This window comes from Rattus norvegicus, chromosome 17 (genome assembly GCF_021556685.1).
Source record: "Rattus norvegicus strain SHRSP/BbbUtx chromosome 17, alternate assembly SHRSP_T2T, whole genome shotgun sequence".
Classification (NCBI taxonomy): domain Eukaryota; kingdom Metazoa; phylum Chordata; class Mammalia; order Rodentia; family Muridae; genus Rattus; species Rattus norvegicus.
Genome location: NC_141550.1, coordinates 45,177,351 through 45,249,439, shown reverse-complemented (window position 1 = coordinate 45,249,439; position 72,089 = coordinate 45,177,351).

The window sequence follows — 72,089 nt, the reverse complement described above, 5'->3', positions numbered from 1 at the left end:
TCAGTTCGTTAAAACGTTGCTCTATCTTGAATAACAAGCTTATTACATGCGAATCCTATTGGGAACCTACTCAATTCACCAAGATACTTAGGGTCCGTTCCTTAACATGTTGCTCGATAATGAAAAGCAAACTCACACAAGCATGTCCCATTGGGAACTCACTGACTTCGCCTAGAAATTTGGATTCCATTCGTGAAAATTTTCCTATATCCCGAACAGTCCACTTATCACTACTGCCGCCTATTGGTAACTAACCGAATTCACCATGTTACTCAGATTCGGCTCACCAAATTTTTATAAATCTTTAAAAGTACACATATTACAAGAGCAGCCTACTATGAACTAACTGAATTCACAAAGAAACAGTGTTTCAGTTCGTTAAAACGTTGCTCTATCTTGAATAACAAGCTTATTACATGCGAATCCTATTGGGAACCTACTCAATTCACCATGATACTTAGATTCCGTTCTTAAAATGTTGCTCGATATTGAAAAGCAAACTCATACAAGCATGTCCCATTGGGAACTCACTGAATTCGCCTAGAAATTTGGATTCCGTTCGTGAAAATTTTTCTATATCCCGAACAGTCCACTTATTACTACTGCCGCCTATTGGGAACTAACCGAATTCACCATGTTACTCAGATTCGGCCCACCAAATTTTTATAAATCTTTAAAAGTACACATATTACAAGAGCAGGCTACTAGGAACTAACTGAATTCACAAAGAAACAGTGTTTCAGTTCGTTTAAACGTTGCTCTATCTTGAATAACAAGCTTATTACATGCGAATCCTATTGGGAACCTACTCAATTCACCATGATAATGAGAGTCCGTTCCTTAAAATGTTGCTCGATATTGAAAAGCAAACTCATACAAGCATGTCCCATTGGGAACTCACTGAATTCGCCTAGAAATTTTGATTCCATTCGTGAAAATTTTTCTATATCCCGAACAGTCCACTTATTACTACTGCGGCCTATTCGGAACTAACCGAATTCACCATGTTACTCAGATTCGGCTCACCAAATTTTTATAAATCTTTAAAAGTACACATATTACAAGAGCAGCCTACTAGCAACTAACTAAATTCACAAAGAAACAGTGTTTCAGTTCGTTAACTCTTGCTCTATCTTGAATAACAAGCTTATAACATGCGAATCCTATTGGGAACCTACTCAAATCACCATGATACTTAGATTCCGTTCCTTAAAATGTTGCTCGATATTGAAAAGCAAACTCATACAAGCATGTCCCATTGGGAACTCACTGAATTCGCCTAGAAATTTTGATTCCATTCGTGAAAATTTTTCTATATCCCGAACAGTCAACTTATTACTTCTGCGGCCTATAGGGAACTAACCGAATTCACCATGTTACTCAGATTCGGCTCACCAAATTTTTATAAATCTTTAAAAGTACACATATTAGAAGAGCAGGCTACTAGGAACTAACAGAATTCACAAAGAAACCGTGTTTCAGTTCGTTAAAACGTTGCTCTATCTTGAATAACAAGCTTATTACATGCGAATCCTATTGGGAACCTACTCAATTCACCATGATAATTAGAGTCCGTTCCTTAAAATGTTGCTCGATATTGAAAAGCAAACTCATACAAGCATGTCCCATTGGGAACTCACTGAATTCGCCTAGAAATTTGGATTCCGTTCGTGAAAATTTTTCTATACCCGAACAGTCCACTTATTACTACTGCGGCCTATTGGTAACTAACCGAATTCACCATGTTACTCAGATTCGGCTCACCAAATTTTATAAATCTTTAAAAGTACATATATTACATGAGCAGGCTACTAGGAACTAACTGAATTCACAAAGGAACAGTGTTTCAGTTCGTTAAAACGTTGCTCTATCTTGAATAACAAGCTTATTACATGCGAATCCTATTGGGAACCCACTCAATTCACCATGATACTTAGATTCCGTTCCTTAAAATGTTGCTCGATATTGAAAAGCAAACTCATACAAGCATGTCCCATTGGGAACTCACTGAATTCGCCTAGAAATTTTGATTCCGTTCGTGAAAATTTTTCTATATCACGAACAGTCCACTTATTACTACTGCCGCCTATTGGGAACTAACCGAATTCACCATGTTACTCAGATTCGGCTCACCAAATTTTTATAAATCTTTAAAAGTACACATATTACAAGAGCAGGCTACTAGGAACTAACTGAATTCACAAAGAAACAGTGTTTCAGTTCGTTAAAACGTTGCTCTATCTTGAATAACTAGCTTATTACATGCGAATCCTATTGGGAACCTACTCAATTCACCAGGATACTTAGATTCCGTTCTTTAAAATGTTGCTCGATTTTGAAAAGCAAACTCATACAAGCATGTCCCATTGGGAACACACTGATTTCGATCAGAAATTTTGATTCCGTTCGTGAAAATTTTCCTATATCCCGAACAGTCCACTTATTACTACTGCGGCCTATTGGGAACTAACCGAATTTACCATGTTACTCAGATTCGGCTCACCAATTTTTTATAAATCTTTAAAAGTACACATATTACAAGAGCAGGCTACTAGGAACTAACTGAATCACAAAGAAACAGTGTTTCAGTTAGTTTAAACGTTGCTCTATCTTGAATAACAAGCTTATTACATGCGAATCCTATTGGGAACCTACTCAATTCACCATGATAATTAGAGTCCGTTCCTTAAAATGTTGCTCGATATTGAAAAGCAAACTCATACAAGCATGTCCCATTGGGAACTCACTGAATTCGCCTAGAAATTTTGATTCCATTCGTGAAAATTTTTCTATATCCCGAACAGTCCACTTATTACTACTGCCGCCTATTGGGAACTAACCGAATTCACCATGTTACTCAGATTCGGCTCACCAAATTTTTATAAATCTTTAAAAGTACACATATTACAAGAGCAGGCTACTAGGAACTAACTGAATTCACAAAGAAACAGTGTTTCAGTTCGTTTAAACGTTGCTCTATCTTGAATAACAAGCTTATTACATGCGAATCCTACTGGGAACCTACTCAATTCACCATGATAATGAGAGTCCGTTCCTTAAAATGTTGCTCGATATTGAAAAGCAAACTCATACAAGCATGTCCCATTGGGAACTCACTGAATTCGCCTAGAAATTTTGATTCCAGTCGTGAAAATTTTTCTATATACCGAACAGTCCACTTATTACTACTGCGGCCTATTGGGAACTAACCGAATTCACCATGTTACTCAGATTCGGCTCACCAAATTTTTATAAATCTTTAAAAGTACACATATTACAAGAGCAGCCTACTAGCAACTAACTGAATTCACAAAGAAACAGTGTTTCAGTTCGTTAAAACCTTGCTCTATCTTGAATAACAAGCTTATAACATGCGAATCCTATTGGGAACCTACTCAAATCACCATGATACTTAGATTCGGTTCCTCAAAATGTTGCTCGATATTGAAAAGCAAACTCATACAAGCATGTCCCATTGGGAACTCACTGAATTCGCCTAGGAATTTTGATTCCATTCGTGAAAATTTTTCTATATCCCGAACAGTCAACTTATTACTTCTGCGGCCTATAGGGAACTAACCGAATTCACCATGTTACTCAGATTCGGCTCACCAAATTTTTATAAATCTTTAAAAGTACACATATTACAAGAGCAGGCTACTAGGAACTAACAGAATTCACAAAGAAACCGTGTTTCAGTTCGTTAAAACGTTGCTCTATCTTGAATAACAAGCTTATTACATGCGAATCCTATTGGGAACCTACTCAATTCACCAAGATACTTAGGGTCCGTTCCTTAACATGTTGCTCGATAATGAAAAGCAAACTCACACAAGCATGTCCCATTGGGAACTCACTGACTTCGCCTAGAAATTTGGATTCCATTCGTGAAAATTTTCCTATATCCCGAACAGTCCACTTATCACTACTGCCGCCTATTGGTAACTAACCGAATTCACCATGTTACTCAGATTCGGCTCACCAAATTTTTATAAATCTTTAAAAGTACACATATTACAAGAGCAGCCTACTAGGAACTAACTGAATTCACAAAGAAACAGTGTTTCAGTTCGTTAAAACGTTGCTCTATCTTGAATAACAAGCTTATTACATGCGAATCCTATTGGGAACCTACTCAATTCACCATGATACTTAGATTCCGTTCTTAAAATGTTGCTCGATATTGAAAAGCAAACTCATACAAGCATGTCCCATTGGGAACTCACTGAATTCGCCTAGAAATTTGGATTCCGTTCGTGAAAATTTTTCTATATCCCGAACAGTCCACTTATTACTACTGCCGCCTATTGGGAACTAACCGAATTCACAATGTTACTCATATTCGGCTCACCAAATTTTTATAAATCTTTAAAAGTACACATATTACGAGATCAGGCTACTAGGAACTAACTGAATTCACAAAGAAACAGTGTTTCAGTTCGTTTAAACGTTGCTCTATCTTGAATAACAAGCTTATTACATGCGAATCCTATTGGGAACCTACTCAATTCACCATGATAATGAGAGTCCGTTCCTTAAAATGTTGCTCGATATTGAAAAGCAAACTCATACAAGCATGTCCCATTGGGAACTCACTGAATTCGCCTCGAAATTTTGATTCCATTCGTGAAAATTTTTCTATATCCCGAACAGTCCACTTATTACTACTGCGGCCTATTGGGAACTAACCGAATTCACCATGTTACTCAGATTCGGCTCACCAAATTTTTATAAATCTTTAAAAGTACACATATTACAAGAGCAGCCTACTAGCAACTAACTGAATTCACAAAGAAACAGTGTTTCAGTTCGTTAAAACCTTGCTCTATCTTGAATAACAAGCTTATAACATGCGAATCCTATTGGGAACCTACTCAAATCACCATGATACTTAGATTCCGTTCCTCAAAATGTTGCTCGATATTGAAAAGCAAACTCATACAAGCATGTCCCATTGGGAACTCACTGAATTCGCCTAGAAATTTTGATTCCATTCGTGAAAATTTTTCTATATCCCGAACAGTCAACTTATTACTTCTGCGGCCTATAGGGAACTAACCGAATTCACCATGTTACTCAGATTCGGCTCACCAAATTTTTATAAATCTTTAAAAGTACACATATTAGAAGAGCAGGCTACTAGGAACTAACAGAATTCACAAAGAAACCGTGTTTCAGTTCGTTAAAACGTTGCTCTATCTTGAATAACAAGCTTATTCCATGCGAATCCTATTGGGAACCTACTCGATTCACCAAGATACTTAGGGTCCGTTCCTTAACATGTTGCTCGATAATGAAAAGCAAACTCACACAAGCATGTCCCATTGGGAACTCACTGAATTCGCCTAGAAATTTGGATTCCATTCGTGAAAATTTTCCTATATCCCGAACAGTCCACTTATCACTACTGCCGCCTATTGGTAACTAACCGAATTCACCATGTTACTCAGATTCGGCTCACCAAATTTTTATAAATCTTTAAAAGTACACATATTACAAGAGCAGCCTACTAGGAACTAACTGAATTCACAAAGAAACAGTGTTTCAGTTCGTTAAAACGTTGCTCTATCTTGAATAATAAGCTTATTACATGCGAATCCTATTGGGAACCTACTCAATTCACCATGATACTTAGATTCCGTTCTTAAAATGTTGCTCGATATTGAAAAGCAAACTCATACAAGCATGTCCCATTGGGAACTCACTGAATTCGCCTAGAAATTTGGATTCCGTTCGTGAAAATTTTTCTATATCCCGAACAGTCCACTTATTACTACTGCCGCCTATTGGGAACTAACCGAATTCACCATGTTACTCAGATTCGGCTCACCAAATTTTTATAAATCTTTAAAAGTACACATATTACAAGAGCAGCCTACTAGGAACTAACTGAATTCACAAAGGAACAGTGTTTCAGTTCGTTAAAACGTTGCTCTATCTTGAATAACATGCTTATTACATGAGAATCCTATTGGGAACCTACTCAATTCACCAGGATACTTAGATTCCGTTCCTTAAAATTTTGCTCGATATTGAAAAGCAATCTCATACAAGCATGTCCCATTGGGAACTCACTGAATTCGCCTAGAAATTTTGATTCCATTCGTGAAAATTTTTCTATATCCCGAACAGTCCACTTATTACTACTGCGGCCTATTCGGAACTAACCGAATTCACCATGTTACTCAGATTCGGCTCACCAAATTTTTATAAATCTTTAAAAGTACACATATTACAAGAGCAGCCTACTAGCAACTAACTAAATTCACAAAGAAACAGTGTTTCAGTTCGTTAAAACCTTACTCTATCTTGAATAACAAGCTTATAACATGCGAATCCTATTGGGAACCTACTCAAATCACCATGATACTTAGATTCCGTTCCTTAACATGTTGCTCGATAATGAAAAGCAAACTCACATAAGCATGTCCCATTGGGAACTCACTGACTTCGCCTAGAAATTTGGATTCCATTCGTGAAAATTTTTCTATATCCCGAACAGTCCACTTATTACTACTGCGGCCTATTGGTAACTAACCGAATTCACCATGTTACTAAGATTCGGCTCACCAAATTTTTATAAATCTTTAAAAGTACACATATTACAAGAGCAGGCTACTAGGAACTAACTGAATTCACAAAGAAACAGTGTTTCAGTTCGTTAAAACGTTGCTCTATCTTGAATAACAAGCTTATTACATGCGAATCCTATTGGGAACCTACTCAATTCACCAGGATACTTAGATTCCGTTCCTTAAAATGTTGCTCGATTTTGAAAAGCAAACTCATACAAGCATGTCCCATTGGGAACTCACTGAATTCGCCTAGAAATTTTGATTCCGTTCGTGAAAATTTTCCTATATCCCGAACAGTCCACTTATTACTACTGCGGCCTATTGGGAACTAACCGAATTCACCATGTTTCTCAGATTCGGCTCACCAAATTTTTATAAATCTTTAAAAGTACACATATTACAAGAGCAGGCTACTAGGAACTAACTGAATTCACAAAGAAACAGTGTTTCAGTTCGTTTAAACGTTGCTCTATTTTGAATAACAAGCTTATTACATGCGAATCCTATTGGGAACCTACTCAATTCACCATGATAATTAGAGTCCGTTCCTTAAAATGTTGCTCGATATTGAAAAGCAAACTCATACAAGCATGTCCCATTGGGACTCACTGAATTCGCCTAGAAATTTTGATTCCATTCGTGAAAATTTTTCTATATCCTGAACAGTCCACTTACTACTACTGCGGCCTATTGGGAACTAACCGAATTCACCATGTTACTCAGATTCGATTCACCAAATTTTTACAAATCTTTAAAAGTACACATATTACTAGAGCAGGCTACTGGAACTAACTGAATTCACAAAGAAACAGTGTTTCAGTTCGTTAAAACGTTGCTCTATCTTGAATAACAAGCTTATTACATGCGAATCCTATTGGGAACCTACTCAATTCAACATGATACTTAGATTCCGTTCCTCAAAATGTTGCTCGATATTGAAAAGCAAACTCATACAAGTTTGTCCCATTGGGAACTCACTGAATTCGCCTAGAAGTTTTGATTCCGTTCGTGAAAATTTTTATATATCCCGAAGAGTCCACCTATTACTACTGCGGCCTATTGGGAACTAACCGAATTCACCACGTTACTCAGGTTCGGCTCACCAAATTTTTATAAATCTTTAAAAGTACACATATTACAAGAGCAGGCTACTAGGAACTAACTGAATTCACAAAGAAACAGTGTTTCAGTTCGTTAAAACGTTGCTCTATCTTGAATAACAAGCTTATTACATGGGAATCCTATTGGGAACCCACTCAATTCACCATGATACTTAGATTCCGTTCCTTAAAATGTTGCTCGATATTGAAAAGCAAACTCATACAAGCATGTCCCACTGGGAACTCACTGAATTCGCCTAGAAATTTTGATTCCGTTCGTGAAAATTTTTCTATATCACGAACAGTCCACTTATTACTACTGCCGCCTATTGGGAACTAACCGAATTCACCATGTTACTCAGATTCGGCTCACCAAATTTTTATAAATCTTTAAAAGTACACATATTACAAGAGCAGCCTACTAGGAACTAACTGAATTCACAAAGAAACAGTGTTTCAGTTCGTTAAAACGTTGCTCTATCTTGAATAACTAGCTTATTACATGCGAATCCTATTGGGAACCTACTCAATTCACCAGGATACTTAGATTCCGTTCCTTAAAATGTTGCTCGATTTTGAAAAGCAAACTCATACAAGCATGTCCCATTGGGAACTCACTGAATTCGCCTAGAAATTTTGATTCCATCGTGAAAATTTTCCTATATCCCGAACAGTCCACTTATTACTACTGCGGCCTATTGGGAACTAACCGAATTCACCATGTTACTCAGATTCGGCTCACCAAATTTTTATAAATCTTTAAAAGTACACATATTACAAGAGCAGGCTACTAGGAACTAACTGAATTCACAAAGAAACAGTGTTTCAGTTAGTTTAAACGTTGCTCTATCTTGAATAACAAGCTTATTACATGCGAATCCTATTGGGAACCTACTCAATTCACCATGATAATTAGAGTCCGTTCCTTAAAATGTTGCTCGATATTGAAAAGCAAACTCATACAAGCATGTCCCATTGGGAACTCACTGAATTCGCCTAGAAATTTTGATTCCATTCGTGAAAATTTTTCTATATCCCGAACAGTCCACTTACTACTACTGCGGCCTATTGGGAACTAACCGAATTCACCATGTTACTCAGATTCGATTCACCAAATTTTTACAAATCTTTAAAAGTACACATATTACTAGAGCAGGATACTGGAACTAACTGAATTCACAAAGAAACAGTGTTTCAGTTCGTTAAAACGTTGCTCTATCTTGAATAACAAGCTTATTACATGCGAATCCTATTGGGAACCTACTCAATTCAACATGATACTTAGATTCCGTTCCTTAAAATGTTGCTCGATATTGAAAAGCAAACTCATACAAGTTTGTCCCATTGGGAACTCACTGAATTCGCCTAGAAGTTTTGATTCCGTTCGTGAAAATTTTCCTATATCCCGAACAGTCTACTTAATACTACTGCGGCCAATTGGTAACTCACCGAATTCACCATGTTACTCAGATTCGGCTCACCAAATTTTTATAAATCTTTAAAAGTACACATATTACAAGAGCAGGCTACTAGGAACTAACGGAATTCACAAAGAAACAGTGTTTCAGTTCGTTTAAACGTTGCTCTAACTTGAATAACAAGCTTATTACATGCGAATCCTATTGGGAACCTACTCAATTCACCATGATAATTAGAGTCCGTTCCTTAAAATGTTGCTCGATATTGAAAAGCAAACTCATACAAGCATGTCCCATTGGGAACTCACTGAATTCGCCTAGAAATTTTGATTCCATTCGTGAAAATTTTTCTATATCCCGAACAGTCCACTTATTACTACTGCGGCCTATTGGGAACTAACCGAATTCAATATGTTACTCAGATTCAGCTCACCAAATTTTTATAAATCTTTAAAAGTACACATATTACAAGAGCAGCCTACTAGCAACTAACTGAATTCATAAAGAAACAGTGTTTCAGTTCGTTTAAACGTTGCTCTATCTTGAAAAACAAGCTTATAACATGCGAATACTATTGAAAACCTACTCAAATCACCATGATACTTAGATTCCGTTCCTTAAAATGTTGCTCGATATTGAAAAGCAAACTCATACAAGCATTTCCCATTGGGAACTCACTGAATTCGCCTAGAAATTTTGATTCCGTTCGAGAAAATTTTTCTATATCCCGAACAATCCACTTACTACTACTGTGGCCTATTGGGAACTAACCGAATTCACCATGTTACTTAGATTCGATTCACCAAATTTTTACAAATCTTTAAAAGTACACATATTACAAGAGCAGGCTACTGGAACTAACTGAATTCACAAAGAAACAGTGTTTCAGTTCGTTTAAACGTTGCTCTATCTTGAATAACAAGCTTATTACATGCGAATCCTATTGTGAACCTACTCAATTCAACATGATACTTAGATTCCGTTCCTTAAAATGTTGCTCGATATTGAAAAGCAAACTCATACAAGTTTGTACCATTGGGAACTCACTGAATTCGCCTAGAAGTTTTGATTCCGTTCGTGAAAATTTTTATATATCCCGAAGAGTCCACCTATTACTACTGCGGCCTATTGGGAACTAACCGAATTCACCATGTTACTCAGGTTCGGCTCACCAAATTTTTATAAATCTTTAGAAGTACAAATATTACAAGAGCAGGCTACTAGGAACAAACTGAATTCACAAAGAAACAGTGTTGCAGTTCGTTAAAACGTTGCTCTATCTTGAATAACATGCTTATTACATGCGAATCCTACGGGGAACCTACTCAATTCACCATGATACTTAGATTCCGTCCCTTAAAATGTTGCTCGATATTGAAAAGCAAACTCATACAAGCATGTCCCATTGGGAACTAACTGAATTCGCCTAGAAATTTTGATTCCATTCGTTATAAATTTTCTATATCCCGAACAGTCCATTTATTACTACTGCGGCCTATTGGGAACTAACCGAATTTACCATGTTACTCAGATTCGGCTCACCAAATTTTTATAAATCTTTAAAAGTACACATATTACAAGAGCAGGCTACTATGAACTAACTGAATTCACAAAGAAACAGTGTCAGTTCGTTAAAACCTTGCTCTATCTTGAATAACAAGCTTATTACATGCGAATCCTATTGGGAACCTACTCAATTCACCATGATACTTAGATTCCGTTCCTTAAAATGTTGCTCGATATTGAAAAGCAAACTCATACAAGCATGTCCCATTGGGATCTCACTGAATTCGGCTAGAAATTTTGATTCCATTCGTGAAAATTTTTCTATATCCCGAACAGTCCACTTATTACTACTGCGGCCTATTGGGAACTAACCGAATTCACCATGTTACTCAGATTCGGCTCACCAAATTTTAATATCTTTAAAAGTACATATATTGCAAGAGCAGGCTACTAGGAACTAACTGAATTCACAAAGAAACAGTGTTTCAGTTCGTTAAAACGTTGCTCTATCTTGAATATCAAACTTATTCCATGCGAATCCCATTGGGAACCTATACAATTCACCATGATACTTAGACTCTGTTCCTTAAAATGTTGCTCGATATTGAAAAACAAACTCATACAAGCATGTCCCATTGGGAACTCACTGAATTCGCCTAGAAATTTTGATCCCGTTCGTGAAATTTTTTCTATATCCCGAACAGTCCACTTATTACTACTGAGGCCTAGTGGGAACTAACCGATTTCAACATGTTACTCAGATTCGGCTCACCAAATTTTTATAAATCTTTAAAAGTACACATATTACAAGAGCAGGCTACTAGGAACTAAGTGAATTCACAAAGAAACAGTGTTTCAGTTCGTTAAAACGTTGCTCTATCTTGAATAACAAGCTTATTACATGCGAATCCTATTGGGAACCTACTCAATTCAACATGATACTTATAGTCCGTTCCTTAAAATGTTGCTCGATAATGAAAAGCAAACTCATGCAAGCATGTCCCATTGGGAACTCACTGAATTTGCCTAGAAATTTTGATTCCGTTCGTGAAAATGTTCCTATATCCCGAACAGTCCACTTATTACTACTGCGGCCTATTGGGAACTAACCGAATTCACCATTTTACTCAGATTCGGCTCACCAAATTTTTATAAATCTTTAAAAGTACACATATTACAAGAGCAGTCTACTAGGAACTAACTGAATTCACAAAGTAACTGTGTTTCAGTTCGTTAAAACGTTGCTCTATCTTGAATAACAAGCTTATTACATGCGAATCCTATTGGGAACCTACACAATTCACCATGATACTTAGATTCCGTTCCTTAAACTGTTGCTCGATATTGAAAAGCAAACTCATACAAGCATGTCCCATTGGGAACTCACCTAATTCGCCTAGAAATTTTGATTCCGTTCGTGAAAATTTTCCTATATCCCGAACAGTCCACTTATTACTACTGCGGCCTATTGGTAACTCACCGAATTCACCATGTTACTCAGATTCGGCTCACCAAATTTTTATAAATCTTTAAAAGTACACATATTACAAGAGCAGGGTACTAGGAACTAACTGAATTCACAAGAAACAGTGTTTCAGTTCGTTTAAACGTTGCTCTATCTTGAATAACAAGCTTATTACATGCGAATCCTTTTGGGAACCTACTCAATTCACCATGATACTTAGATTCCGTTCCTTAAAATGTTGCTCGATATTGAAAAGCAACCACATACAAGCATGTCCCATTGGGAACTCACTGAATTCGCCTAGAAATTTTGATTCCATTCGTGAAAATTTTTCTATATCCCGAACAGTCCACTTATTACTACTGCGGCCTATTGGGAACTAACCGAATTCACCATGTTACTCACATTCGGCTCACCAAATTTTTATAAATCTTTAAAAGTACACATATTACAAGAGCAGGCTACTAGGAACTAACTGAATTCACAATGAAACAGTGTTTCAGTTCGTTAAAACGTTGCTCTATCTTGAATAACAAGCTTATTACATGCGAATCCTATTGGGAACCTACTCAATTCACCATGATACTTAGATTCCGTTCCTTAAAATGTTGCTCGATATTGAAAAGCAAACTCATACAAGCATGTCCCATTGGGAACTCACTGAATTCGCCTAGAAATTTTGATTCCGTTCGTGAAAATTTTTCTATATCCCGAACAGTCCCCTTACTACTACTACGGCCTATTGGAAACTAACCGAAATCACCATGTTACTCAGATTCGATTGAACAAATTTTTACAAATCTTTAAAAGTACACATATTACAAGAGCAGGCTACTAGGAACTAACTGAATTCACAAAGAAACAGTGTTTCAGTTCGTTAAAACGTTGCTCTATCTTGAATAACAAGCTTATTACATGCGAATCCTATTGGGAACCTACTCAATTCAACATGATACTTAGATTCCGTTCCTTAAAATGTTGCTCGATATTGAAAAGCAAACTCATACAAGCATGTCCCATTGGGAACTCACTGAATTCGCCTAGAAATATTGATTCCGTTCGTGAAAATTTTTATATATGCCGAAGAGTCCACTTATTACTACTGCGGCCTATTGGGAACTAACCGAATTCACCATGTTACTCAGATTCGGCTCACCAAATTTTTATAAATCTTTAAGAGTACACATATTACAAGAGCAGGCTACTAGGAACTAACTGAATTCACAAAGAAACAGTGTTTCAGTTCGTTAAAACGTTGCTCTATCTTGAATAACAAGCTTATTACATGCGAATCCTATTGGGAACCTACTGAATTCACCAGGATACTTAGATTCCGTCCCTTAAAATGTTGCTCGATATTGAAAAGCAAACTCATACAAGCATGTCCCATTGGGAACTCACTGAATTCGCCTAGAAATTTTGATTCCGTTCGTGAAAATTTTCCTATATCCCGAACAGTCCACTTACTACTACTGCGGCCTATTGGTAACTCACCGAATTCACCATGTTACTCAGATTCGGCTCAACAAATTTTTATAAATCTTTAAAAGTACACATATTACAAGAGCATGGTACTAGGAACTAACTGAATTCACAAAGAAACAGTGTTTCAGTTCGTTTAACGTTGCTCTATCTTGAATAACAAGCTTATTACATGCGAATCCTATTGGGAACCTACTCTATTCACCATGATACTTAGATTCCGTTCCTTAAAATGTTGCTCGATATTGAAAAGCAAACTCATACAAGCATGTCCCATTGGGAACTCACTGAATTCGCCTAGAAATTTTGATTCCATTCGTGAAAATTTTTCTATATCCCGAACAGTCCACTTATTACTACTGCGGCCTATTGGGAACTAACCGAATTCACCATGTTACTCAGATTCAGCTCACCAAATTTTTATAAATCTTTAAAAGTACACATATTACAAGAGCAGCCTACTAGCAACTAACTGAATTCACAAAGAAACAGTGTTTCAGTTCGTTAAAACGTTGCTCTATATTGAATAACAAGCTTATAACATGCGAATCCTATTGGGAACCTACTCAAATCACCATGATACTTCGATTCCGTTCCTTAAAATGTTGCTCGATATTGAAAAGCAAACTCATACAAGCATGTCCCATTGGGAGCTCACTGAATTCGCCTAGAAATTTTGATTCCATTCGTGAAAATTTTTCTATATCCCGAACAGTCAACTTATTACTTCTGCGGCCTATTGGGAACTAACCGAATTCACCATGTTACTCAGATTCGGCTCACCAAATTTTTATAAATCTTTAAAAGTACACATATTACAAGAGCAGCCTACTAGGAACTATCTGAATTCAGAAAGAAACAGTGTTTCAGTTCGTTAAAACGTTGCTCTATCTTGAATAACAAGCTTATTACATGCGAATCCTATTGGGAACCTACTCAATTCACCATGATACTTAGATTCCGTTCCTTAAAATGTTGCTCGATATTGAAAAGCAAACTCATACAAGCATGTCCCATTGGGAACTCACTGAATTCGCCTAGAAATTTTGATTCCGTTCGTGAAAATTTGTCTATATCCCGAACAGTCCACTTATTACTACTGCCGCCTATTGGGAACTAACCAAATTCACCATGTTACTCAGATGCGGCTCACCAAATTTTTATAAATCTTTAAAAGTACACATATTACAAGAGCAGGCTACTAGGAACTAACTGAATTCACAAAGAAACAGTGTTTCACTTCGTTAAAACGAAGCTCTATCATGAATAACAAGCTTATTACATGCGAATCCTATTGGGAACCTACTCAATTCCCCATGGTACTTAGATTCCGTTCCTTAAAATGTTGCATGATATTGAAAAGCAAACTCACACAAGCATGTCCCATTGGGAACTCACTGAATTCGCCTAGAAATTTTAATTCCGTTCGTGAAAATTTTTCTATATCCCGAACAGTGCACTTATTACTACTGCGGCCTATTGGGAACTAACCGAATTCACCATGTTACTCAGATTCGGCTCACCAAATTTTTATAAATCTTTAAAAGTACACATATTACAAGAGCAGGCTATTAGGAACTAACTGAATTCACAAAAAAACAGTGTTTCACTTATTTAAAACGTTGCTCTATCATGAATAACAAGCTTATTACATGCGAATCCTATTGGGAACCTACTCAATTCAACATGATACTTAGATTCCGTTCCTTAAAATGTTGCTCGATATTGAAAAGCAAACTCACACAAGCATGTCCCATTGGGAACTCACTGAATTCGCCTAGAAATTTTGATTCCATCGTGAAAATTTTTCTATATCCCGAACAGTCCACTTATTACTACTGCGGCCTATTGGGAACTAACCGAATTCACCATGTTACTCACATTCGGCTCACCAAATTTTTATAAATCTTTAAACGTACACATATTACAAGAGCAGGCTACTAGGAATTAACTGAATTCACAAAGAAACAGTGTTTCAGTGCGTTAAAACGTTGCTCTATCTTGAATAACAAGCTTATTACATGCGAATCCTATTGGGAACCTACTCAATTCACCATGATACTTAGATTCCGTTCCTTAAAATGTTGCTCGATATTGAAAAGCAAACTCATACAAGCATGTCCCATTGGGAACTCAGAGAATTCGTCTTGAAATTTTGATTCCGTTCCTGAAAATTTTTGTATATCCCGAACAGTCCACTTATTACTTCTGCGACCTATTGGTAACTAACCGAATTCACCATGTTACTCAGATTCAGCTCACCAAATTTTAATAAATCTTTAAAAGTTCACATATTACAAGAGCAGGCTACTAGGAACTAACTGAATTCACAAAGAAACAGTGTTTCAGTTCGTTAAAACGTTGCTCTATCTTGAATAACAAGCTTATTATATGCGAATCCTATTGGGAACCTACTCAATTCACCATGATAATTTGAGTCCGTTCCTTAAAATGTTGCTCGATATTGAAAAGCAAACTCATACAAGCATGTCCCATTGGGAACTCACTGAATTCGCCTAGAAATTTTGATTCCGTTCGTGAAAATTTTTCTATATCCCGAACAGTCCCCTTACTACTACTGCGGCCTATTGGGAACTAACCGAATTCACCATGTTACTCAGATTCGGCTAACCAAATTTTTATAAATCTTTAAAAGTACACATATTACAAGAGCAGGCTACTAGGAACTAACTGAATTCACAAAGAAACAGTGTTTCAGTTCGTTAAAACGTTGCTCTATCTTGAATAACAAGCTTATTACATGCGAATCCAATTGGGAACCTACTCAATTCACCAGGATACTTAGATTCCGTTCCTTAAAATGTTGCTCGATATTGAAAAGACAACTCATACAAGCATGTCCCATTGGGAACTCACTGAATTCGCCTAGAAATTTTGATTCCGTTCGTGAAAATTTTCCTATATCGCGAACAGTCCACTTATTACTACTGCGGCCAATTGGTAACTCACCGAATTCACCATGTTACTCAGATTCGGCTCACCAAATTTTTATAAATCTTTAAAAGTACACATATTACAAGAGCAGGCTACTAGGAACTAACGGAATTCACAAAGAAACAGTGTTTCAGTTCGTTTAAACGTTGCTCTATCTTGAATAACAAGCTTATTACATGCGAATCCTATTGGGAACCTACTCAATTCACCATGATAATTAGAGTCCGTTCCTTAAAATGTTGCTCGATATTGAAAAGCAAACTCATACAAGCATGTCCCATTGGGAACTCACTGAATTCGCCTAGAAATTTTGATTCCATTCGTGAAAATTTTTCTATATCCCGAACAGTCCACTTATTACTACTGCGGCCTATTGGGAACTAACCGAATTCAATATGTTATTCAGATTCAGCTCACCAAATTTTTATAAATCTTTAAAAGTACACATATTACAAGAGCAGCCTACTAGCAACTAACTGAATTCACAAAGAAACAGTGTTTCAGTTCGTTTAAACGTTGCTCTATCTTGAAAAAGAAGCTTATAACATGCGAATACTATTGAAAACCTACTCAAATCACCATGATACTTAGATTCCGTTCCTTAAAATGTTGCTCGATATTGAAAAGCAAACTCATACAAGCATGTCCCATTGGGAGCTCACTGAATTCGCCTAGAAATTTTGATTCCATTCGTGAAAATTTTTCTATATCCCGAACAGTCAACTTATTACTTCTGCGGCCTATTGGGAACTAACCGAATTCACCATGTTACTCAGATTCGGCTCACCAAATTTTTATAAATCTTTAAAAGTACACATATTACAAGAGCAGCCTACTAGGAACTAACTGAATTCACAAAGAAATTGTGTTTCAGTGCGTTAAAACGTTGCTCTATCTTGAATAACAAGCTTATTACATGCGAATCCTATTGGGAACCTACTCAATTCACCATGATACTTAGATTCCGTTCCATAAAATGTTGCTCGATATTGAAAAGCAAACTCATACAAGCATGTCCCATTGGGAACTCACTGAATTCGTCTAGAAATTTTGATTCCGTTCGTGAAAATTTTTCTATATCCCGAACAGTCCACTTATTACTACTGCGGCCTATTGGGAACTAACCAAATTTACCATGTTACTCAGATTCGGCTCACCAAATTTTTATAAATCTTTAAAAGTACACATATTACAAGAGCAGGCTACTAGGAACTAACTGAATTCACAAAGAAACAGCGTTTCACTTCGTTAAAACGAAGCTCAATCATGAATAACAAGCTTATTACATGCGAATCCTATTGGGAACCTACTCAATTCAACATGATACTTAGATTCCGTTCCTTAAAATGTTGCATGATATTGAAAAGCAAACTCACACAAGCATGTCCCATTGGGAACTCACTGAATTCGCGTAGAAATTTTGATTCCGTTCGTGAAAATTTTTCTATATCCGGAACAGTGCACTTATTACTACTGCGGCCTATTGGGAACTAACCGAATTCACCATGTTACTCAGATTCGGCTCACCAAATTTTTATAAATCTTAAAAGTACACATATTACAAGAGCAGGCTACTAGGAACTAACTGAATTCACAAAGAAACAGTGTTTCACTTCTTTAAAACGTTGCTCTATCATGAATAACAAGCTTATTACATGCGAATACTATTGGGAACCTACTCAATTCAACATGATACTTAGATTCCGTTCCTTAAAATGTTGCTCGATATTGAAAAGCAAACTCACACAAGCATGTCCTATTGGGAACTCACTGAATTCGCCTAGAAATTTTGATTCCATCGTGAAAATTTTTCTACATCCCGAACAGTCCACTTATTACTACTGCGGCCTATTGGGAACTAACCGAATTCACCATGTTACTCACATTCGGCTCACCAAATTTTTATAAATCTTTAAAAGTACACATATTACAAGAGCAGGCTACTAGGAATTAACTGAATTCACAAAGAAACAGTGTTTCAGTGCGTTAAAACGTTGCTCTATCTTGAATAACAAGCTTATTACATGCGAATCCTATTGGGAACCTACTCAATTCACCATGATACTTAGATTCCGTTCCTTAAAATGTTGCTCGATATTGAAAAGGAAACTCATACAAGCATGTCCCATTGGGAACTCACTGAATTCGCCTAGAAATTTTGATTCCGTTCGTGAAAATTTTTGTATATCCCGAACAGTCCACTTATTACTTCTGCGACCTATTGGTAACTAACCGAATTCACCATGTTACTCAGATTCAGCTCACCAAATTTTAATAAATCTTTAAAAGTACACATATTACAAGAGCAGGCTACTAGGAACTAACTGAATTCACAAAGAAACAGTGTTTCAGTTCGTTAAAACGTTGCTCTATCTTGAATAACAAGCTTATTACATGCGAATACTATTGGGAACCTACTCAATTCACCATGATACTTAGATTCCGTTCCTTAAAATGTTGCTCGATATTGAAAAGCAAACTCATACAAGCATGTCCCATTGGGAACTCAATGAATTCGCCTAGAAATTTTGATTCCATTCGTGAAAATTTTTCTATATCCCGAACAGTCCACTTATTACTACTGCGGCCTATTGGGAACTAACCGAATTCAATATGTTACTCAGATTCAGCTCACCAAATTTTTATAAATCTTTAAAAGTACACATATTACAAGAGCAGCCTACTAGCAACTAACTGAATTCACAAAGAAACAGTGTTTCAGTTCGTTTAAACGTTGCTCTATCTTGAATAACAAGCTTATAACATGCAAATACTATTGGGAACCTACTCAAATCACCATGATACTTAGATTCCGTTCCTTAAAATGTTGCTCGATATTGAAAAGCAAACTCATACAAGCATGTCCCATTGGGAGCTCACTGAATTCTCCTAGAAATTTTGATTCCATTCGTGAAAATTTTTCTATATCCCGAACAGTCAACTTATTACTTCTGCGGCCTATTGGGAACTAACCGAATTCACCATATTACTCAGATTCGGCTCACCAAATTTTTATAAATCTTTAAAAGTACACATATTACAAGAGCAGCCTACTAGGAACTAACTGAATTCACAAAGAAATTGTGTTTCAGTGCGTTAAAACGTTGCTCTATCTTGAATAACAAGATTATTACATGCGAATCCTATTGGTAACCTACTCAATTCGCATGATACTTAGATTCCGTTCCTTAAAATGTTGCTCGATATTGAAAAGCAAACTCATACAAGCATGTCCCATTGGGAACTCACTGAATTCGTCTAGAAATTTTGATTCCGTTCGTGAAAATTTTTCTATATCCCGAACAGTCCACTTATTACTACTGCGGCCTATTGGGAACTAACCAAATTCACCATGTTACTCAGATTCGGCTCACCAAATTTATAAATCTTTAAAAGTACACATATTACAAGAGCAGGCTACTAGGAACTAACTGAATTCACAAAGAAACAGTGTTTCACTTCGTTAAAACGAAGCTCTATCATGAATAACAAGCTTATTACATGCGAATCCTATTGGGAACCTACTCAATTCAACATGATACTTAGATTCCGTTCCTTAAAATGTTGCATGATATTGAAAAGCAAACTCACACAAGCATGTCCCATTGGGAACTCACTGAATTCGCCTAGAAATTTTGATTCCGTTCGTGAAAATTTTTCTATATCCGGAACAGTGCACTTATTACTACTGCGGCCTATTGGGAACTAACCGAATTCACCATGTTACTCAGATTCGGCTCACCAAATTTTTATAAATCTTTAAAAGTACACATATTACAAGAGCAGGCTACTAGGAACTAACTGAATTCACAAAGAAACAGTGTTTCACTTCTTTAAAACGTTGCTCTATCATGAATAACAAGCTTATTACATGCGAATCCTATTGGGAACCTACTCAATTCAACATGATACTTAGATTCCGTTCCTTAAAATGTTGCTCGATATTGAAAAGCAAACTCATACAAGCATGTCCCATTGGGAACTCACTGAATTCGCCTAGAAATTTTGATTCCGTTCGTGAAAATTTTTATATATCCCGAACAGTCCCCTTACTACTACTGCGGCCTATTGGGAACTAACCGAAATCACCATGTTACTCAGATTCGATTGACCAAATTTTTACAAATCTTTAAAAGTACACATATTACAAGAGCAGGCTACTAGGAACTAACTGAATTCACAAAGAAACAGTGTTTCAGTTCGTTAAAACGTTGCTCGATCTTGAATAACAAGCTTATTACATGCGAATCCTATTGGGAACCTACTCAATTCAACATGATACTTAGATTCCGTTCATTAAAATGTTGCTCAATATTGAAAAGCAAACTCATACAAGCATGTCCCATTGGGAACTCACTGAATTCGCCTAGAAATTTTGATTCCGTTCGTGAAAATTTTTATATATCCCGAAGAGTCCACTTATTACTACTGCGGCCTATTGGGAACTAACCGAATTCACAATGTTACTCAGATTCGGCTCACCAAATTATTATAAATCTTTAAAAGTACACATATTACAAGAGCAGGCTACTAGGAACTAACTGAATTCACAAAGAAACAGTGTTTCAGTTCGTTAAAACGTTGCTCTATCTTGAATAACAAGCTTATTACATGCGAATCCAATTGGGAACCTACTCAATTCACCAGGATACTTAGATTCCGTTCCTTAAAATGTTGGTCGATATTGAAAAGACAACTCAGACAAGCATGTCCCATTGGGAACTCACTGAATTCGCCTAGAAATTTTGATTCCGTTCGTGAAAATTTTCCTATATCCCGAACAGTCCACTTATTACTACTGCGGCCTATTGGTAACTCACCGAATTCACCATGTTAATCAGATTCGGCTCACCAAATTTTTATATATCTTTAAAAGTACACATATTACAAGAGCAGGCTACTAGGAACTAACGGAATTCACAAAGAAACAGTGTTTCAGTTCGTTTAAACGTTGCTCTATCTTGAATAACAAGCTTATTACATGCGAATCCTATTGGGAACCTACTCAATTCACCATGATAATTAGAGTCCGTTCCTTAAAATGTTGCTCGATATTGAAAAGCAAACTCATACAAGCATGTCCCATTGGGAGCTCACTGAATTCGCCTAGAAATTTTGATTCCATTCGTGAAAATTTTTCTATATCCCGAACAGTCAACTTATTACTTCTGCGGCCTATTGGGAACTAACCGAATTCACCATGTTACTCAGATTCGGCTCACCAAATTTTTATAAATATTTAAAAGTACACATATTACAAGAGCAGCCTACTAGGAACTAACTGAATTCACAAAGAAACAGTGTTTCAGTGCGTTAAAACGTTGCTCTATCTTGAATAACAAGCTTATTACATGCGAATCCTATTGGGAACCTACTCAATTCACCATGATACTTAGATTCCGTTCCTTAAAATGTTGCTCGATATTGAAAAGCAAACTCATACAAGCATGTCCCATTGGGAACTCACTGAATTCGCCTAGAAATTTTGATTCCGTTCGTGAAAATTTTTGTATATCCCGAACAGTCCACTTATTACTTCTGCGACCTATTGGTAACTAACCGAATTCACCATGTTACTCAGATTCAGCTCACCGAATTTTAATAAATCTTTAAAAGTACACATATTACAAGAGCATGCTACTAGGAAGTAACTGAATTCACAAACAAATAGTGTTTCAGTTCGTTTAAACGTTGCTCTATCTTGAATAACAAGCTTATTACATGCGAATCCTATTGGGAACCTACTCAATTCACCATGATACTTTGAGTCCGTTCCTTAAAATGTTGCTCGATATTGAAAAGCAAACTCATACAAGCATGTCCCATTGGGAACTCACTGAATTCGCCTAGAAATTTTGATTCCGTTCGTGAAAATTTTTCTATATCCCGAACAGTCCCCTTACTACTACTGCGGCCTATTGGGAACTAACCGAAATCACCATGTTACTCAGATTCGATTGACCAAATTTTTACAAATCTTTAAAAGTACACATATTACAAGAGCAGGCTACTAGGAACTAACTGAATTCACAAGGAAACAGTGTTTCAGTTCGTTAAAACGTTGCTCTATCTTGAATAACAAGCTTATTACATGCGAATCCTATTGGGAACCTACTCAATTCAACATGATACTTAGATTCCGTTCATTAAAATGTTGCTCGATATTGAAAAGCAAACTCATACAAGCATGTCCCATTGGGAACTCACTGAATTCGCCTAGAAATTTTGATTCCGTTCGTGAAAATTTTTATATATCCCGAAGAGTCCACTTATTACTACTGCGGCCTACTGGGAACTAACCGAATTCACCATGTTACTCAGATTCGGCTCACCAAATTTTTATAAATCTTTAAAAGTACACATATTACAAGAGCAGGCTACTAGGAACTAACTGAATTCACAAAGAAACAGTGTTTCAGTTCGTTAAAACGTTGCTCTATCTTGAATAACAAGCTTATTACATGCGAATCCTATTGGGAACCTACTCAATTCACCAGGATACTTAGATTCCGTTCCTTAAAATGTTGCTCGATATTGAAAAGACAACTCATACAAGCATGTCCCATTGGGAACTCACTGAATTCGCCTAGAAATTTTGATTCCGTTCGTGAAAATTTTCCTATATCCCGAACAGTCCACTTATTACTACTGCGGCCTATTGGTAACTCACCGAATTCACCATGTTACTCAGATTTGGCTCACCAAATTTTTATAAATCTTTAAAAGTACACATATTACAAGAGCAGGCTACTAGGAACTAACTGAATTCACAAAGAAACAGTGTTTCAGTTCGATTAAACGTTGCTCTATCTTGAATAACAAGCTTATTACATGCGAATCCTATTGGGAACCTACTCAATTCACCATGATAATTAGAGTCCGTTCCTTAAAATGTTGCTCGATATTGAAAAGCAAACTCATACAAGCATGTCCCATTGGGAACTCACTGAATTCGCCTAGAAATTTTGATTCCATTCGTGAAAATTTTTCTATATCCCGAACAGTCCACTTATTACTACTGCGGCCTATTGGGAACTAACCGAATTCACCATGTTACTCAGATTCAGCTCACCAAATTTTTATAAATCTTTAAAAGTACACATATTACAAGAGCAGCCTACTAGCAACTAACTGAATTCACAAAGAAACAGTGTTTCAGTTCGTTTAAAAGTTGCTCTATCTTGAATAACAAGCTTATAACATGCGAATCCTATTGGGAACCTACTCAATTCACCATGATACTTAGATTCCGTTCCTTAAAATGTTGCTCTATATTGAAAAGCAAACTCATACAAGCATGTCACATTGGGAACTCACTGAATTCGCCTAGAAATTTTGATTCCGTTCGTGAAAATTTTTCTATATCCCGAACAGTCCACTTATTACTACTGCGGCCTATTGGGAACTAACCAAATTCACCATGTTACTCAGATTCGGCTCACCAAATTTTTATAAATCTTTAAAAGTACACATATTACAAGAGCAGGCTACTAGGAACTAACTGAATTCACAAAGAAACAGTGTTTCACTTCGTTAAAACGAAGCTCTATCATGAATAACAAGCTTATTACATGCGAATCCTATTGGGAACCTACTCAATTCAACATGATACTTCGATTCCGTTCCTTAAAATGTTGCATGATATTGAAAAGCAAACTCACACAAGCATGTCCCATTGGGAACTCACTGAATTCGCCTAGAAATTTTGATTCCGTTCGTGAAAATTTTTCTATATCCGGAACAGTGCACTTATTACTACTGCGGCCTATTGGGAACTAACCGAATTCACCATGTTACTCAGATTCGGCTCACCAAATTTTTATAAATCTTTAAAAGTACACATATTACAAGAGCAGGCTACTAGGAACTAACTGAATTCACAAAGAAACAGTGTTTCACTTCTTTAAAACGTTGCTCTATCATGAATAACAAGCTTATTACATGCGAATCCTATTGGGAACCTACTCAATTCAACATGATACTTAGATTCCGTTCCTTAAAATGTTGCTCGATATTGAAAAGCAAACTCATACAAGCATGTCCCATTGGGAACTCACTGAATTCGCCTAGAAATTTTGATTCCGTTCGTGAAAATTTTTATATATCCCGAACAGTCCCCTTACTACTACTGCGGCCTATTGGGAACTAACCGAAATCACCATGTTACTCAGATTCGATTGACCAAATTTTTACAAATCTTTAAAAGTACACATATTACAAGAGCAGGCTACTAGGAACTAACTGAATTCACAAAGAAACAGTGTTTCAGTTCGTTAAAACGTTGCTCGATCTTGAATAACAAGCTTATTACATGCGAATCCTATTGGGAACCTACTCAATTCAACATGATACTTAGATTCCGTTCATTAAAATGTTGCTCAATATTGAAAAGCAAACTCATACAAGCATGTCCCATTGGGAACTCACTGAATTCGCCTAGAAATTTTGATTCCGTTCGTGAAAATTTTTATATATCCCGAAGAGTCCACTTATTACTACTGCGGCCTATTGGGAACTAACCGAATTCACAATGTTACTCAGATTCGGCTCACCAAATTATTATAAATCTTTAAAAGTACACATATTACAAGAGCAGGCTACTAGGAACTAACTGAATTCACAAAGAAACAGTGTTTCAGTTCGTTAAAACGTTGCTCTATCTTGAATAACAAGCTTATTACATGCGAATCCAATTGGGAACCTACTCAATTCACCAGGATACTTAGATTCCGTTCCTTAAAATGTTGGTCGATATTGAAAAGACAACTCAGACAAGCATGTCCCATTGGGAACTCACTGAATTCGCCTAGAAATTTTGATTCCGTTCGTGAAAATTTTCCTATATCCCGAACAGTCCACTTATTACTACTGCGGCCTATTGGTAACTCACCGAATTCACCATGTTAATCAGATTCGGCTCACCAAATTTTTATATATCTTTAAAAGTACACATATTACAAGAGCAGGCTACTAGGAACTAACGGAATTCACAAAGAAACAGTGTTTCAGTTCGTTTAAACGTTGCTCTATCTTGAATAACAAGCTTATTACATGCGAATCCTATTGGGAACCTACTCAATTCACCATGATAATTAGAGTCCGTTCCTTAAAATGTTGCTCGATATTGAAAAGCAAACTCATACAAGCATGTCCCATTGGGAGCTCACTGAATTCGCCTAGAAATTTTGATTCCATTCGTGAAAATTTTTCTATATCCCGAACAGTCAACTTATTACTTCTGCGGCCTATTGGGAACTAACCGAATTCACCATGTTACTCAGATTCGGCTCACCAAATTTTTATAAATATTTAAAAGTACACATATTACAAGAGCAGCCTACTAGGAACTAACTGAATTCACAAAGAAACAGTGTTTCAGTGCGTTAAAACGTTGCTCTATCTTGAATAACAAGCTTATTACATGCGAATCCTATTGGGAACCTACTCAATTCACCATGATACTTAGATTCCGTTCCTTAAAATGTTGCTCGATATTGAAAAGCAAACTCATACAAGCATGTCCCATTGGGAACTCACTGAATTCGCCTAGAAATTTTGATTCCGTTCGTGAAAATTTTTGTATATCCCGAACAGTCCACTTATTACTTCTGCGACCTATTGGTAACTAACCGAATTCACCATGTTACTCAGATTCAGCTCACCGAATTTTAATAAATCTTTAAAAGTACACATATTACAAGAGCATGCTACTAGGAAGTAACTGAATTCACAAACAAATAGTGTTTCAGTTCGTTTAAACGTTGCTCTATCTTGAATAACAAGCTTATTACATGCGAATCCTATTGGGAACCTACTCAATTCACCATGATACTTTGAGTCCGTTCCTTAAAATGTTGCTCGATATTGAAAAGCAAACTCATACAAGCATGTCCCATTGGGAACTCACTGAATTCGCCTAGAAATTTTGATTCCGTTCGTGAAAATTTTTCTATATCCCGAACAGTCCCCTTACTACTACTGCGGCCTATTGGGAACTAACCGAAATCACCATGTTACTCAGATTCGATTGACCAAATTTTTACAAATCTTTAAAAGTACACATATTACAAGAGCAGGCTACTAGGAACTAACTGAATTCACAAGGAAACAGTGTTTCAGTTCGTTAAAACGTTGCTCTATCTTGAATAACAAGCTTATTACATGCGAATCCTATTGGGAACCTACTCAATTCAACATGATACTTAGATTCCGTTCATTAAAATGTTGCTCGATATTGAAAAGCAAACTCATACAAGCATGTCCCATTGGGAACTCACTGAATTCGCCTAGAAATTTTGATTCCGTTCGTGAAAATTTTTATATATCCCGAAGAGTCCACTTATTACTACTGCGGCCTACTGGGAACTAACCGAATTCACCATGTTACTCAGATTCGGCTCACCAAATTTTTATAAATCTTTAAAAGTACACATATTACAAGAGCAGGCTACTAGGAACTAACTGAATTCACAAAGAAACAGTGTTTCAGTTCGTTAAAACGTTGCTCTATCTTGAATAACAAGCTTATTACATGCGAATCCTATTGGGAACCTACTCAATTCACCAGGATACTTAGATTCCGTTCCTTAAAATGTTGCTCGATATTGAAAAGACAACTCATACAAGCATGTCCCATTGGGAACTCACTGAATTCGCCTAGAAATTTTGATTCCGTTCGTGAAAATTTTCCTATATCCCGAACAGTCCACTTATTACTACTGCGGCCTATTGGTAACTCACCGAATTCACCATGTTACTCAGATTTGGCTCACCAAATTTTTATAAATCTTTAAAAGTACACATATTACAAGAGCAGGCTACTAGGAACTAACTGAATTCACAAAGAAACAGTGTTTCAGTTCGATTAAACGTTGCTCTATCTTGAATAACAAGCTTATTACATGCGAATCCTATTGGGAACCTACTCAATTCACCATGATAATTAGAGTCCGTTCCTTAAAATGTTGCTCGATATTGAAAAGCAAACTCATACAAGCATGTCCCATTGGGAACTCACTGAATTCGCCTAGAAATTTTGATTCCATTCGTGAAAATTTTTCTATATCCCGAACAGTCCACTTATTACTACTGCGGCCTATTGGGAACTAACCGAATTCACCATGTTACTCAGATTCAGCTCACCAAATTTTTATAAATCTTTAAAAGTACACATATTACAAGAGCAGCCTACTAGCAACTAACTGAATTCACAAAGAAACAGTGTTTCAGTTCGTTTAAAAGTTGCTCTATCTTGAATAACAAGCTTATAACATGCGAATCCTATTGGGAACCTACTCAATTCACCATGATACTTAGATTCCGTTCCTTAAAATGTTGCTCTATATTGAAAAGCAAACTCATACAAGCATGTCACATTGGGAACTCACTGAATTCGCCTAGAAATTTTGATTCCGTTCGTGAAAATTTTTCTATATCCCGAACAGTCCACTTATTACTACTGCGGCCTATTGGGAACTAACCAAATTCACCATGTTACTCAGATTCGGCTCACCAAATTTTTATAAATCTTTAAAAGTACACATATTACAAGAGCAGGCTACTAGGAACTAACTGAATTCACAAAGAAACAGTGTTTCACTTCGTTAAAACGAAGCTCTATCATGAATAACAAGCTTATTACATGCGAATCCTATTGGGAACCTACTCAATTCAACATGATACTTCGATTCCGTTCCTTAAAATGTTGCATGATATTGAAAAGCAAACTCACACAAGCATGTCCCATTGGGAACTCACTGAATTCGCCTAGAAATTTTGATTCCGTTCGTGAAAATTTTTCTATATCCCGAACAGTGCACTTATTACTACTGCGGCCTATTGGGAACTAACCGAATTCACCATGTTACTCAGATTCGGCTCACCAAATTTTTATAAATCTTTAAAAGTACACATATTACAAGAGCAGGCTACTAGGAACTAACTGAATTCACAAAGAAACAGTGTTTCACTTCTTTAAAACGTTGCTCTATCATGAATAACAAGCTTATTACATGCGAATCCTATTGGGAACCTACTCAATTCAACATGATACTTAGATTCCGTTCCTTAAAATGTTGCTCGAGATGGAAAAGCAAACTCACACAAGCATGTCCCATTGGGAACTCACTGAATTCGCCTAGAAATTTTGATTCCATCGTGAAAATTTTTCTACATCCCAAACAGTCCACTTATTACTACTGCGGCCTATTAGAAATAACCGAATTCACCATGTTACTCACATTCGGCTCACCAAATTTTTATAAATCTTTAAAAGTACACATATTACAAGAGCAGGCTACTAGGAATTAACTGAATTCACAAAGAAACAGTGTTTCAGTGCGTTAAAACGTTGCTCTATCTTGAATAACAAGCTTATTACATGCGAATCCTATTGGGAACCTGCTCAATTCACCATGATACTTAGATTCCGTTCCTTAAAATGTTGCTCGATATTGAAAAGCAAACTCATACAAGCATGTCCCATTGGGAACTCACTGAATTCGCCTAGCAATTTTGATTCCGTTCGTGAAAATTTTTGTATATCCCGAACAGTCCACTTATTACTTCTGCGACCTATTGGGAACTAACCGAATTCACCATGTTACTCAGATTCGGCTCACCAAATTTTTATAAATCTTTAAAAGTACACATATTACAAGAGCAGGCTACTAGGAACTAACTGAATTCACAAACAAATAGTGTTTCAGTTCGTTTAAACGTTGCTCTATCTTGAATAACAAGCTTATTACATGCGAATCCTATTGGGAACCTACTCAATTCACCATGATAATTTGAGTCCGTTCCTTAAAATGTTGCTCGATATTGAAAAGCAAACTCATACAAGCATGTCCCATTGGGAACTCACTGAATTCGCCTAGAAATTTTGATTCCGTTCGTGAAAATTTTTCTATATACCGAACAGTCCCCTTACTACTACTGCGGCCTATTGGGAACTAACCGAAATCACCATGTTACTCAGATTCGATTGACCAAATTTTTACAAATCTTTAAAAGTACACATATTACAAGAGCAGGCTACTAGGAACTAACTGAATTCACAAAGAAACAGTGTTTCAGTTCGTTAAAACGTTGCTCTATCTTGAATAACAAGCTTATTACATGCGAATCCTATTGGGAACCTACTCAATTCAACATGATACTTAGATTCCGTTCCTTAAAATGTTGCTCGATATTGAAAAGCAAACTCATACAAGCATGTCCCATTGGGAACTCACTGAATTCGCCTAGAAATTTTGATTCCGTTCGTGAAAATTTTTATATATCCCGAAGAGTCCACTTATTACTACTGCGGCCTATTGGGAATTAACCGAATTCACCATGTTACTCAGATTCGGCTCACCAAATTTTTATAAATCTTTAAAAGTACACATATTACAAGAGCAGGCTACTAGGAACTAACTGAATTCACAAAGAAACAATGTTTCAGTTCGTTAAAACGTTGCTCTATCTTGAATAACAAGCTTATTACATGCGAATCCTATTGGGAACCTACTCAATTCACCAGGATACTTAGATTCCGTTCCTTAAAATGTTGCTCGATATTGAAAAGACAACTCATACAAGCATTTCCCATTGGGAACTCACTGAATTCGCCTAGAAATTTTGATTCCGTTCGTGAAAATTTTCCTATATCCCCAACAGTCCACTTATTACTACTGCGGCCTATTGGTAACTCACCGAATTCACCATGTTACTCAGATTCGGCTCAACAAATTTTTATAAATCTTTAAAAGTACACATATTACAAGAGCAGGCTACTAGGAACTAACTGAATTCACAAAGAAACAGTGTTTCAGTTCGTTTAAACGTTGCTCTATCTTAAATAACAAGCTTATTACATGCGAATCCTATTGGGAACCTACTCAATTCACCATGATAATTAGAGTCCGTTCCTTAAAATGTTGCTCGATATTGAAAAGCAAACTCATACAAGCATGTCCCATTGGGAACTCACTGAATTCGCCTAGAAATTTTGATTCCATTCGTGAAAATTTTTCTATATCCCGAACAGTCCACTTATTACTACTGCGGCCTATTGGGAACTAACCGAATTCACCATGTTACTCAGATTCAGCTCACCAAATTTTTATAAATCTTTAAAAGTACACATATTACAAGAGCAGCCTACTAGCAACTAACTGAATTCACAAAGAAACAGTGTTTCAGTTCGTTTAAACGTTGCTCTATCTTGAATAACAAGCTTATAACATGCGAATCCTATTGGGAACCTACTCAAATCACCATGATACTTGGATTCCGTTCCTTAAAATGTTGCTCGATATTGAAAAGCAAACTCATACAAGCATGTCCCATTGGGAGCTCACTGAATTCGCCTAGAAATTTTGCTTCCATTCGTGAATATTTTTCTATATACCGAACAGTCAACTTATTACTTCTGCGGCCTATTGGGAACTAACCGAATTCACCATGTTACTCAGATTCGGCTCACCAAATTTTTATAAATATTTAAAAGTACACATATTACAAGAGCAGCCTACTAGGAACTAACTGAATTCACAAAGAAACAGTGTTTCAGTGCGTTAAAACGTTGCTCTATCTTGAATAACAAGCTTATTACATGCGAATCCTATTGGGAACCTACTCTATTCACCATGATACTTAGATTCCGTTCCTTAAAATGTTGCTCGATATTGAAAAGCAAACTCATACAAGCATGTCCCATTGGGAACTCACTGAATTCGCCTAGAAATTTTGATTCCGTTCGTGAAAATTTTTGTATATCCCGAACAGTCCACTTATTACTTCTGCGACCTATTGGTAACTAACCGAATTCACCATGTTACTCAGATTCAGCTCACCGAATTTTAATAAATCTTTAAAAGTACACATATTACAAGAGCAGGCTACTAGGAAGTAACTGAATTCACAAACAAATAGTGTTTCAGTTCGTTTAAACGTTGCTCTATCTTGAATAACAAGCTTATTACATGCGAATCCTATTGGGAACCTACTCAATTCACCATGATACTTTGAGTCCGTTCCTTAAAATGTTGCTCGATATTGAAAAGCAAACTCATACAAGCATGTCCCATTGGGAACTCACTGAATTCGCCTAGAAATTTTGATTCCGTTCGTGAAAATTTTTCTATATCCCGAACAGTCCCCTCACTACTACTGCGGCCTATTGGGAACTAACCGAAATCACCATGTTACTCAGATTCGATTGACCAAATTTTTACAAATCTTTAAAAGTACACATATTACAAGAGCAGGCTACTAGGAACTAACTGAATTCACAAAGAAACAGTGTTTCAGTTCGTTAAAACGTTGCTCGATCTTGAATAACAAGCTTATTACATGCGAATCCTATTGGGAACCTACTCAATTCAACATGATACTTAGATTCCGTTCATTAAAATGTTGCTAGATATTGAAAAGCAAACTCATACAATCATGTCCCATTGGGAACTCACTGAATTCGCCTAGAAATTTTGATTCCGTTCGTGAAAATTTTTATATATCCCGAAGAGTCCACTTATTACTACTGCGGCCTACTGGGAACTAACCGAATTCACCATGTTACTCAGATTCGGCTCACCAAATTTTTATAAATCTTTAAAAGTACACATATTACAAGAGCAGGCTACTAGGAACTAACTGAATTCACAAAGAAACAGTGTTTCAGTTCGTTAAAACGTTGCTCTATCTTGAATAACAAGCTTATTACATGCGAATCCTATTGGGAACCTACTCAATTCACCAGGATACTTAGATTCCGTTCCTTAAAATGTTGCTCGATATTGAAAAGACAACTCATACAAGCATGTCCCATTGGGAACTCACTGAATTCGCCTAGAAATTTTGATTCCGTTCGTGAAAATTTTCCTATATCCCGAACAGTCCACTTATTACTACTGCGGCCTATTGGTAACTCACCGAATTCACCATGTTACTCAGATTTGGCTCACCAAATTTTTATAAATCTTTAAAAGTACACATATTACAAGAGCAGGCTACTAGGAACTAACTGAATTCACAAAGAAACAGTGTTTCAGTGCGTTAAAACGTTGCTCTATCTTGAATAACAAGCTTATTACATGCGAATCCTATTGGGAACCTACTCAATTCACCATGATACTTAGATTCCGTTCCTTAAAATGTTGCTCGATATTGAAAAGCAAACTCATACAAGCATGTCCCATTGGGAACTCACTGAATTCGCCTAGAAATTTTGATTTCGTTCGTGAAAATTTTTGTATATCCCGAACAGTCCACTTATTACTTCTGCGACCTAATGGTAACTAACCGAATTCACCATGTTACTCAGATTCAGCTCACCAAATTTTAATAAATCTTTAAAAGTACACATATTACAAGAGCAGGCTACTAGGAACTAACTGTATTCACAAAGAAACAGTGTTTCAGTTCGTTAAAACGTTGCTCTATCTTGAATAACAAGCTTATTACATGCGAATCCTATTGGGAACCTACTCAATTCACCATGATACTTAGATTCCGTTCCTTAAAATGTTGCTCTATATTGAAAAGCAAACTCATACAAGCATGTCACATTGGGAACTCACTGAATTCGCCTAGAAATTTTGATTCCGTTCGTGAAAATTTTCCTATATCCCGAACAGTCCACTTATTACTACTGCGGCCTTTTGGGAACTAACCGAATTCACCATGTTATTCAGATTCGATTGACCAAATTTTTACAAATCTTTAAGAGTACACATATTACAAGAGCAGGCTACTAGGAACTAACTGAATGCACAAAGAAACAGTGTTTCAGTTCGTTACAACGTTGCTCTATCTTGAATAACAAGCTTATTACATGCGAATCCTATTGGGAACCTACTCAATTCAACATGATACTTAGATTCCGTTCCTTAAAATGTTGCTCGATATTGAAAAGCAAACTCATACAAGCATGTCCCATTGGGGCTCACTGAATTTGCCTAGAAATTTTGATTCCGTTCGTGAAAATTTTTATATATCCCGAAGCGTCCACTTATTACTACTGCGGCCTATTGGGAACTAACCGAATTCACCATGTTACTCAGATTCGGCTCACCAAATTTTTATAAATCTTTAAAAGTACACATATTACAAGAGCAGGCTACTAGGAACTAACTGAATTCACAAAGAAACAGTGTTTCAGTTCGTTAAAACGTTGCTCTATCTTGAATAACAAGCTTATTACATGCGAATCCTATTGGGAACCTACTCAATTCACCAGGATACTTAGATTCCGTTCCTTAAAATGTTGCTCGATATTGAAAAGCAAACTCATACAAGCATGTCCAATTGGGAACTCACTGAATTCTCCTAGAAATTTTGATTCCGTTCGTGAAAATTTTCCTATATCCCGAACAGTCCACTTATTACTACTGCGGCCTATTGGGAACTAACCGAATTCACCATGTTACTCAGATTCGGCTCACCAAATTTTTATAAATCTTTGAAAGTACACATATTACAAGAGCAGGCTACTAGGAAGTAACTGAATTCACAAACAAATAGTGTTTCAGTTCGTTTAAACGTTGCTCTATCTTGAATAACAAGCTTATTACATGCGAATCCTATTGGGAACCTACTCAATTCACCATGATAATTTGAGTCCGTTCCTTAAAATGTTGCTCGATATTGAAAAGCAAACTCATACAAGCATGTCCCATTGGGAACTCACTGAATTCGCCTAGAAATTTTGATTCCGTACGTGAAAATTTTTCTATATCCCGAACAGTCCCCTTACTACTACTGCGGCCTATTGGGAACTAACCGATATCACCATGTTACTCAGGTTCGATTGACCAAATTTTTACAAATCTTTAAAAGTACACATATTACAAGAGCAGGCTACTAGGAACTAACTGAATTCACAAAGAAACAGTGTTTCAGTTCGTTACAACGTTGCTCTATCTTGAATAACAAGCTTATTACATGCGAATCCTATTGGGAACCTACTCAATTCACCATGATACTTAGAGTCCGTTCCTTAAAATGTTGCTCGATATTGAAAAGCAAACTCATACAAGCATGTCCCATTGGGAACTCACTGAATTCGCCTAGAAATTTTGATTCCGTACGTGAAAATTTTTCTATATCCCGAACAGTCAACTTATTACTTCTGCGGCCTATTGGGAACTAACCGAATTCACCATGTTACTCAGATTCGGCTCACCAAATTTTTATAAATATTTAAAAGTACACATATTACAAGAGCAGCCTACTAGGAACTAACTGAATTCACAAAGAAACAGTGTTTCAGTGCGTTAAAACGTTGCTCTATCTTGAATAACAAGCTTACTACATGCGAATCCTATTGGGAACCTACTCAATTCACCATGATACTTAGGGTCCGTTCCTTAAAATGTTGCTCGATATTGAAAAGCAAACTCATACAAGCATGTCCCATTGGGAACTCACTGAATTCGCCTAGAAATTTTGATTCCGTTCGTGAAAATTTTTGTATATCCCGAACAGTCCACTTATTACTTCTGCGACCTAATGGTAACTAACCGAATTCACCATGTTACTCAGATTCAGCTCACCAAATTTTAATAAATCTTTAAAAGTACACATATTACAAGAGCAGGCTACTAGGAACTAACTGAATTCACAAAGAAACAGTGTTTCAGTTCGTTAAAACGTTGCTCTATCTTGAATAACAAGCTTATTACATGCGAATCCTATTGGGAACCTACTCAATTCACCATGATACTTAGATTCCGTTCCTTAAAATGTTGCTCTATATTGAAAAGCAAACTCATACAAGCATGTCACATTGGGAACTCACTGAATTCGCCTAGAAATTTTGATTCCGTTCGTGAAAATTTTTCTATATCCCGAACAGTCCACTTATCTACTGCGACTTATTGGTAACTAAACGAATTCACCAGGTTTCTCAGATTCGGCTCACAAAATATTTATAAATCTTTAAAAGTACACATATTACAAGAGCAGGCTACTAGGAACTAACTGAATTCACAAAGAAACAGTGTTTCAGTTCGTTAAAACGTTGCTCTATCTTGAATAACAAGCTTATTACATGCGAATCCTATTGGGAACCTACTCAATTCAACATGATACTTAGATTCCGTTCCTTAAAATGTTGCTCGATATTGAAAAGCAAACTCATACAAGCATGTCCCATTGGGAACTCACTGAATTCGCCTAGAAATTTTGATTCCGTTCGTGAAAATTTTCCTATATCCCGAACAGTCCACTTATTACTAGTGCGGCCTATTGGGAACTAACCGAATTCACCATGTTACTCAGATTCGATTGACCAAATTTTTACAAATCTTTAAAAGTACACATATTACAAGAGCAGGCTACTAGGAACTAACTGAATTCACAAAGAAACAGTGTTTCAGTTCGTTAAAACGTTGCTCTATCTTGAATAACAAGCTTATTACATGCGAATCCTATTGGGAACCTACTCAATTCAACATGATACTTAGATTCCGTTCCTTAAAATGTTGCTCGATATTGAAAAGCAAACTCATACAAGCATGTCCCATTGGGAACTCACTGAATTCGCCTAGAAATTTTGATTCCGTTCGTGAAAATTTTTATATATCCCGAAGAGTCCACTTATTACTACTGCGGCCTATTGGGAATTAACCGAATTCACCATGTTACTCAGATTCGGCTCACCAAATTTTTATAAATCTTTAAAAGTACACATATTACAAGAGCAGGCTACTAGGAACTAACTGAATTCACAAAGAAACAATGTTTCAGTTCGTTAAAACGTTGCTCTATCTTGAATAACAAGCTTATTACATGCGAATCCTATTGGGAACCTACTCAATTCACCAGGATACTTAGATTCCGTTCCTTAAAATGTTGCTCGATATTGAAAAGACAACTCATACAAGCATGTCCCATTGGGAACTCACTGAATTCGCCTAGAAATTTTGATTCCGTTCGTGAAAATTTTCCTATATCCCCAACAGTCCACTTATTACTACTGCGGCCTATTGGTAACTCACCGAATTCACCATGTTACTCAGATTCGGCTCAACAAATTTTTATAAATCTTTAAAAGTACACATATTACAAGAGCAGGCTACTAGGAACTAACTGAATTCACAAAGAAACAGTGTTTCAGTTCGTTTAAACGTTGCTCTATCTTAAATAACAAGCTTATTACATGCGAATCCTATTGGGAACCTACTCAATTCACCATGATAATTAGAGTCCGTTCCTTAAAATGTTGCTCGATATTGAAAAGCAAACTCATACAAGCATGTCCCATTGGGAACTCACTGAATTCGCCTAGAAATTTTGATTCCATTCGTGAAAATTTTTCTATATCCCGAACAGTCCACTTATTACTACTGCGGCCTATTGGGAACTAACCGAATTCACCATGTTACTCAGATTCAGCTCACCAAATTTTTATAAATCTTTAAAAGTACACATATTACAAGAGCAGCCTACTAGCAACTAACTGAATTCACAAAGAAACAGTGTTTGAGTTCGTTTAAACGTTGCTCTATCTTGAATAACAAGCTTATAACATGCGAATCCTATTGGGAACCTACTCAAATCACCATGATACTTGGATTCCGTTCCTTAAAATGTTGCTCGATATTGAAAAGCAAACTCATACAAGCATGTCCCATTGGGAGCTCACTGAATTCGCCTAGAAATTTTGATTCCATTCGTGAATATTTTTCTATATACCGAACAGTCAACTTATTACTTCTGCGGCCTATTGGGAACTAACCGAATTCACCATGTTACTCAGATTCGGCTCACCAAATTTTTATAAATATTTAAAAGTACACATATTACAAGAGCAGCCTACTAGGAACTAACTGAATTCACAAAGAAACAGTGTTTCAGTGCGTTAAAACGTTGCTCTATCTTGAATAACAAGCTTATTACATGCGAATCCTATTGGGAACCTACTCTATTCACCATGATACTTAGATTCCGTTCCTTAAAATGTTGCTCGATATTGAAAAGCAAACTCATACAAGCATGTCCCATTGGGAACTCACTGAATTCGCCTAGAAATTTTGATTCCGTTCGTGAAAATTTTTGTATATCCCGAACAGTCCACTTATTACTTCTGCGACCTATTGGTAACTAACCGAATTCACCATGTTACTCAGATTCAGCTCACCGAATTTTAATAAATCTTTAAAAGTACACATATTACAAGAGCAGGCTACTAGGAAGTAACTGAATTCACAAACAAATAGTGTTTCAGTTCGTTTAAACGTTGCTCTATCTTGAATAACAAGCTTATTACATGCGAATCCTATTGGGAACCTACTCAATTCACCATGATACTTTGAGTCCGTTCCTTAAAATGTTGCTCGATATTGAAAAGCAAACTCATACAAGCATGTCCCATTGGGAACTCACTGAATTCGCCTAGAAATTTTGATTCCGTTCGTGAAAATTTTTCTATATCCCGAACAGTCCCCTCACTACTACTGCGGCCTATTGGGAACTAACCGAAATCACCATGTTACTCAGATTCGATTGACCAAATTTTTACAAATCTTTAAAAGTACACATATTACAAGAGCAGGCTACTAGGAACTAACTGAATTCACAAAGAAACAGTGTTTCAGTTCGTTAAAACGTTGCTCGATCTTGAATAACAAGCTTATTACATGCGAATCCTATTGGGAACCTACTCAATTCACCAGGATACTTAGATTCCGTTCCTTAAAATGTTGCTCGATATTGAAAAGACAACTCATACAAGCATGTCCCATTGGGAACTCACTGAATTCGCCTAGAAATTTTGATTCCGTTCGTGAAAATTTTCCTATATCCCGAACAGTCCACTTATTACTAGTGCGGCCTATTGGTAACTCACCGAATTCACCATGTTACTCAGATTTGGCTCACCAAATTTTTATAAATCTTTAAAAGTACACATATTACAAGAGCAGGCTACTAGGAACTAACTGAATTCACAAAGAAACAGTGTTTTAGTGCGTTAAAACGTTGCTCTATCTTGAATAACAAGCTTATTACATGCGAATCCTATTGGGAACCTACTCAATTCACCATGATACTTAGATTCCGTTCCTTAAAATGTTGCTCGATATTGAAAAGCAAACTCATACAAGCATGTCCCATTGGGAACTCACTGAATTCGCCTAGAAATTTTGATTTCGTTCGTGAAAATTTTTGTATATCCCGAACAGTCCACTTATTACTTCTGCGACCTAATGGTAACTAACCGAATTCACCATGTTACTCAGATTCAGCTCACCAAATTTTAATAAATCTTTAAAAGTACACATATTACAAGAGCAGGCTACTAGGAACTAACTGAATTCACAAAGAAACAGTGTTTCAGTTCGTTAAAACGTTGCTCTATCTTGAATAACAAGCTTATTACATGCGAATCCTATTGGGAACCTACTCAATTCACCATGATACTTAGATTCCGTTCCTTAAAATGTTGCTCTATATTGAAAAGCAAACTCATACAAGCATGTCACATTGGGAACTCACTGAATTCGCCTAGAAATTTTGATTCCGTTCGTGAAAATTTTCCTATATCCCGAACAGTCCACTTATTACTACTGCGGCCTTTTGGGAACTAACCGAATTCACCATGTTATTCAGATTCGATTGACCAAATTTTTACAAATCTTTAAGAGTACACATATTACAAGAGCAGGCTACTAGGAACTAACTGAATGCACAAAGAAACAGTGTTTCAGTTCGTTACAACGTTGCTCTATCTTGAATAACAAGCTTATTACATGCGAATCCTATTGGGAACCTACTCAATTCAACATGATACTTAGATTCCGTTCCTTAAAATGTTGCTCGATATTGAAAAGCAAACTCATACAAGCATGTCCCATTGGGGCTCACTGAATTTGCCTAGAAATTTTGATTCCGTTCGTGAAAATTTTTATATATCCCGAAGAGTCCACTTATTACTACTGCGGCCTATTGGGAACTAACCGAATTCACCATGTTACTCAGATTCGGCTCACCAAATTTTTATAAATCTTTAAAAGTACACATATTACAAGAGCAGGCTACTAGGAACTAACTGAATTCACAAAGAAACAGTGTTTCAGTTCGTTAAAACGTTGCTCTATCTTGAATAACAAGCTTATTACATGCGAATCCTATTGGGAACCTACTCAATTCACCAGGATACTTAGATTCCGTTCCTTAAAATGTTGCTCGATATTGAAAAGCAAACTCATACAAGCATGTCCAATTGGGAACTCACTGAATTCTCCTAGAAATTTTGATTCCGTTCGTGAAAATTTTCCTATATCCCGAACAGTCCACTTATTACTACTGCGGCCTATTGGGAACTAACCGAATTCACCATGTTACTCAGATTCGGCTCACCAAATTTTTATAAATCTTTGAAAGTACACATATTACAAGAGCAGGCTACTAGGAAGTAACTGAATTCACAAACAAATAGTGTTTCAGTTCGTTTAAACGTTGCTCTATCTTGAATAACAAGCTTATTACATGCGAATCCTATTGGGAACCTACTCAATTCACCATGATAATTTGAGTCCGTTCCTTAAAATGTTGCTCGATATTGAAAAGCAAACTCATACAAGCATGTCCCATTGGGAACTCACTGAATTCGCCTAGAAATTTTGATTCCGTACGTGAAAATTTTTCTATATCCCGAACAGTCCCCTTACTACTACTGCGGCCTATTGGGAACTAACCGATATCACCATGTTACTCAGGTTCGATTGACCAAATTTTTACAAATCTTTAAAAGTACACATATTACAAGAGCAGGCTACTAGGAACTAACTGAATTCACAAAGAAACAGTGTTTCAGTTCGTTACAACGTTGCTCTATCTTGAATAACAAGCTTATTACATGCGAATCCTATTGGGAACCTACTCAATTCACCATGATACTTAGAGTCCGTTCCTTAAAATGTTGTTCGATATTGAAAAGCAAACTCATACAAGCATGTCCCATTGGGAACTCACTGAATTCGCCTAGAAATTTTGATTCCGTACGTGAAAATTTTTCTATATCCCGAACAGTCAACTTATTACTTCTGCGGCCTATTGGGAACTAACCGAATTCACCATGTTACTCAGATTCGGCTCACCAAATTTTTATAAATATTTAAAAGTACACATATTACAAGAGCAGCCTACTAGGAACTAACTGAATTCACAAAGAAACAGTGTTTCAGTGCGTTAAAACGTTGCTCTATCTTGAATAACAAGCTTACTACATGCGAATCCTATTGGGAACCTACTCAATTCACCATGATACTTAGGGTCCGTTCCTTAAAATGTTGCTCGATATTGAAAAGCAAACTCATACAAGCATGTCCCATTGGGAACTCACTGAATTCGCCTAGAAATTTTGATTCCGTTCGTGAAAATTTTTGTATATCCCGAACAGTCCACTTATTACTTCTGCGACCTAATGGTAACTAACCGAATTCACCATGTTACTCAGATTCAGCTCACCAAATTTTAATAAATCTTTAAAAGTACACATATTACAAGAGCAGGCTACTAGGAACTAACTGAATTCACAAAGAAACAGTGTTTCAGTTCGTTAAAACGTTGCTCTATCTTGAATAACAAGCTTATTACATGCGAATCCTATTGGGAACCTACTCAATTCACCATGATACTTAGATTCCGTTCCTTAAAATGTTGCTCTATATTGAAAAGCAAACTCATACAAGCATGTCACATTGGGAACTCACTGAATTCGCCTAGAAATTTTGATTCCGTTCGTGAAAATTTTTCTATATCCCGAACAGTCCACTTATCTACTGCGACTTATTGGTAACTAAACGAATTCACCAGGTTTCTCAGATTCGGCTCACAAAATATTTATAAATCTTTAAAAGTACACATATTACAAGAGCAGGCTACTAGGAACTAACTGAATTCACAAAGAAACAGTGTTTCAGTTCGTTAAAACGTTGCTCTATCTTGAATAACAAGCTTATTACATGCGAATCCTATTGGGAACCTACTCAATTCAACATGATACTTAGATTCCGTTCCTTAAAATGTTGCTCGATATTGAAAAGCAAACTCATACAAGCATGTCCCATTGGGAACTCACTGAATTCGCCTAGAAATTTTGATTCCGTTCGTGAAAATTTTCCTATATCCCGAACAGTCCACTTATTACTAGTGCGGCCTATTGGGAACTAACCGAATTCACCATGTTACTCAGGTTCGGCTCACCAAATTTTTATAAATCTTTAAAAGTACACATATTACAAGAGCAGGCTACTAGGATCTAAATGAATTCACAAAGAAACAGTGTTTCAGTGCGTTAAAACGTTGCTCTATCTTGAATAACAAGCTTATTACATGCGAATCTTATTGGGAACCTACTCAATTCAACATGATACTTAGATTCCGTTCCTTAAAATGTTGCTCGATATTGAAAAGCAAACTCATACAAGCATGTCCCATTGGGAACTCACTGAATTCGCCTAGAAATTTTGATTCCGTTCTTGAAAATTTTCCTATATCCCAAACAGTCCACTTATTACTAGTGCCGCCTATTGGGAACTAACCGAACTCACCATGTTACTCAGATTCGGCTCACCAAATTTTTATAAATCTTTAAAAGTACACATATTACAAGAGCAGGCTACTAGGAACTAACTGAATTCACAAAGAAACAGTGTTTCAGTGCGTTAAAACGTTGCTCTATCTTGAATAACAAGCTTATTACATGCGAATCCTATTGGGAACCTACTCAATTCAACATGATACTTAGATTCCGTTCCTTAAAATGTTGCTCGATATTGAAAAGCAAACTCATACAAGCATGTCCCATTGGGAACTCACTGAATTCGCCTAGAAATTTTGATTCCGTTCTTGAAAATTTTCCTATATCCCGAACAGTCCACTTATTACTAGTGCCGCCTATTGGGAACTAACCGAATTCACCATGTTACTCAGATTCGGCTCACCAAATTTTTATAAATCTTTAAAAGTACACATATTACAAGAGCAGGCTACTAGGAACTAACTGAATTCACAAAGAAACAGTGTTTCAGTGCGTTAAAACGTTGCTCTATCTTGAATAACAAGCTTATTACATGCGAATCCTATTGGGAACCTACTCAATTCAACATGATACTTAGATTCCGTTCCTTAAAATGTTGCTCGATATTGAAAAGCAAACTCATACAAGCATGTCCCATTGGGAACTCACTGAATTCGCCTAGAAATTTTGATTCCGTTCGTGAAAATTTTCCTATATCCCGAACAGTCCACTTATTACTAGTGCGGCCTATTGGGAACTAACCGAATTCACCATGTTACTCAGATTCGGCTCACCAAATTTTTATAAATCTTTAAAAGTACACATATTACAAGAGCAGGCTACTAGGAACTAACTGAATTCACAAAGAAACAGTGTTTCAGTGCGTTAAAACGTTGCTCTATCTTGAATAACAAGCTTACTACATGCGAATCCTATTGGGAACCTACTCAATTCACCATGATACTTAGGGTCCGTTCCTTAAAATGTTGCTCGATATTGAAAAGCAAACTCATACAAGCATGTCCCATTGGGAACTCACTGAATTCGCCTAGAAATTTTGATTCCGTTCGTGAAAATTTTCCTATATCCCAAACAGTCCACTTATTACTAGTGCGGCCTATTGGGAACTAACCGAATTCACCATGTTACTCAGATTCGGCTCACCAAATTTTTATAAATCTTTAAAAGTACACATATTACAAGAGCAGGCTACTAGGAACTAACTGAATTCACAAAGAAACAGTGTTTCAGTGCGTTAAAACGTTGCTCTATCTTGAATAACAAGCTTATTACATGCGAATCTTATTGGGAACCTACTCAATTCAACATGATACTTAGATTCCGTTCCTTAAAATGTTGCTCGATATTGAAAAGCAAACTCATACAAGCATGTCCCATTGGGAACTCACTGAATTCGCCTAGAAATTTTGATTCCGCTCTTGAAAATTTTTCTATATCCCGAACAGTCAACTTATTACTTCTGCGGCCTATTGGGAACTAACCGAATTCACCATGTTACTCAGATTCGGCTCACCAAATTTTTATAAATATTTAAAAGTACACATATTACAAGAGCAGCCTACTAGGAACTAACTGAATTCACAAAGAAACAGTGTTTCAGTGCGTTAAAACGTTGCTCTATCTTGAATAACAAGCTTACTACATGCGAATCCTATTGGGAACCTACTCAATTCACCATGATACTTAGGGTCCGTTCCTTAAAATGTTGCTCGATATTGAAAAGCAAACTCATACAAGCATGTCCCATTGGGAACTCACTGAATTCGCCTAGAAATTTTGATTCCGTTCGTGAAAATTTTTGTATATCCCGAACAGTCCACTTATTACTTCTGCGACCTAATGGTAACTAACCGAATTCACCATGTTACTCAGATTCAGCTCACCAAATTTTAATAAATCTTTAAAAGTACACATATTACAAGAGCAGGCTACTAGGAACTAACTGAATTCACAAAGAAACAGTGTTTCAGTTCGTTAAAACGTTGCTCTATCTTGAATAACAAGCTTATTACATGCGAATCCTATTGGGAACCTACTCAATTCACCATGATACTTAGATTCCGTTCCTTAAAATGTTGCTCTATATTGAAAAGCAAACTCATACAAGCATGTCACATTGGGAACTCACTGAATTCGCCTAGAAATTTTGATTCCGTTCGTGAAAATTTTTCTATATCCCGAACAGTCCACTTATCTACTGCGACTTATTGGTAACTAAACGAATTCACCAGGTTTCTCAGATTCGGCTCACAAAATATTTATAAATCTTTAAAAGTACACATATTACAAGAGCAGGCTACTAGGAACTAACTGAATTCACAAAGAAACAGTGTTTCAGTTCGTTAAAACGTTGCTCTATCTTGAATAACAAGCTTATTACATGCGAATCCTATTGGGAACCTACTCAATTCAACATGATACTTAGATTCCGTTCCTTAAAATGTTGCTCGATATTGAAAAGCAAACTCATACAAGCATGTCCCATTGGGAACTCACTGAATTCGCCTAGAAATTTTGATTCCGTTCGTGAAAATTTTCCTATATCCCGAACAGTCCACTTATTACTAGTGCGGCCTATTGGGAACTAACCGAATTCACCATGTTACTCAGGTTCGGCTCACCAAATTTTTATAAATCTTTAAAAGTACACATATTACAAGAGCAGGCTACTAGGATCTAAATGAATTCACAAAGAAACAGTGTTTCAGTGCGTTAAAACGTTGCTCTATCTTGAATAACAAGCTTATTACATGCGAATCTTATTGGGAACCTACTCAATTCAACATGATACTTAGATTCCGTTCCTTAAAATGTTGCTCGATATTGAAAAGCAAACTCATACAAGCATGTCCCATTGGGAACTCACTGAATTCGCCTAGAAATTTTGATTCCGTTCTTGAAAATTTTCCTATATCCCAAACAGTCCACTTATTACTAGTGCCGCCTATTGGGAACTAACCGAACTCACCATGTTACTCAGATTCGGCTCACCAAATTTTTATAAATCTTTAAAAGTACACATATTACAAGAGCAGGCTACTAGGAACTAACTGAATTCACAAAGAAACAGTGTTTCAGTGCGTTAAAACGTTGCTCTATCTTGAATAACAAGCTTATTACATGCGAATCCTATTGGGAACCTACTCAATTCAACATGATACTTAGATTCCGTTCCTTAAAATGTTGCTCGATATTGAAAAGCAAACTCATACAAGCATGTCCCATTGGGAACTCACTGAATTCGCCTAGAAATTTTGATTCCGTTCTTGAAAATTTTCCTATATCCCGAACAGTCCACTTATTACTAGTGCCGCCTATTGGGAACTAACCGAATTCACCATGTTACTCAGATTCGGCTCACCAAATTTTTATAAATCTTTAAAAGTACACATATTACAAGAGCAGGCTACTAGGAACTAACTGAATTCACAAAGAAACAGTGTTTCAGTGCGTTAAAACGTTGCTCTATCTTGAATAACAAGCTTATTACATGCGAATCCTATTGGGAACCTACTCAATTCAACATGATACTTAGATTCCGTTCCTTAAAATGTTGCTCGATATTGAAAAGCAAACTCATACAAGCATGTCCCATTGGGAACTCACTGAATTCGCCTAGAAATTTTGATTCCGTTCGTGAAAATTTTCCTATATCCCGAACAGTCCACTTATTACTAGTGCGGCCTATTGGGAACTAACCGAATTCACCATGTTACTCAGATTCGGCTCACCAAATTTTTATAAATCTTTAAAAGTACACATATTACAAGAGCAGGCTACTAGGAACTAACTGAATTCACAAAGAAACAGTGTTTCAGTGCGTTAAAACGTTGCTCTATCTTGAATAACAAGCTTATTACATGCGAATCCTATTGGGAACCTACTCAATTCAACATGATACTTAGATTCCGTTCCTTAAAATGTTGCTCGATATTGAAAAGCAAACTCATACAAGCATGTCCCATTGGGAACTCACTGAATTCGCCTAGAAATTTTGATTCCGTTCGTGAAAATTTTCCTATATCCCGAACAGTCCACTTATTACTAGTGCGGCCTATTGGGAACTAACCGAATTCACCATGTTACTCAGATTCGGCTCACCAAATTTTTATAAATCTTTAAAAGTACACATATTACAAGAGCAGGCTACTAGGAACTAACTGAATTCACAAAGAAACAGTGTTTCAGTGCGTTAAAACGTTGCTCTATCTTGAATAACAAGCTTATTACATGCGAATCCTATTGGGAACCTACTCAATTCAACATGATACTTAGATTCCGTTCCTTAAAATGTTGCTCGATATTGAAAAGCAAACTCATACAAGCATGTCCCATTGGGAACTCACTGAATTCGCCTAGAAATTTTGATTCCGTTCGTGAAAATTTTCCTATATCCCGAACAGTCCACTTATTACTAGTGCCGCCTATTGGGAACTAACCGAATTCACCATGTTACTCAGATTCGGCTCACCAAATTTTTATAAATCTTTAAAAGTACACATATTACAAGAGCAGGCTACTAGGAACTAACTGAATTCACAAAGAAACAGTGTTTCAGTGCGTTAAAACGTTGCTCTATCTTGAATAACAAGCTTATTACATGCGAATCCTATTGGGAACCTACTCATTCAACATGATACTTAGATTCCATTCCTTAAAATGTTGCTCGATTTTGAAAAGCAAACTAATACAAGCATATCCCATTGGGAACTCACTGAATTCGCCTAGAAATTTTGATTCCGTTCGTGAAAATTTTCCTATATCCCGAACAGTCCACTTATTACTAGTGCGGCCTATTGGGAACTAACCGAATTCACCATGTTACTCAGATTCGGCTCACCAAATTTTTATAAATCTTTAAAAGTACACATATTACAAGAGCAGGCTACTAGGAACTAACTGAATTCACAAAGAAACAGTGTTTCAGTGCGTTAAAACGTTGCTCTATCTTGAATAACAAGCTTATTACATGCGAATCCTATTGGGAACCTACTCAATTCAACATGATACTTAGATTCCGTTCCTTAAAATGTTGCTCGATATTGAAAAGCAAACTCATACAAGCATGTCCCATTGGGAACTCACTGAATTCGCCTAGAAATTTTGATTCCGTTCGTGAAAATTTTCCTATATCCCGAACAGTCCACTTATTACTAGTGCGGCCTATTGGGAACTAACCGAATTCACCATGTTACTCAGATTCGGCTCACCAAATTTTTATAAATCTTTAAAAGTACACATATTACAAGAGCAGGCTACTAGGAACTAACTGAATTCACAAAGAGACAGTGTTTCAGTGCGTTAAAACGTTGCTATATCTTGAATAAAAGGCTTACTACATGCGAATCCTATTGGGAACCTACTCAATTCAACATGATACTTAGATTCCGTTCCTTAAAATGTTGCTCGATATTGAAAAGCAAACTCATACAAGCATGTCCCATTGGGAACTCACTGAATTCGCCTAGAAATTTTGATTCCGTTCGTGAAAATTTTCCTATATCCCGAACAGTCCACTTATTACTAGTGCGGCCTATTGGGAACTAACCGAATTCACCATGTTACTCAGATTCGGCTCACCAAATTTTTATAAATCTTTAAAAGTACACATATTACAAGAGCAGGCTACTAGGAACTAACTGAATTCACAAAGAAACAGTGTTTCAGTGCGTTAAAACGTTGCTCTATCTTGAATAACAAGCTTACTACATGCGAATCCTATTGGGAACCTACTCAATTCAACATGATACTTAGATTCCGTTCCTTAAAATGTTGCTCGATATTGAAAAGCAAACTCATACAAGCATGTCCCATTGGGAACTCACTGAATTCGCCTAGAAATTTTGATTCCGTTCGTGAAAATTTTCCTATATCCCGAACAGTCCACTTATTACTAGTGCCGCCTATTGGGAACTAACCGAATTCACCATGTTACTCAGATTCGGCTCACCAAATTTTTATAAATCTTTAAAAGTACACATATTACAAGAGCAGGCTACTAGGAACTAACTGAATTCACAAAGAAACAGTGTTTCAGTGCGTTAAAACGTTGCTCTATCTTGAATAACAAGCTTATTACATGCGAATCCTATTGGGAACCTACTCAATTCAACATGATACTTAGATTCCGTTCCTTAAAATGTTGCTCGATATTGAAAAGCAAACTCATACAAGCATGTCCCATTGGGAACTCACTGAATTCGCCTAGAAATTTTGATTCCGTTCTTGAAAATTTTCCTATATCCCGAACAGTCCACTTATTACTAGTGCGGCCTATTGGGAACTAACCGAATTCACCATGTTACTCAGATTCGGCTCACCAAATTTTTATAAATCTTTAAAAGTACACATATTACAAGAGCAGGCTACTAGGAACTAACTGAATTCACAAAGAAACAGTGTTTCAGTGCGTTAAAACGTTGCTCTATCTTGAATAACAAGCTTATTACATGCGAATCCTATTGGGAACCTACTCAATTCAACATGATACTTAGATTCCGTTCCTTAAAATGTTGCTCGATATTGAAAAGCAAACTCATACAAGCATGTCCCATTGGGAACTCACTGAATTCGCCTAGAAATTTTGATTCCGTTCGTGAAAATTTTCCTATATCCCGAACAGTCCACTTATTACTAGTGCGGCCTATTGGGAACTAACCGAATTCACCATGTTACTCAGATTCGGCTCACCAAATTTTTATAAATCTTTAAAAGTACACATATTACAAGAGCAGGCTACTAGGAACTAACTGAATTCACAAAGAAACAGTGTTTCAGTGCGTTAAAACGTTGCTCTATCTTGAATAACAAGCTTATTACATGCGAATCCTATTGGGAACCTACTCAATTCAACATGATACTTAGATTCCGTTCCTTAAAATGTTGCTCGATATTGAAAAGCAAACTCATACAAGCATGTCCCATTGGGAACTCACTGAATTCGCCTAGAAATTTTGATTCCGTTCGTGAAAATTTTCCTATATCCCGAACAGTCCACTTATTACTAGTGCGGCCTATTGGGAACTAACCGAATTCACCATGTTACTCAGATTCGGCTCACCAAATTTTTATAAATCTTTAAAAGTACACATATTACAAGAGCAGGCTACTAGGAACTAACTGAATTCACAAAGAAACAGTGTTTCAGTGCGTTAAAACGTTGCTCTATCTTGAATAACAAGCTTATTACATGCGAATCCTATTGGGAACCTACTCAATTCAACATGATACTTAGATTCCGTTCCTTAAAATGTTGCTCGATATTGAAAAGCAAACTCATACAAGCATGTCCCATTGGGAACTCACTGAATTCGCCTAGAAATTTTGATTCCGTTCGTGAAAATTTTCCTATATCCCGAACAGTCCACTTATTACTAGTGCCGCCTATTGGGAACTAACCGAATTCACCATGTTACTCAGATTCGGCTCACCAAATTTTTATAAATCTTTAAAAGTACACATATTACAAGAGCAGGCTACTAGGAACTAACTGAATTCACAAAGAAACAGTGTTTCAGTGCGTTAAAACGTTGCTCTATCTTGAATAACAAGCTTATTACATGCGAATCCTATTGGGAACCTACTCATTCAACATGATACTTAGATTCCATTCCTTAAAATGTTGCTCGATTTTGAAAAGCAAACTAATACAAGCATATCCCATTGGGAACTCACTGAATTCGCCTAGAAATTTTGATTCCGTTCGTGAAAATTTTCCTATATCCCGAACAGTCCACTTATTACTAGTGCGGCCTATTGGGAACTAACCGAATTCACCATGTTACTCAGATTCGGCTCACCAAATTTTTATAAATCTTTAAAAGTACACATATTACAAGAGCAGGCTACTAGGAACTAACTGAATTCACAAAGAAACAGTGTTTCAGTGCGTTAAAACGTTGCTCTATCTTGAATAACAAGCTTATTACATGCGAATCCTATTGGGAACCTACTCAATTCAACATGATACTTAGATTCCGTTCCTTAAAATGTTGCTCGATATTGAAAAGCAAACTCATACAAGCATGTCCCATTGGGAACTCACTGAATTCGCCTAGAAATTTTGATTCCGTTCGTGAAAATTTTCCTATATCCCGAACAGTCCACTTATTACTAGTGCGGCCTATTGGGAACTAACCGAATTCACCATGTTACTCAGATTCGGCTCACCAAATTTTTATAAATCTTTAAAAGTACACATATTACAAGAGCAGGCTACTAGGAACTAACTGAATTCACAAAGAGACAGTGTTTCAGTGCGTTAAAACGTTGCTCTATCTTGAATAACAAGCTTACTACATGCGAATCCTATTGGGAACCTACTCAATTCAACATGATACTTAGATTCCGTTCCTTAAAATGTTGCTCGATATTGAAAAGCAAACTCATACAAGCATGTCCCATTGGGAACTCACTGAATTCGCCTAGAAATTTTGATTCCGTTCGTGAAAATTTTCCTATATCCCGAACAGTCCACTTATTACTAGTGCGGCCTATTGGGAACTAACCGAATTCACCATGTTACTCAGATTCGGCTCACCAAATTTTTATAAATCTTTAAAAGTACACATATTACAAGAGCAGGCTACTAGGAACTAACTGAATTCACAAAGAAACAGTGTTTCAGTGCGTTAAAACGTTGCTCTATCTTGAATAACAAGCTTACTACATGCGAATCCTATTGGGAACCTACTCAATTCAACATGATACTTAGATTCCGTTCCTTAAAATGTTGCTCGATATTGAAAAGCAAACTCATACAAGCATGTCCCATTGGGAACTCACTGAATTCGCCTAGAAATTTTGATTCCGTTCGTGAAAATTTTCCTATATCCCGAACAGTCCACTTATTACTAGTGCCGCCTATTGGGAACTAACCGAACTCACCATGTTACTCAGATTCGGCTCACCAAATTTTTATAAATCTTTAAAAGTACACATATTACAAGAGCAGGCTACTAGGAACTAACTGAATTCACAAAGAAACAGTGTTTCAGTGCGTTAAAACGTTGCTCTATCTTGAATAACAAGCTTATTACATGCGAATCCTATTGGGAACCTACTCAATTCAACATGATACTTAGATTCCGTTCCTTAAAATGTTGCTCGATATTGAAAAGCAAACTCATACAAGCATGTCCCATTGGGAACTCACTGAATTCGCCTAGAAATTTTGATTCCGTTCTTGAAAATTTTCCTATATCCCGAACAGTCCACTTATTACTAGTGCCGCCTATTGGGAACTAACCGAATTCACCATGTTACTCAGATTCGGCTCACCAAATTTTTATAAATCTTTAAAAGTACACATATTACAAGAGCAGGCTACTAGGAACTAACTGAATTCACAAAGAAACAGTGTTTCAGTGCGTTAAAACGTTGCTCTATCTTGAATAACAAGCTTATTACATGCGAATCCTATTGGGAACCTACTCATTCAACATGATACTTAGATTCCATTCCTTAAAATGTTGCTCGATTTTGAAAAGCAAACTAATACAAGCATACCCCATTGGGAACTCACTGAATTCGCCTAGAAATTTTGATTCCGTTCGTGAAAATTTTCCTATATCCCGAACAGTCCACTTATTACTAGTGCGGCCTATTGGGAACTAACCGAATTCACCATGTTACTCAGATTCGGCTCACCAAATTTTTATAAATCTTTAAAAGTACACATATTACAAGAGCAGGCTACTAGGAACTAACTGAATTCACAAAGAAACAGTGTTTCAGTGCGTTAAAACGTTGCTCTATCTTGAATAACAAGCTTATTACATGCGAATCCTATTGGGAACCTACTCAATTCAACATGATACTTAGATTCCGTTCCTTAAAATGTTGCTCGATATTGAAAAGCAAACTCATACAAGCATGTCCCATTGGGAACTCACTGAATTCGCCTAGAAATTTTGATTCCGTTCTTGAAAATTTTCCTATATCCCGAACAGTCCACTTATTACTAGTGCCGCCTATTGGGAACTAACCGAATTCACCATGTTACTCAGATTCGGCTCACCAAATTTTTATAAATCTTTAAAAGTACACATATTACAAGAGCAGGCTACTAGGAACTAACTGAATTCACAAAGAAACAGTGTTTCAGTGCGTTAAAACGTTGCTCTATCTTGAATAACAAGCTTATTACATGCGAATCCTATTGGGAACCTACTCAATTCAACATGATACTTAGATTCCGTTCCTTAAAATGTTGCTCGATATTGAAAAGCAAACTCATACAAGCATGTCCCATTGGGAACTCACTGAATTCGCCTAGAAATTTTGATTCCGTTCGTGAAAATTTTCCTATATCCCGAACAGTCCACTTATTACTAGTGCGGCCTATTGGGAACTAACCGAATTCACCATGTTACTCAGATTCGGCTCACCAAATTTTTATAAATCTTTAAAAGTACACATATTACAAGAGCAGGCTACTAGGAACTAACTGAATTCACAAAGAAACAGTGTTTCAGTGCGTTAAAACGTTGCTCTATCTTGAATAACAAGCTTATTACATGCGAATCCTATTGGGAACCTACTCAATTCAACATGATACTTAGATTCCGTTCCTTAAAATGTTGCTCGATATTGAAAAGCAAACTCATACAAGCATGTCCCATTGGGAACTCACTGAATTCGCCTAGAAATTTTGATTCCGTTCGTGAAAATTTTCCTATATCCCGAACAGTCCACTTATTACTAGTGCCGCCTATTGGGAACTAACCGAATTCACCATGTTACTCAGATTCGGCTCACCAAATTTTTATAAATCTTTAAAAGTACACATATTACAAGAGCAGGCTACTAGGAACTAAATGAATTCACAAAGAAACAGTGTTTCAGTGCGTTAAAACGTTGCTCTATCTTGAATAACAAGCTTATTACATGCGAATCCTATTGGGAACCTACTCAATTCAACATGATACTTAGATTCCGTTCCTTAAAATGTTGCTCGATATTGAAAAGCAAACTAATACAAGCATATCCCATTGGGAACTCACTGAATTCGCCTAGAAATTTTGATTCCGTTCGTGAAAATTTTCCTATATCCCGAACAGTCCACTTATTACTAGTGCGGCCTATTGGGAACTAACCGAATTCACCATGTTACTCAGATTCGGCTCACCAAATTTTTATAAATCTTTAAAAGTACACATATTACAAGAGCAGGCTACTAGGAACTAACTGAATTCACAAAGAATCAGTGTTTCAGTGCGTTAAAACGTTGCTCTATCTTGAATAACAAGCTTATTACATGCGAATCCTATTGGGAACCTACTCAATTCAACATGATACTTAGATTCCGTTCCTTAAAATGTTGCTCGATATTGAAAAGCAAACTCATACAAGCATGTCCCATTGGGAACTCACTGAATTCGCCTAGAAATTTTGATTCCGTTCTTGAAAATTTTCCTATATCCCGAACAGTCCACTTATTACTAGTGCGGCCTATTGGGAACTAACCGAATTCACCATGTTACTCAGATTCGGCTCACCAAATTTTTATAAATCTTTAAAAGTACACATATTACAAGAGCAGGCTACTAGGAACTAACTGAATTCACAAAGAAACAGTGTTTCAGTGCGTTAAAACGTTGCTCTATCTTGAATAACAAGCTTATTACATGCGAATCCTATTGGGAACCTACTCAATTCAACATGATACTTACATTCCGTTCCTTAAAATGTTGCTCGATATTGAAAAGCAAACTCATACAAGCATGTCCCATTGGGAACTCACTGAATTCGCCTAGAAATTTTGATTCCGTTCTTGAAAATTTTCCTATATCCCGAACAGTCCACTTATTACTAGTGCCGCCTATTGGGAACTAACCGAATTCACCATGTTACTCAGATTCGGCTCACCAAATTTTTATAAATCTTTAAAAGTACACATATTACAAGAGCAGGCTACTAGGAACTAACTGAATTCACAAAGAAACAGTGTTTCAGTGCGTTAAAACGTTGCTCTATCTTGAATAACAAGCTTATTACATGCGAATCCTATTGGGAACCTACTCATTCAACATGATACTTAGATTCCATTCCTTAAAATGTTGCTCGATTTTGAAAAGCAAACTAATACAAGCATACCCCATTGGGAACTCACTGAATTCGCCTAGAAATTTTGATTCCGTTCGTGAAAATTTTCCTATATCCCGAACAGTCCACTTATTACTAGTGCGGCCTATTGGGAACTAACCGAATTCACCATGTTACTCAGATTCGGCTCACCAAATTTTTATAAATCTTTAAAAGTACACATATTACAAGAGCAGGCTACTAGGAACTAACTGAATTCACAAAGAAACAGTGTTTCAGTGCGTTAAAACGTTGCTCTATCTTGAATAACAAGCTTATTACATGCGAATCCTATTGGGAACCTACTCAATTCAACATGATACTTAGATTCCGTTCCTTAAAATGTTGCTCGATATTGAAAAGCAAACTCATACAAGCATGTCCCATTGGGAACTCACTGAATTCGCCTAGAAATTTTGATTCCGTTCTTGAAAATTTTCCTATATCCCGAACAGTCCACTTATTACTAGTGCCGCCTATTGGGAACTAACCGAATTCACCATGTTACTCAGATTCGGCTCACCAAATTTTTATAAATCTTTAAAAGTACACATATTACAAGAGCAGGCTACTAGGAACTAACTGAATTCACAAAGAAACAGTGTTTCAGTGCGTTAAAACGTTGCTCTATCTTGAATAACAAGCTTATTACATGCGAATCCTATTGGGAACCTACTCAATTCAACATGATACTTAGATTCCGTTCCTTAAAATGTTGCTCGATATTGAAAAGCAAACTCATACAAGCATGTCCCATTGGGAACTCACTGAATTCGCCTAGAAATTTTGATTCCGTTCGTGAAAATTTTCCTATATCCCGAACAGTCCACTTATTACTAGTGCGGCCTATTGGGAACTAACCGAATTCACCATGTTACTCAGATTCGGCTCACCAAATTTTTATAAATCTTTAAAAGTACACATATTACAAGAGCAGGCTACTAGGAACTAACTGAATTCACAAAGAAACAGTGTTTCAGTGCGTTAAAACGTTGCTCTATCTTGAATAACAAGCTTATTACATGCGAATCCTATTGGGAACCTACTCAATTCAACATGATACTTAGATTCCGTTCCTTAAAATGTTGCTCGATATTGAAAAGCAAACTCATACAAGCATGTCCCATTGGGAACTCACTGAATTCGCCTAGAAATTTTGATTCCGTTCGTGAAAATTTTCCTATATCCCGAACAGTCCACTTATTACTAGTGCCGCCTATTGGGAACTAACCGAATTCACCATGTTACTCAGATTCGGCTCACCAAATTTTTATAAATCTTTAAAAGTACACATATTACAAGAGCAGGCTACTAGGAACTAAATGAATTCACAAAGAAACAGTGTTTCAGTGCGTTAAAACGTTGCTCTATCTTGAATAACAAGCTTATTACATGCGAATCCTATTGGGAACCTACTCAATTCAACATGATACTTAGATTCCGTTCCTTAAAATGTTGCTCGATATTGAAAAGCAAACTAATACAAGCATATCCCATTGGGAACTCACTGAATTCGCCTAGAAATTTTGATTCCGTTCGTGAAAATTTTCCTATATCCCGAACAGTCCACTTATTACTAGTGCGGCCTATTGGGAACTAACCGAATTCACCATGTTACTCAGATTCGGCTCACCAAATTTTTATAAATCTTTAAAAGTACACATATTACAAGAGCAGGCTACTAGGAACTAACTGAATTCACAAAGAATCAGTGTTTCAGTGCGTTAAAACGTTGCTCTATCTTGAATAACAAGCTTATTACATGCGAATCCTATTGGGAACCTACTCAATTCAACATGATACTTAGATTCCGTTCCTTAAAATGTTGCTCGATATTGAAAAGCAAACTCATACAAGCATGTCCCATTGGGAACTCACTGAATTCGCCTAGAAATTTTGATTCCGTTCGTGAAAATTTTCCTATATCCCGAACAGTCCACTTATTACTAGTGCGGCCTATTGGGAACTAACCGAATTCACCATGTTACTCAGATTCGGCTCACCAAATTTTTATAAATCTTTAAAAGTACACATATTACAAGAGCAGGCTACTAGGAACTAACTGAATTCACAAAGAAACAGTGTTTCAGTGCGTTAAAACGTTGCTCTATCTTGAATAACAAGCTTATTACATGCGAATCCTATTGGGAACCTACTCAATTCAACATGATACTTAGATTCCGTTCCTTAAAATGTTGCTCGATATTGAAAAGCAAACTCATACAAGCATGTCCCATTGGGAACTCACTGAATTCGCCTAGAAATTTTGATTCCGTTCTTGAAAATTTTCCTATATCCCGAACAGTCCACTTATTACTAGTGCCGCCTATTGGGAACTAACCGAATTCACCATGTTACTCAGATTCGGCTCACCAAATTTTTATAAATCTTTAAAAGTACACATATTACAAGAGCAGGCTACTAGGAACTAACTGAATTCACAAAGAAACAGTGTTTCAGTGCGTTAAAACGTTGCTCTATCTTGAATAACAAGCTTATTACATGCGAATCCTATTGGGAACCTACTCATTCAACATGATACTTAGATTCCATTCCTTAAAATGTTGCTCGATTTTGAAAAGCAAACTAATACAAGCATACCCCATTGGGAACTCACTGAATTCGCCTAGAAATTTTGATTCCGTTCGTGAAAATTTTCCTATATCCCGAACAGTCCACTTATTACTAGTGCGGCCTATTGGGAACTAACCGAATTCACCATGTTACTCAGATTCGGCTCACCAAATTTTTATAAATCTTTAAAAGTACACATATTACAAGAGCAGGCTACTAGGAACTAACTGAATTCACAAAGAAACAGTGTTTCAGTGCGTTAAAACGTTGCTCTATCTTGAATAACAAGCTTATTACATGCGAATCCTATTGGGAACCTACTCAATTCAACATGATACTTAGATTCCGTTCCTTAAAATGTTGCTCGATATTGAAAAGCAAACTCATACAAGCATGTCCCATTGGGAACTCACTGAATTCGCCTAGAAATTTTGATTCCGTTCTTGAAAATTTTCCTATATCCCGAACAGTCCACTTATTACTAGTGCCGCCTATTGGGAACTAACCGAATTCACCATGTTACTCAGATTCGGCTCACCAAATTTTTATAAATCTTTAAAAGTACACATATTACAAGAGCAGGCTACTAGGAACTAACTGAATTCACAAAGAAACAGTGTTTCAGTGCGTTAAAACGTTGCTCTATCTTGAATAACAAGCTTATTACATGCGAATCCTATTGGGAACCTACTCAATTCAACATGATACTTAGATTCCGTTCCTTAAAATGTTGCTCGATATTGAAAAGCAAACTCATACAAGCATGTCCCATTGGGAACTCACTGAATTCGCCTAGAAATTTTGATTCCGTTCGTGAAAATTTTCCTATATCCCGAACAGTCCACTTATTACTAGTGCGGCCTATTGGGAACTAACCGAATTCACCATGTTACTCAGATTCGGCTCACCAAATTTTTATAAATCTTTAAAAGTACACATATTACAAGAGCAGGCTACTAGGAACTAACTGAATTCACAAAGAAACAGTGTTTCAGTGCGTTAAAACGTTGCTCTATCTTGAATAACAAGCTTATTACATGCGAATCCTATTGGGAACCTACTCAATTCAACATGATACTTAGATTCCGTTCCTTAAAATGTTGCTCGATATTGAAAAGCAAACTCATACAAGCATGTCCCATTGGGAACTCACTGAATTCGCCTAGAAATTTTGATTCCGTTCTTGAAAATTTTCCTATATCCCGAACAGTCCACTTATTACTAGTGCCGCCTATTGGGAACTAACCGAATTCACCATGTTACTCAGATTCGGCTCACCAAATTTTTATAAATCTTTAAAAGTACACATATTACAAGAGCAGGCTACTAGGAACTAACTGAATTCACAAAGAAACAGTGTTTCAGTGCGTTAAAACGTTGCTCTATCTTGAATAACAAGCTTATTACATGCGAATCCTATTGGGAACCTACTCAATTCAACATGATACTTAGATTCCGTTCCTTAAAATGTTGCTCGATATTGAAAAGCAAACTCATACAAGCATGTCCCATTGGGAACTCACTGAATTCGCCTAGAAATTTTGATTCCGTTCGTGAAAATTTTCCTATATCCCGAACAGTCCACTTATTACTAGTGCGGCCTATTGGGAACTAACCGAATTCACCATGTTACTCAGATTCGGCTCACCAAATTTTTATAAATCTTTAAAAGTACACATATTACAAGAGCAGGCTACTAGGAACTAACTGAATTCACAAAGAAACAGTGTTTCAGTGCGTTAAAACGTTGCTCTATCTTGAATAACAAGCTTATTACATGCGAATCCTATTGGGAACCTACTCAATTCAACATGATACTTAGATTCCGTTCCTTAAAATGTTGCTCGATATTGAAAAGCAAACTCATACAAGCATGTCCCATTGGGAACTCACTGAATTCGCCTAGAAATTTTGATTCCGTTCGTGAAAATTTTCCTATATCCCGAACAGTCCACTTATTACTAGTGCCGCCTATTGGGAACTAACCGAATTCACCATGTTACTCAGTTTCGGCTCACCAAATTTTTATAAATCTTTAAAAGTACACATATTACAAGAGCAGGCTACTAGGAACTAACTGAATTCACAAAGAAACAGTGTTTCAGTGCGTTAAAACGTTGCTCTATCTTGAATAACAAGCTTATTACATGCGAATCCTATTGGGAACCTACTCAATTCAACATGATACTTAGATTCCGTTCCTTAAAATGTTGTCGATATTGAAAAGCAAACTCATACAAGCATGTCCCATTGGGAACTCACTGAATTCGCCTAGAAATTTTGATTCCGCTCTTGAAAATTTTTCTATATCCCGAACAGTCCACTTATTACTACTGCGGCCTATTGGGAACTAACCGAATTCACCATGTTACTCAGATTCGGCTCACCAAATTTTTATAAATCTTTAAAAGTACACATATTACAAGAGCAGGCTACTAGGAACTAACTGAATTCACAAAGAATCAGTGTTTCAGTGCGTTAAAACGTTGCTCTATCTTGAATAACAAGCTTATTACATGCGAATCCTATTGGGAACCTACTCAATTCAACATGATACTTAGATTCCGTTCCTTAAAATGTTGCTCGATATTGAAAAGCAAACTCATACAAGCATGTCCCATTGGGAACTCACTGAATTCGCCTAGAAATTTTGATTCCGTTCGTGAAAATTTTCCTATATCCCGAACAGTCCACTTATTACTAGTGCGGCCTATTGGGAACTAACCGAATTCACCATGTTACTCAGATTCGGCTCACCAAATTTTTATAAATCTTTAAAAGTACACATATTACAAGAGCAGGCTACTAGGAACTAACTGAATTCACAAAGAAACAGTGTTTCAGTGCGTTAAAACGTTGCTCTATCTTGAATAACAAGCTTATTACATGCGAATCCTATTGGGAACCTACTCAATTCAACATGATACTTAGATTCCGTTCCTTAAAATGTTGCTCGATATTGAAAAGCAAACTCATACAAGCATGTCCCATTGGGAACTCACTGAATTCGCCTAGAAATTTTGATTCCGTTCTTGAAAATTTTCCTATATCCCGAACAGTCCACTTATTACTAGTGCCGCCTATTGGGAACTAACCGAATTCACCATGTTACTCAGATTCGGCTCACCAAATTTTTATAAATCTTTAAAAGTACACATATTACAAGAGCAGGCTACTAGGAACTAACTGAATTCACAAAGAAACAGTGTTTCAGTGCGTTAAAACGTTGCTCTATCTTGAATAACAAGCTTATTACATGCGAATCCTATTGGGAACCTACTCATTCAACATGATACTTAGATTCCATTCCTTAAAATGTTGCTCGATTTTGAAAAGCAAACTAATACAAGCATATCCCATTGGGAACTCACTGAATTCGCCTAGAAATTTTGATTCCGTTCGTGAAAATTTTCCTATATCCCGAACAGTCCACTTATTACTAGTGCGGCCTATTGGGAACTAACCGAATTCACCATGTTACTCAGATTCGGCTCACCAAATTTTTATAAATCTTTAAAAGTACACATATTACAAGAGCAGGCTACTAGGAACTTACTGAATTCACAAAGAAACAGTGTTTCAGTGCGTTAAAACGTTGCTCTATCTTGAATAACAAGCTTATTACATGCGAATCCTATTGGGAACCTACTCAATTCAACATGATACTTAGATTCCGTTCCTTAAAATGTTGCTCGATATTGAAAAGCAAACTCATACAAGCATGTCCCATTGGGAACTCACTGAATTCGCCTAGAAATTTTGATTCCGTTCGTGAAAATTTTCCTATATCCCGAACAGTCCACTTATTACTAGTGCGGCCTATTGGGAACTAACCGAATTCACCATGTTACTCAGATTCGGCTCACCAAATTTTTATAAATCTTTAAAAGTACACATATTACAAGAGCAGGCTACTAGGAACTAACTGAATTCACAAAGAAACAGTGTTTCAGTGCGTTAAAACGTTGCTCTATCTTGAATAACAAGCTTATTACATGCGAATCCTATTGGGAACCTACTCAATTCAACATGATACTTAGATTCCGTTCCTTAAAATGTTGCTCGATATTGAAAAGCAAACTCATACAAGCATGTCCCATTGGGAACTCACTGAATTCGCCTAGAAATTTTGATTCCGTTCGTGAAAATTTTCCTATATCCCGAACAGTCCACTTATTACTAGTGCGGCCTATTGGGAACTAACCGAATTCACCATGTTACTCAGATTCGGCTCACCAAATTTTTATAAATCTTTAAAAGTACACATATTACAAGAGCAGGCTACTAGGAACTAACTGAATTCACAAAGAAACAGTGTTTCAGTGCGTTAAAACGTTGCTCTATCTTGAATAACAAGCTTATTACATGCGAATCCTATTGGGAACCTACTCAATTCAACATGATACTTAGATTCCGTTCCTTAAAATGTTGCTCGATATTGAAAAGCAAACTCATACAAGCATGTCCCATTGGGAACTCACTGAATTCGCCTAGAAATTTTGATTCCGTTCTTGAAAATTTTCCTATATCCCGAACAGTCCACTTATTACTAGTGCCGCCTATTGGGAACTAACCGAATTCACCATGTTACTCAGATTCGGCTCACCAAATTTTTATAAATCTTTAAAAGTACACATATTACAAGAGCAGGCTACTAGGAACTAACTGAATTCACAAAGAAACAGTGTTTCAGTGCGTTAAAACGTTGCTCTATCTTGAATAACAAGCTTATTACATGCGAATCCTATTGGGAACCTACTCAATTCAACATGATACTTAGATTCCGTTCCTTAAAATGTTGCTCGATATTGAAAAGCAAACTCATACAAGCATGTCCCATTGGGAACTCACTGAATTCGCCTAGAAATTTTGATTCCGTTCGTGAAAATTTTCCTATATCCCGAACAGTCCACTTATTACTAGTGCGGCCTATTGGGAACTAACCGAATTCACCATGTTACTCAGATTCGGCTCACCAAATTTTTATAAATCTTTAAAAGTACACATATTACAAGAGCAGGCTACTAGGAACTAACTGAATTCACAAAGAAACAGTGTTTCAGTGCGTTAAAACGTTGCTCTATCTTGAATAACAAGCTTATTACATGCGAATCCTATTGGGAACCTACTCAATTCACCATGATACTTAGATTCCGTTCCTTAAAATGTTGCTCGATATTGAAAAGCAAACTCATACAAGCATGTCCCATTGGGAACTCACTGAATTCGCCTAGAAATTTTGATTCCGTTCGTGAAAATTTTCCTATATCCCGAACAGTCCACTTATTACTAGTGCGGCCTATTGGGAACTAACCGAATTCACCATGTTACTCAGATTCGGCTCACCAAATTTTTATAAATCTTTAAAAGTACACATATTACAAGAGCAGGCTACTAGGAACTAACTGAATTCACAAAGAAACAGTGTTTCAGTGCGTTAAAACGTTGCTCTATCTTGAATAACAAGCTTATTACATGCGAATCCTATTGGGAACCTACTCAATTCAACATGATACTTAGATTCCGTTCCTTAAAATGTTGCTCGATATTGAAAAGCAAACTCATACAAGCATGTCCCATTGGGAACTCACTGAATTCGCCTAGAAATTTTGATTCCGTTCTTGAAAATTTTCCTATATCCCGAACAGTCCACTTATTACTAGTGCCGCCTATTGGGAACTAACCGAATTCACCATGTTTCTCAGATTCGGCTCACCAAATTTTTATAAATCTTTAAAAGTACACATATTACAAGAGCAGGCTACTAGGAACTAACTGAATTCACAAAGAAACAGTGTTTCAGTGCGTTAAAACGTTGCTCTATCTTGAATAACAAGCTTATTACATGCGAATCCTATTGGGAACCTACTCAATTCAACATGATACTTAGATTCCGTTCCTTAAAATGTTGCTCGATATTGAAAAGCAAACTCATACAAGCATGTCCCATTGGGAACTCACTGAATTCGCCTAGAAATTTTGATTCCGTTCGTGAAAATTTTCCTATATCCCGAACAGTCCACTTATTACTAGTGCGGCCTATTGGGAACTAACCGAATTCACCATGTTACTCAGATTCGGCTCACCAAATTTTTATAAATCTTTAAAAGTACACATATTACAAGAGCAGGCTACTAGGAACTAACTGAATTCACAAAGAAACAGTGTTTCAGTGCGTTAAAACGTTGCTCTATCTTGAATAACAAGCTTATTACATGCGAATCCTATTGGGAACCTACTCAATTCAACATGATACTTAGATTCCGTTCCTTAAAATGTTGCTCGATATTGAAAAGCAAACTCATACAAGCATGTCCCATTGGGAACTCACTGAATTCGCCTAGAAATTTTGATTCCGTTCTTGAAAATTTTCCTATATCCCGAACAGTCCACTTATTACTCGTGCCGCCTATTGGGAACTAACCGAATTCACCATGTTACTCAGATTCGGCTCACCAAATTTTTATAAATCTTTAAAAGTACACATATTACAAGAGCAGGCTACTAGGAACTAACTGAATTCACAAATAAACAGTGTTTCAGTGCGTTAAAACGTTGCTCTATCTTGAATAACAAGCTTATTACATGCGAATCCTATTGGGAACCTACTCAATTCAACATGATACTTAGATTCCGTTCCTTAAAATGTTGCTCGATATTGAAAAGCAAACTCATACAAGCATGTCCCATTGGGAACTCACTGAATTCGCCTAGAAATTTTGATTCCGTTCGTGAAAATTTTCCTATATCCCGAACAGTCCACTTATTACTAGTGCGGCCTATTGGGAACTAACCGAATTCACCATGTTACTCAGATTCGGCTCACCAAATTTTTATAAATCTTTAAAAGTACACATATTACAAGAGCAGGCTACTAGGAACTAACTGAATTCACAAAGAAACAGTGTTTCAGTGCGTTAAAACGTTGCTCTATCTTGAATAACAAGCTTATTACATGCGAATCCTATTGGGAACCTACTCATTCAACATGATACTTAGATTCCATTCCTTAAAATGTTGCTCGATTTTGAAAAGCAAACTAATACAAGCATACCCCATTGGGAACTCACTGAATTCGCCTAGAAATTTTGATTCCGTTCGTGAAAATTTTCCTATATCCCGAACAGTCCACTTATTACTAGTGCGGCCTATTGGGAACTAACCGAATTCACCATGTTACTCAGATTCGGCTCACCAAATTTTTATAAATCTTTAAAAGTACACATATTACAAGAGCAGGCTACTAGGAACTAACTGAATTCACAAAGAAACAGTGTTTCAGTGCGTTAAAACGTTGCTCTATCTTGAATAACAAGCTTATTACATGCGAATCCTATTGGGAACCTACTCAATTCAACATGATACTTAGATTCCGTTCCTTAAAATGTTGCTCGATATTGAAAAGCAAACTCATACAAGCATGTCCCATTGGGAACTCACTGAATTCGCCTAGAAATTTTGATTCCGTTCTTGAAAATTTTCCTATATCCCGAACAGTCCACTTATTACTAGTGCCGCCTATTGGGAACTAACCGAATTCACCATGTTACTCAGATTCGGCTCACCAAATTTTTATAAATCTTTAAAAGTACACATATTACAAGAGCAGGCTACTAGGAACTAACTGAATTCACAAAGAAACAGTGTTTCAGTGCGTTAAAACGTTGCTCTATCTTGAATAACAAGCTTATTACATGCGAATCCTATTGGGAACCTACTCAATTCAACATGATACTTAGATTCCGTTCCTTAAAATGTTGCTCGATATTGAAAAGCAAACTCATACAAGCATGTCCCATTGGGAACTCACTGAATTCGCCTAGAAATTTTGATTCCGTTCGTGAAAATTTTCCTATATCCCGAACAGTCCACTTATTACTAGTGCGGCCTATTGGGAACTAACCGAATTCACCATGTTACTCAGATTCGGCTCACCAAATTTTTATAAATCTTTAAAAGTACACATATTACAAGAGCAGGCTACTAGGAACTAACTGAATTCACAAAGAAACAGTGTTTCAGTGCGTTAAAACGTTGCTCTATCTTGAATAACAAGCTTATTACATGCGAATCCTATTGGGAACCTACTCAATTCAACATGATACTTAGATTCCGTTCCTTAAAATGTTGCTCGATATTGAAAAGCAAACTCATACAAGCATGTCCCATTGGGAACTCACTGAATTCGCCTAGAAATTTTGATTCCGTTCGTGAAAATTTTCCTATATCCCGAACAGTCCACTTATTACTAGTGCCGCCTATTGGGAACTAACCGAATTCACCATGTTACTCAGATTCGGCTCACCAAATTTTTATAAATCTTTAAAAGTACACATATTACAAGAGCAGGCTACTAGGAACTAAATGAATTCACAAAGAAACAGTGTTTCAGTGCGTTAAAACGTTGCTCTATCTTGAATAACAAGCTTATTACATGCGAATCCTATTGGGAACCTACTCAATTCAACATGATACTTAGATTCCGTTCCTTAAAATGTTGCTCGATATTGAAAAGCAAACTAATACAAGCATATCCCATTGGGAACTCACTGAATTCGCCTAGAAATTTTGATTCCGTTCGTGAAAATTTTCCTATATCCCGAACAGTCCACTTATTACTAGTGCGGCCTATTGGGAACTAACCGAATTCACCATGTTACTCAGATTCGGCTCACCAAATTTTTATAAATCTTTAAAAGTACACATATTACAAGAGCAGGCTACTAGGAACTAACTGAATTCACAAAGAATCAGTGTTTCAGTGCGTTAAAACGTTGCTCTATCTTGAATAACAAGCTTATTACATGCGAATCCTATTGGGAACCTACTCAATTCAACATGATACTTAGATTCCGTTCCTTAAAATGTTGCTCGATATTGAAAAGCAAACTCATACAAGCATGTCCCATTGGGAACTCACTGAATTCGCCTAGAAATTTTGATTCCGTTCGTGAAAATTTTCCTATATCCCGAACAGTCCACTTATTACTAGTGCGGCCTATTGGGAACTAACCGAATTCACCATGTTACTCAGATTCGGCTCACCAAATTTTTATAAATCTTTAAAAGTACACATATTACAAGAGCAGGCTACTAGGAACTAACTGAATTCACAAAGAAACAGTGTTTCAGTGCGTTAAAACGTTGCTCTATCTTGAATAACAAGCTTATTACATGCGAATCCTATTGGGAACCTACTCAATTCAACATGATACTTACATTCCGTTCCTTAAAATGTTGCTCGATATTGAAAAGCAAACTCATACAAGCATGTCCCATTGGGAACTCACTGAATTCGCCTAGAAATTTTGATTCCGTTCTTGAAAATTTTCCTATATCCCGAACAGTCCACTTATTACTAGTGCCGCCTATTGGGAACTAACCGAATTCACCATGTTACTCAGATTCGGCTCACCAAATTTTTATAAATCTTTAAAAGTACACATATTACAAGAGCAGGCTACTAGGAACTAACTGAATTCACAAAGAAACAGTGTTTCAGTGCGTTAAAACGTTGCTCTATCTTGAATAACAAGCTTATTACATGCGAATCCTATTGGGAACCTACTCATTCAACATGATACTTAGATTCCATTCCTTAAAATGTTGCTCGATTTTGAAAAGCAAACTAATACAAGCATACCCCATTGGGAACTCACTGAATTCGCCTAGAAATTTTGATTCCGTTCGTGAAAATTTTCCTATATCCCGAACAGTCCACTTATTACTAGTGCGGCCTATTGGGAACTAACCGAATTCACCATGTTACTCAGATTCGGCTCACCAAATTTTTATAAATCTTTAAAAGTACACATATTACAAGAGCAGGCTACTAGGAACTAACTGAATTCACAAAGAAACAGTGTTTCAGTGCGTTAAAACGTTGCTCTATCTTGAATAACAAGCTTATTACATGCGAATCCTATTGGGAACCTACTCAATTCAACATGATACTTAGATTCCGTTCCTTAAAATGTTGCTCGATATTGAAAAGCAAACTCATACAAGCATGTCCCATTGGGAACTCACTGAATTCGCCTAGAAATTTTGATTCCGTTCTTGAAAATTTTCCTATATCCCGAACAGTCCACTTATTACTAGTGCCGCCTATTGGGAACTAACCGAATTCACCATGTTACTCAGATTCGGCTCACCAAATTTTTATAAATCTTTAAAAGTACACATATTACAAGAGCAGGCTACTAGGAACTAACTGAATTCACAAAGAAACAGTGTTTCAGTGCGTTAAAACGTTGCTCTATCTTGAATAACAAGCTTATTACATGCGAATCCTATTGGGAACCTACTCAATTCAACATGATACTTAGATTCCGTTCCTTAAAATGTTGCTCGATATTGAAAAGCAAACTCATACAAGCATGTCCCATTGGGAACTCACTGAATTCGCCTAGAAATTTTGATTCCGTTCGTGAAAATTTTCCTATATCCCGAACAGTCCACTTATTACTAGTGCGGCCTATTGGGAACTAACCGAATTCACCATGTTACTCAGATTCGGCTCACCAAATTTTTATAAATCTTTAAAAGTACACATATTACAAGAGCAGGCTACTAGGAACTAACTGAATTCACAAAGAAACAGTGTTTCAGTGCGTTAAAACGTTGCTCTATCTTGAATAACAAGCTTATTACATGCGAATCCTATTGGGAACCTACTCAATTCAACATGATACTTAGATTCCGTTCCTTAAAATGTTGCTCGATATTGAAAAGCAAACTCATACAAGCATGTCCCATTGGGAACTCACTGAATTCGCCTAGAAATTTTGATTCCGTTCGTGAAAATTTTCCTATATCCCGAACAGTCCACTTATTACTAGTGCCGCCTATTGGGAACTAACCGAATTCACCATGTTACTCAGATTCGGCTCACCAAATTTTTATAAATCTTTAAAAGTACACATATTACAAGAGCAGGCTACTAGGAACTAAATGAATTCACAAAGAAACAGTGTTTCAGTGCGTTAAAACGTTGCTCTATCTTGAATAACAAGCTTATTACATGCGAATCCTATTGGGAACCTACTCAATTCAACATGATACTTAGATTCCGTTCCTTAAAATGTTGCTCGATATTGAAAAGCAAACTAATACAAGCATATCCCATTGGGAACTCACTGAATTCGCCTAGAAATTTTGATTCCGTTCGTGAAAATTTTCCTATATCCCGAACAGTCCACTTATTACTAGTGCGGCCTATTGGGAACTAACCGAATTCACCATGTTACTCAGATTCGGCTCACCAAATTTTTATAAATCTTTAAAAGTACACATATTACAAGAGCAGGCTACTAGGAACTAACTGAATTCACAAAGAATCAGTGTTTCAGTGCGTTAAAACGTTGCTCTATCTTGAATAACAAGCTTATTACATGCGAATCCTATTGGGAACCTACTCAATTCAACATGATACTTAGATTCCGTTCCTTAAAATGTTGCTCGATATTGAAAAGCAAACTCATACAAGCATGTCCCATTGGGAACTCACTGAATTCGCCTAGAAATTTTGATTCCGTTCGTGAAAATTTTCCTATATCCCGAACAGTCCACTTATTACTAGTGCGGCCTATTGGGAACTAACCGAATTCACCATGTTACTCAGATTCGGCTCACCAAATTTTTATAAATCTTTAAAAGTACACATATTACAAGAGCAGGCTACTAGGAACTAACTGAATTCACAAAGAAACAGTGTTTCAGTGCGTTAAAACGTTGCTCTATCTTGAATAACAAGCTTATTACATGCGAATCCTATTGGGAACCTACTCAATTCAACATGATACTTAGATTCCGTTCCTTAAAATGTTGCTCGATATTGAAAAGCAAACTCATACAAGCATGTCCCATTGGGAACTCACTGAATTCGCCTAGAAATTTTGATTCCGTTCTTGAAAATTTTCCTATATCCCGAACAGTCCACTTATTACTAGTGCCGCCTATTGGGAACTAACCGAATTCACCATGTTACTCAGATTCGGCTCACCAAATTTTTATAAATCTTTAAAAGTACACATATTACAAGAGCAGGCTACTAGGAACTAACTGAATTCACAAAGAAACAGTGTTTCAGTGCGTTAAAACGTTGCTCTATCTTGAATAACAAGCTTATTACATGCGAATCCTATTGGGAACCTACTCATTCAACATGATACTTAGATTCCATTCCTTAAAATGTTGCTCGATTTTGAAAAGCAAACTAATACAAGCATACCCCATTGGGAACTCACTGAATTCGCCTAGAAATTTTGATTCCGTTCGTGAAAATTTTCCTATATCCCGAACAGTCCACTTATTACTAGTGCGGCCTATTGGGAACTAACCGAATTCACCATGTTACTCAGATTCGGCTCACCAAATTTTTATAAATCTTTAAAAGTACACATATTACAAGAGCAGGCTACTAGGAACTAACTGAATTCACAAAGAAACAGTGTTTCAGTGCGTTAAAACGTTGCTCTATCTTGAATAACAAGCTTATTACATGCGAATCCTATTGGGAACCTACTCAATTCAACATGATACTTAGATTCCGTTCCTTAAAATGTTGCTCGATATTGAAAAGCAAACTCATACAAGCATGTCCCATTGGGAACTCACTGAATTCGCCTAGAAATTTTGATTCCGTTCTTGAAAATTTTCCTATATCCCGAACAGTCCACTTATTACTAGTGCCGCCTATTGGGAACTAACCGAATTCACCATGTTACTCAGATTCGGCTCACCAAATTTTTATAAATCTTTAAAAGTACACATATTACAAGAGCAGGCTACTAGGAACTAACTGAATTCACAAAGAAACAGTGTTTCAGTGCGTTAAAACGTTGCTCTATCTTGAATAACAAGCTTATTACATGCGAATCCTATTGGGAACCTACTCAATTCAACATGATACTTAGATTCCGTTCCTTAAAATGTTGCTCGATATTGAAAAGCAAACTCATACAAGCATGTCCCATTGGGAACTCACTGAATTCGCCTAGAAATTTTGATTCCGTTCGTGAAAATTTTCCTATATCCCGAACAGTCCACTTATTACTAGTGCGGCCTATTGGGAACTAACCGAATTCACCATGTTACTCAGATTCGGCTCACCAAATTTTTATAAATCTTTAAAAGTACACATATTACAAGAGCAGGCTACTAGGAACTAACTGAATTCACAAAGAAACAGTGTTTCAGTGCGTTAAAACGTTGCTCTATCTTGAATAACAAGCTTATTACATGCGAATCCTATTGGGAACCTACTCAATTCAACATGATACTTAGATTCCGTTCCTTAAAATGTTGCTCGATATTGAAAAGCAAACTCATACAAGCATGTCCCATTGGGAACTCACTGAATTCGCCTAGAAATTTTGATTCCGTTCTTGAAAATTTTCCTATATCCCGAACAGTCCACTTATTACTAGTGCCGCCTATTGGGAACTAACCGAATTCACCATGTTACTCAGATTCGGCTCACCAAATTTTTATAAATCTTTAAAAGTACACATATTACAAGAGCAGGCTACTAGGAACTAACTGAATTCACAAAGAAACAGTGTTTCAGTGCGTTAAAACGTTGCTCTATCTTGAATAACAAGCTTATTACATGCGAATCCTATTGGGAACCTACTCAATTCAACATGATACTTAGATTCCGTTCCTTAAAATGTTGCTCGATATTGAAAAGCAAACTCATACAAGCATGTCCCATTGGGAACTCACTGAATTCGCCTAGAAATTTTGATTCCGTTCGTGAAAATTTTCCTATATCCCGAACAGTCCACTTATTACTAGTGCGGCCTATTGGGAACTAACCGAATTCACCATGTTACTCAGATTCGGCTCACCAAATTTTTATAAATCTTTAAAAGTACACATATTACAAGAGCAGGCTACTAGGAACTAACTGAATTCACAAAGAAACAGTGTTTCAGTGCGTTAAAACGTTGCTCTATCTTGAATAACAAGCTTATTACATGCGAATCCTATTGGGAACCTACTCAATTCAACATGATACTTAGATTCCGTTCCTTAAAATGTTGCTCGATATTGAAAAGCAAACTCATACAAGCATGTCCCATTGGGAACTCACTGAATTCGCCTAGAAATTTTGATTCCGTTCGTGAAAATTTTCCTATATCCCGAACAGTCCACTTATTACTAGTGCCGCCTATTGGGAACTAACCGAATTCACCATGTTACTCAGTTTCGGCTCACCAAATTTTTATAAATCTTTAAAAGTACACATATTACAAGAGCAGGCTACTAGGAACTAACTGAATTCACAAAGAAACAGTGTTTCAGTGCGTTAAAACGTTGCTCTATCTTGAATAACAAGCTTATTACATGCGAATCCTATTGGGAACCTACTCAATTCAACATGATACTTAGATTCCGTTCCTTAAAATGTTGTCGATATTGAAAAGCAAACTCATACAAGCATGTCCCATTGGGAACTCACTGAATTCGCCTAGAAATTTTGATTCCGCTCTTGAAAATTTTTCTATATCCCGAACAGTCCACTTATTACTACTGCGGCCTATTGGGAACTAACCGAATTCACCATGTTACTCAGATTCGGCTCACCAAATTTTTATAAATCTTTAAAAGTACACATATTACAAGAGCAGGCTACTAGGAACTAACTGAATTCACAAAGAATCAGTGTTTCAGTGCGTTAAAACGTTGCTCTATCTTGAATAACAAGCTTATTACATGCGAATCCTATTGGGAACCTACTCAATTCAACATGATACTTAGATTCCGTTCCTTAAAATGTTGCTCGATATTGAAAAGCAAACTCATACAAGCATGTCCCATTGGGAACTCACTGAATTCGCCTAGAAATTTTGATTCCGTTCGTGAAAATTTTCCTATATCCCGAACAGTCCACTTATTACTAGTGCGGCCTATTGGGAACTAACCGAATTCACCATGTTACTCAGATTCGGCTCACCAAATTTTTATAAATCTTTAAAAGTACACATATTACAAGAGCAGGCTACTAGGAACTAACTGAATTCACAAAGAAACAGTGTTTCAGTGCGTTAAAACGTTGCTCTATCTTGAATAACAAGCTTATTACATGCGAATCCTATTGGGAACCTACTCAATTCAACATGATACTTAGATTCCGTTCCTTAAAATGTTGCTCGATATTGAAAAGCAAACTCATACAAGCATGTCCCATTGGGAACTCACTGAATTCGCCTAGAAATTTTGATTCCGTTCTTGAAAATTTTCCTATATCCCGAACAGTCCACTTATTACTAGTGCCGCCTATTGGGAACTAACCGAATTCACCATGTTACTCAGATTCGGCTCACCAAATTTTTATAAATCTTTAAAAGTACACATATTACAAGAGCAGGCTACTAGGAACTAACTGAATTC